Source organism: Pristis pectinata, chromosome 16 (genome assembly GCF_009764475.1).
Source record: "Pristis pectinata isolate sPriPec2 chromosome 16, sPriPec2.1.pri, whole genome shotgun sequence".
In the NCBI taxonomy this organism is placed as follows: Eukaryota; Metazoa; Chordata; class Chondrichthyes; order Rhinopristiformes; family Pristidae; genus Pristis; species Pristis pectinata.
Genome location: NC_067420.1, coordinates 39,416,177 through 39,486,160, shown reverse-complemented (window position 1 = coordinate 39,486,160; position 69,984 = coordinate 39,416,177). Strand labels below are relative to the sequence as shown.

Here is a 69,984-nt window from a genome sequence, read left to right as displayed (position 1 = left end):
AGATAAAACCGTACCCTGTCCAGAAAAGAGCCACTCACACCATGTCCCACATCCCTCTTTTACCCTGACCTATGAACGTCATTGATTTCCCATTCCTCCAGCACTTCGATCAAAAATACTCTTCTCCTCCATGATCTCACATCGGTCTAAGGTCACCAGCAAAAAAAATCAAAGTCAACATTGGAAATATACTTAATCTAGAACACTGCTCATGGCTGCAAACTGGAATCTCCTGTCTACAAAACTAATTCAATAATAACTTGCAAGAAGGAAATTGGATAAATATTTGAAAAGGAAAGATTTGTTTAAGATTTTTTCCCCAGGGTCGATATGTCTAATACTAGAGGGCATGCTTTTAAGGTGAGAGGGGGAAAGTTCAAAAGAGATGTGCAGGGGCAAGTTTTTACACAGAGAGTGGTGAGCAGACATGGTAGTGTAGCGGTTAGTGTAACGCTATTACAGCGGCAGGGACTCAGGTTCAATTCCTTCCGCTGTCTGTGAGGAGTTTGTACATTCTCCCCGTGTCTGCATGAGCTTCCTCCGGGTGCTCTGGTTTCCTCCCACATTCCAAAGACGTACGGGTTAGGAAGTTGTGGGCATGCTATGTTGGCGCCGGAAGCGCGGCAACACTTGCGGGCTGCCCCCAGAACACTCTACGCAAATGATGCATTTCACTGTGTGTCTCGATGTACATGTGACTAATAAAGATGTCTTACGTTCTGCCAGGGGTGGTGGTGGAGGCAAATAAGATGGTGGTGGGGCGTTTAAAAGGCTCTTAGATAGGCACATGGATGGGCAGAGAATGGAGGGATCTGGACTATGTGCAGGCAGAAGGGACTAGTGTAATTAGGCATCATTACCTTAATTAGCTCAGCACGACATTGTAGGCCGAAGAGCCTGTTCTATCTATGTTCTATAGTGTGGATGGTCATACGGAAAACCAGGGAGTCTAAAACTAGAGGGCATAGGTTTAAGGTGAGAGGGGAAAGATTTAAAGGGGACCTGAAGGGCAAGTTTTTCCACACAGATGATGGTGGGTATATGGAACAAGCTGCCAGAAGAGGTGGTAGAGGCGGGTACAATTACAATCTTTAAAAGACATTTGGACAGGTACATGGATAGGAAAGGTTTTGAAGGATATGGGCCAAACGCAGGCAAATGGGACTAGCTCAGGAAAGCACCTTGGTCAGCATGGAAGAGTTGGGCCAAAGGGCCTGTTTTCTGTGCTGTATGACTCTATGACCCCCAGGACCCTCACCATCTGGGACACACCCTCTCCTCGTTACTACCATCGGGGAGGAGGTACAGGAGCCTGAAGACCCACACTCAACGATTGAAAAACAGCTTCTTCCCCTCCATAATCAGATTTCTGAACGATTCACAAACACTACCTCATCGTTCCTTTTTGTTTTGCACTATTTATTTATTTTGTAATTTATAGTAATTTTATGCCTTTGCACTGTACTGCTGCCACAAATCTCACGTCATCTAAATTAGTGGCAATAAATCTGATCTTGATTCTAAGGTCAGTTAGAATCAGTGGATCAAAGGGCCTGTTTTGGTGCTGCATGATTCTGCGGTAAGTTTGACAGTTTTAGGATGAACAGGAGGCTTTCCATCCTTCCCTCCCTCCACCATCACCACCTCCAGCCTTCAACCTCCACTTGACTGCACCTGGGACATTTTCCAATGGCTGCCTAGTAGTCACTTTGTTCCCTGACTAATCCATCTGCTTTTGACGTGCCCTTGTTCCCCCCACTCAAACCCCCTCCTGCACCAATTGCGCTAAAATTGAGCCCCTTGAATCTGCCATCCCGTGTCTGTCGCTGGATAACCAACCTCATTAGCTACTGTTGCTACGGTAGTACAAATTATTATTCATTCGTGTCATTGCCTCTGAAACCTTCTCTTGGAAACGTTCCAAGGTCAATGTCAACTCAGTGAACCCTTCGTATTACTACACTTAGCAAATAAATGATTGGCAAAGTTTCTGCGGAAGCCTTTCAAATGTGCTTGCTTTAGATTCTCTTGGAGGTGGAGCTATCCAAAGTGGGTGCTCCTTGGATACACATTCAACATTCACTGAAGCCTTTCTTCAAATTTCTTTCTCTTTTATGGATATATTTCTAAATACCATTGGTCTAGTTCTTTGGCTGAAGTAATGGTATCCTCACAAGGACAGAAGTCGGCCACTCTGTCTGTTCTGGAATTCAATCAGATCATGGTTGATTTACCTTCTGTTAGGTATGTCACTGATAGGTCTGTGGTTCCACCACCAAGTGGGCAGGAGTCATGTTGACAGAATGGGAAGGGACAGTGGCTTTCAGAGCCAAACCCAAATACCCCCTGGTTATATAGCAGAGGTTACTGCAGAGGGATTAACAGCAGGAAGTGCACCCGATAGCTTCTCATTGTATTGAAGAGGGGAGATAGACTTATAGAGAGATACAGCACAGAAACAGGCCCTGTGCTTCATTGAGTATTTATCAACCATCAACCACAGATTTATACTAAATGCTACATTAACCCCATTTTACTAGAATCATCAAAGATCCCCCACCATCCGGGCAGGCACGGTAGTGTAGCAGTTAACGTAACGCTATTACAGCACCAGCGACCTGGGTTCAATCCTGGCCGCTGTCTGTAAGGAGTTTGTACGTTCTCCCCGTGTCTGTGTGGGTTTCCTCCGGGTGCTCCGGTTTCCTCCCACATTCCAAAGACGTACGGGTTAGGAAGTTGTGGGCGTGCTATGTTGGCGCTGGAAGCTTGGCCACATTTGCGGGCTGCCCCCAGAACGCTCTATACAAAAGATGCATTTCACTGTGTGTTTCGATGTACATGAGTCTAATAAAGATATCTCATCTCATACACAAGTACATGTATGCACTTATGCCATCCTCTTGGAGCTACCATCGGTCAGGAGGTACAGAAGCCTGAAGTCCCACACCACCAGGTTCAACAGCTACTTCCCTTCAACCATTCAGTTCTTGAACCAACAGTCACAACACTAACCACTACAGTTCAGTAACACTACGACCACTTTGATCACTTTGCTCTAAAATGGACTTTTATTGTTCTAAAATTGTTTCTTGTAAAAATTGTGTATAATTTATGTTTAATTTATGTTTTTCTTGTGAATGCTGCTTATCTGATGCTATGTGCCAGTGATGCTGCTCCAAGTAGGTTTTTCATTGCCCCTGTGCATACATGTACTTGTGTATAAGATAACATATCTTTATTAGTCACACATACATCGAAACACATAGTAAAATACATCTTTTGCGTAGTGTTCTGGGGGCAGCCCACAAGTGTCACCACTCTTCCGACGCCAACATAACATTGGTATTGGAATTCGTTTATTATTGTCACTTGTACCGAGGTACAGTGAAAAACTTGTCTTGCATACCGATCGTACAGGTCAACTCATTACACAGTGCAGTTACATTGAGTTAGTACAGAGTGCATTGATGTAGTACATGTAGAAACAATAACAGTACAGAGTAAAGTGCCCCCATGCCCACAATTTCCTAATCCATATGTCTTTGGAATGTGGGAGGAAACCGGAGCACCCAGAGGAAACCCATGGAGACACGGGGAGAACATACAAACTCCTTACAGACAGTGGCCGGAATTGAACCCAGGTTGCTGACGCTGTAAAGTGCTATGCTAACCGCTACACTATATGTGACGATAAACCCAATTTTTGTCTTTCATCTCTTGCTCGACTGACGCTGCAGAGAAAGCAGGCGCCTTAAGGCAACTTGTGCCTGAAGGTGCCAGCTTGAATTTCATAATTGGCAGGATTTCCACCAGAAACAGGCACCAACACATTAAAGCCTGCCTGATATCCAGTCTCTAGGCATGTATCCTTACTTACAGCCTAGAACTAAGATCTAACTAGAACCTAACATGAGTAACTTCCAAAGTTTCCAAAACTAGGAATAAATCCAAAATATTTACAAACAAACGCAAGGCAGTAAGTGGAGTGGTTAATCCTGCACAACACCCTGAGAGAGGTGCAAATGTAGAATTTGCTCCCATCGGGAATGGTTGAGCTGGAGATAATTTTAATGGAAGTTAGCTGAACACAGGGATCTTACACTGATGGGCTTAGACCTAAAGGATGGAAGGAAGCTCATGGCATTGACCCATTGGACCAGATAACCATTTCCTACGCTATAGGGACTATGCAATTCTATGAACAGTTATATGCCGTAGGAAGCTACATTGAGAATGTGTCAGAGTAGGTTTCCCTGGAACCAAACATCCCAGTGTTCCTGTTTCCACGTACCTGCCAATCTTTTTTTTCCAATGTTTTCCTAACTTTTAATTTAACATTCAATTCTGTACTTTTTTTAAAATATTGCAATTTTATGCAAGTAAAAAGTTGCTTTAACAAGTGTGCTTATGAAGTGTCAGACCTGATACTGCAATGTGCCTTCAATTTATTAGGGAGCAATGCAGCCATGTAAAACCCTGATCCATTAATTCTACTGCAGAGGTTTTAATTGCAAGTTATACCCTCCAGCACCAGCCACGTAACCTTCAGCTCCCAAGGACCTCTGTCCCCAGACCGCTCTCTATTTCTTTCTTCCTTCGAGATGCTCCTTAAAACTTACTTCTCTCCTGTCCTAAAATCTCCTGATGTGTCTTGGTTTCAAATTCTGTTTGGGAACATTTTACTACCTTAAATTTACTACATACGTGCAAGATTTTGTTTTGTACTACTGAAAGGTTTTGACACACGTTACAAGTTCTAACAGCTCGAGTGTTTGAAGAAGGTCAAACCGAGCGAAGTTCAACATTATCTCTCTCCGCCCATGGTTATAAACCAATATAAACCAGTTCTCTGAACAATAGCCACAAACAGGGAGCCCATACACACTAAGGTGCTCAGATTTCCCCTGTAGACAAGATGAGAGTTTCCTACCTGCTGAGAGAAATAGGCAATCAAGTTCCTGCTACTGTAGTTCAGAGTGCACCGCGATAAGTCTCTCAGCTGTTTCCGCTCCAGCTCTCATGGGCATGTCTCTAAACCACAGCCCCGACCACTGCCTTGTCCAATAACACTACACCCCACCACCACGTTGTACTTTGGTCTTCTTCCAGTAGTCATTCCCAATCTGATAAGAATAAGGTGTGTTTTATGAGCTGAGACCCAAGACATCGAGATGCCTTTATCTTCATCTCCCATTTGCACACACTAAAAACCAAACTATTTTATTTAAAATAATTGTGAATTAACTGCTTGTTCGTACAGCAAAAACAGCTTAAGATTCAACACACAACCCGTCTACAATGCAGTTCCAGAATTCATAGTTCAAGCACAGACTTCTGTTTTAAGAAATTGGAATTCGATTAACCATTTGAATTAGACACTTTAAGTAACACAGAAGATTTAGGATTTACTGGTTAACACATTTAAATTATCAAAGAATTGAGATTCAGTAACTTCTAAGTGAACATTGGCAGTATTCAGTAGACTTTTATGGTTGATCAGCATCTCCCTCTACTGCTCAAAGAGAGGATGTGCAATGAATTTGGGCAGGAGAGAAACACATTAAAGAATAAAATGCTGATAATTCCACAAATTTAGGATGCGCTGGGACTGGCAGATTTTGTGGACTGTTGGATGTTATTTCTATTAATACCTCAACACTATGTTAATTCACTTTTTTAAAGATGTTCCGCAGTATGATAATAAATTTTCCAATGAACTAATTAAGTTGCAAGGGAGTACTGGAACAGGTACCCTGTAGTGTGGATGTGGAGCACAGCAAGTATTACCTGGTGAGCTGGATACCAAATAATCGAGATCTCCGAATAGTTGGATACCAGATTGCAGGAGTTCTATTGCTGATACTGTATAATTGTACTACTTTTTCTTCGTAATTCATCCTTTTAGTCACTTGCATAACACAGGGGCTCCCTGGGTTACGAATGGCCTGACTTGCAAAAATCTAACTTTACTCAAATTCTCCCATACATTTTTAAAGCTCATAGTAATAATAACGTTTCTTGGCATTCATTAATGATTGCACACAGTATTTATTCCATTAGTTTAATTATGGATAGTGTTAGGGTGATTAGTCAATGAAAGAATTAAGGAAAGTGTATGTAGAGTGATATACCAGTACTGAAGAACGGAACCCAGGGACTCCCTGAACTCCCCTTAATCAGATCAAAACTTTGATTTCTTCAGAATGATTTCCATAATTCCCATGACCAAGGAGGAGGTCAGGATGAATCAAGTAGAGCATGGCATCAGATGCAGCGGGGTAGCAGTTCACAAGATCACAAGACAAGGGAGCAGAAGTAGGTCATTCGGCCCATCGAGTCTGCTCCAAAGAAAAGGAAAAAAGAAAAAGAAATGAGAAATTGTTGGGGGGGGGCCAAAGAAAAAAACCTACCCCCAATTTCCAGACTTATCCCCATATCCCTTGATACCCCAACTATTTAGATATCTATCTATCTCTTCCTTAAACGTCTCCAATGATCTGGCCTCAGTTATTTTGGTTGACAACAACCTTTCCCTCAAATGTCAGCAAAACAAAAGAGCTGGTCATTGACTTTAGGAAGTGGGGGCGGTGCACATGCTCCTGCCTACATCAACAGTGCTAAGGTTGAAAGGGTTGAGAGCTTCAAGTTCCTAGCCTGTCCTGGTCCAACCACATAGACACCACGACCAAGAAAGCTCACCAGTGCCTCTACTGTCTCAGGAGGCTAAAGAAATTTGACATGTCTCCATCAGCCCTCACTAATTTTTATCAATGCACCATAGAAAGCATCCTATCTGGATGGATCTCAGCTTGGGATGGCAACTGCTCACCCAGGACCACAAGAAACTGCAGAGAGTTGTGGACACCGCTCAGCACATCATGGAAACCAGCCTCCCCTCCATGGACTCAGTCTATACCTTGCTGTCTCAGTAAAAGCAGCCAGCATCATCAAAGACCGAACCCATCCTGAACATTCTCTCTTCTCCCCTCTCCCATCGGGCAGAAGATACAAAAGCCTGAAAGCACGTACCACCAGGCTCAAGGACAGCTTCTATCCTGCTGTTATAAGACCATTGAACAGTCCCCTAGTACGATAAGATGGACTCTTGACCTCACAATCTACCTCATTATGACCTTGCACCTTATTATCTAATTGCACGGCCCTTTCTCTGTAACTGTAACACTTTATTCTGCATTCTGTTATTGTTTTTACCTTGCACTTCCTCGATGCACTGTTGTAACGAATTGACTTGCATGAACAGTATGCAAGACAAGTGTACCTCAGTACATCTGACAATAATAAACCAATTTACCAATTTAAATGAAAACCGGTTGCCCTGCCAATCACTTAGAGGAACCTGCTCCCACGTGTAACGGGAATCAACCATGCCCACAATTTCCTGGCACGTGGCTGAGGTTTGTCCTGGACCCGCCTTATGTTGGAAACCAAAATCACACCTGTAACAATTTGATGAGCACAACACCCAACCTTTATGCAGGGTTTCAACCCAAAACATCGACCACAGTACAATTTGTTGCTGATGCTTAGGCAGCATGTTATTCTTTGGACACGGACTCATTGGATTACAAACTTCTTCCACACTTATCATTAAACTTTACTGAAATTTTGCTGCAAGATTGTTTACTTAAATGTGTTGTTGAGTATCAATGTCAAGGGTAGGTGCTTAGGACTTCTCTTGGAGATGGGCATAGGGTGGCACTTGTGTGGCACAAATTTTACATGCAATCCTTTCCTGTAGAGAGCATAAGAAGTTATGATGCATCTCTATAGAACTCTGGTTAGGCCGCATTTAGAGTATTGCATGCAATTCTGGTCACCTCACTATAGGAAGGATGTTGGGGCTTTAGAGCGGGTGCAAAGGAGGTTTACCAGGATGCTGCCTGGATTGGAGGGCATGTGCTATTAGGAGAGGCTGGACAAACTTGGCCTCTTTTCTCTGGAGCAGCAGAGGCTGAGGGGTGATCTTTTGGAAGTGTATAAAATTATGAGGGGCATAGATAGGGTGGAGAAGCAATATCTTTTCCCCATTATTGACTGATCCAATACCAGAGGGCATGCATTTAAGGTGAAAGGGGGTAGGTTCAGAACAGACGTGAGGGGCACGTTTTTTTACTGAGAGAGTGGTGGATGCCTGGAATACCTGATAGGGTGGTGGAGGCAAATTCATTGGGGGCTTTTAAGAGGGGCTTGGATGGGCACATGAATGAGAGGAAAATGGAGGAATATGGGCATTCTGTAGGCAGGAGGGAATAGCTATGTTGGCAAAACATTGTGGGCCGAAGGGCTTGTTCTGTGCTGTACTGTTCTATGTTCTGTCCCTTTCCCTCCACAGATACTGCCTGACCTGCTGAGTTCCTCCAGCAGTTTATCTTTTGCCCCAGATTCCAGCATCCGCAGTCTCTTGTGTCTCCCTATTACCTGAATCTTGTCTGGTTGCTGAGATTCTGTGAAGTGTTTCTTCCTCACAATTTTGTCAGTGAATTAGTCTTTCGTCATCCAGTTTGATGGTTTGACCAAGAGTGTATTGATGGGAAAATTCTGCGTTTATCAGCTTTTAGAAAAGGAAAGTGCTTTGCTCAAGAAATTACTTGTTGAAATGCAATTAGTTCCTTCATCCTGCCTCTCTTCCCTCGTGCTTTGACCAATCTTTGACCTTTGGCCTAATAAGTCCAATTATTTTGTTATCCGCTCTTGCAAATCACATTGGGTCACCTTGCTATGATAAAGGTACTATATAAATGCAAATTGCTGTTGCTATAAGTGAGTTGAGTTCCTTATACCAGATCCTGGACTGGAAGGAGCATGCAGATTGATCCATGTATAAACTCAGGTGAGGCAACAACTCCCCAAAGACTGCTGCTCAGAACTAAAGAGGAATAACATTATTGTAAGATGAAAACTTATTTTATGGCATAGTTTCGAAAAGGTGCAGGGGTGGTGCTGGATTGAGGGAAGGAGGGGAAGAATTGTTGTTCAGCCAAATTCCAAAACTTGAGAGTGGTAGTTTTAGAGCAGGAGATTCAGCAAGAAAGTTGGAGATCTTGAGTGTAGAAGGGTGGATCTTAAACTGGAACAGAGAGGATGCAATAGCCATACCTGTAGAACATGGTTGTAGGTTGAAATCAAGTAAAAGAATTCAAACATCATGAACATGTTATGGTAAGACAGTGAAAGAAAATCAAAAAAACTGTAGATGCTGAAAATCTGAAATAAAACCAGAAAATACTGGAAACACTCAGCAGGTCAGACAGCATCTGTGGAAACAGAGTTAACACTTCAGGAAATCTAGAAAATCTCAAAAAATCTAGGAAAATGTATGATCAAGAAAATTCACCCGTAAACTCATAACTGCATCTGTGCAATGTAATGTAATGGTACCTTCGTGCTAAGTTATTAGAATAGAGAGGGAGAAAGTTATTAGAATAAGTTATTAGATTAAGTTATTAGAATAGAGAGGGAGAAAGGCATTTGAGAAACTGTCTTTGTTCTGTGTGTGGTAAACTCCAAAAGAAATGAGACGTTAGCTGGTTACAGAACAAACATCGATAAATACATGCAACAGTCGAAGTACTCAAAAAAAAAACATTTGGTACAATATTAAACCCCATAATGTATTGTGCCTAGCAGCCATTCTCTGGTTAACCAATGAGTTCAACAAATGAAGTAAGAGACAGTCTTGTGGTAATGTGTTAGACCAATACACAACTTGGATTAAACTTCGGGGGAAACACTGGTGAGACCACACTTGGGAGCAAACCACATTCTGGTTTTTATGTTGTTGAGACAATATTGATGCACCTGGAGATGGTATGATAAGGAGTTAAACAATGACACTAGAAATGTGATTTAAATCATGCTTTTGAAGTAAAATTTTAGCTCAGTCCTGTTGTCCAATATTATTTTGTATACGTACACTGTAAAACGTTTGATCCAACAAATGCATTATGAGAGAGGTGGAAAACAGGGTTCTGTAGCGACTCACCGTCCCGGCGAGCGAACTGGCTCGGCAGTCGGGTCGCACGGCGTCGGAGCGGCGAGGCCCAAGATGGCGGTGGGCCTTCGTCTTCCCCGAGCTACGGGGAGAACCCGCGCACGGGAAAAACTTGATAACATAGCATATACGTCATTGCCGGTTGCATTGGGCAGGAACAGTCTCCCTTAAAAGGCCTGCGCAAGGTGGGAAAATAAACCAGTTCTTGTTTGGCAATCCTTCGACTAGTGTCTTGTTTTATTTCGCGGTAGCAACTGCTACATTGGTGACCCCGACGGTCCAAACGGATTTTGGACCTGCACAATGGACAGCAACGCAGCATCCAATGCAGTGGCACTCAAGCTGCCCACCTTTTGGACGCTTCGTCCCAGCGTCTGGTTTCACCAGGCCGAAGCACAATTCCACCTTCGGCGGATCACCTCTGACTCCACAAGGTACTACCATGTGGTCAGCTCTCTGGACCAGGAGACAGCTGCCCAGGTCAGTGATTTCATCCAGTCCCCTCCGGAGGAACATAAGTACCCAGCTTTCAAAGACCTTCTGATTCGGACCTTCGGCCTCTCCCGTCGTGAGCGCGCCACCCGCCTGCTTCATCTCGATTGCCTGGGGGACAGATCCCCATCCGCGCTAATGAATGAGATGCTGGCATTGGCTGAGGGGCACAAGCCCTGCCTAATGTTCGAACAGGCCTTCCTCGAACGACTACCCGATGACATTCACCTGCTGTTGGCCGACGCTGATTTCAGCAACCCTCGTGAGGTGGCTGTCCGGGCAGACATCCTGTGGAAGGTCAAACACGAGCGCGGTTCGTCCGTCGGCCAAATCGCCAGGCCGCGAGCCCAACGCCCGCCTGAACCAGTCCCAGCAACCAGGCGACCACACCCCAGAAACACAGATGACGACACTGCCAACCAACTGTGTTTCTACTATCAAAGGTGGGGCGCGCAGGCCCGTCGATGCCGCCCACCCTGCAAGTCAGGGAAACATCAGCGCCAGCCGCCACTAACAGCTACGGCGGCTGGCCACCGACAAAGCCTCCTTTTCGTTTGGGACAAGCAGTCCGGGCGGCATTTCCTCATCGATACTGGAGCAGAGGTCAGTATTTTGCCCCCGACCGGCCGCGACACTCGTAACAGGCAACAAGGTCCGGTACTCAATGCCACAAACGGCACAACAATACGGACTTTCGGTACCAGTACACTTCAGTTACAATTTGGAGGCAGCCGTTTCACCTGGACCTTCACCCTTGCCACTGTCACCCGACCACTCCTAGGAGCCGATTTCCTTCGGGCCCACAACCTGTTAGTCGACCTGCGAGGGAAACGGCTAGTCCACTCCACAACCTTCCAGACCTACCCCCTGGGAGAAACCAGCCTACCAGCCTCGCGCTTGGACTCCATTTTCCTGTCCGGCAACGAGTTCACCAAGCTCCTAGCAGAATTCCCGTCAGTTTTGGCACCTCAGTTTATGAATTCTATGCCCAAACACGGGGTCCAACACCACATCATCACCACAGGGCCACCACTTCATGCCTGAGCTCGACGACTACCTCCAGACAAGCTCTGCCTGGCAAAGGAAGAGTTCCATCGCATGGAGGAGCTGGGGATTGTTCGCAGGTCAGACAGCCCCTGGGCCTCCCCCCTGCACATGTTCCCCAAAGCCACCGGCGGGTGGAGGCCCTGCGGCGACTACCGCAGGCTGAATGACGCCACCACCCCGGACCGCTATCCCATCCCTCACATCCAGGACTTCGCAGCGAACCTACACGGGGCCCGCATCTTTTCCAAGGTGGACCTCGTTTGGGGATACCACCAAATCCTGGGTCCATCCGGATGACGTCCCCAAAACTGCAATTATCACCCCATTCGGCCTTTTCGAATTCCTTTGAATGCCATTCGGCCTTAAGAACGCCGCGCAGACCTTCCAGCGGCTGATGGACACGGTAGGCCGAGACCTGGACTTCGTGTTCATTTACTTAGATGACATACTAATCGCCAGCCGTGACCGCCAAGAACACCTTTCCCACCTCTGCCAGCTGTAGTCCCGTCTCCGTGATTTCAGCCTCACAATCAACCCGGCCAAGTGCCAATTCGGGCTTGACTCTATCGATTTCCTCGGCCACAGAATCACCAACAATGGAGCAACACCCCTACCTGCCAAGGTGGACGCTATCCGCCATTTTGCCTGCCCCAGCACGGTCAAAGGCCTACAGGAATTCCTGGGGATGGTCAACTTTTACCATCGGTTCATCCCTGCAGCAGCCCGTATCCTGCGCCCTTTGTTCGCGCTGATGGCTGGTAAGGGCAAGGACATCGCCTGGGACGATGCCTGCTGCTGCCTTCGTTAAGGCCAAGGACGCCCTAGCAAATGCCACGATGCTTGTACACCCTGGGACAGGCGTCCCAACCGCTCTCACGGTGGATGCATCCAACACCACGGCTGGTGGGGTCCTGGAACAACTAATCGAAGGCAGTTGGCAACCCTTAGCATTTTTCAGCAGGCACCTTAGACCACCCGAGCTGAAATACAGCGCTTTTGATCGGGAACTTCTAGCGCTGTACCTGGCGGTCCGGCATTTCCGGTACTTTTTGGAAGGCAGGCCTTTCACCGCCTTCACTGACCATAAGCCTTTGTCCTTCGCCTTCTCCAAAGCCTCTGATCCCTGGTCAGCTCGTCAGCAGACATTTGTCCTATATTTCCGAATTCACAACGGATGTCCAACATGTCTCTGGGAAGGACAATGTCGTTGCTGACGCACTTTCCAGACCAACCATCCACAGTTTGTCCCTGGGTATCGACTACAAGGCCCTGGCTGCCGCACAGCAAGCCGACGACGAGCTGCCCAGCTACAAAACCACAATCTCGGGCCTGCAGCTCCAAGATTTCTTGGTTGGTCCGGGTCAGCAGACCCTCCTTTGCGACATCGCGACAGGTCAGCCCCGCCCTATAGTTCCTGCAGCCTGGCAGAAACGCGTTTTTGATTTGATACATGGGTTGGCGCACCCGTCCATCAGATCCACTGTCCGGCTGGTCGCCAGCAAGTTCATCTGGCATGGCCTGCGCAAACAGGTCAGAGAGTGGGCCAGGAATTGTCAGCACTGCCAGACATCGAAAATCCAACGACACACCAAGGTTCTGCCACAGCAATTCGAGCCTACCCGTAGAAGGTTCGACCACATCCACGTCGACCTCGTAGGCCCTCTGCCGGCTTCAAGAGGGGCTCGGTACCTCCTTACCATCGTGGACCGGTTCACGAGGTGGCCAGAGGCAACCCCTCTATCTGACATCACGACTGAATCCTGTGCCCAGGCGCTGCTCACAACTTGGATCTCACGTTTTGGTGTTCCAGCTCACATCACTTCAGACAGAGGCACACAATTTACCTCCAGTCTCTGGTCTGCATTAGCGAACATGCTGGGGACGCAGTTGCACACCACCACGGCCTACCACCCTCAATCAAACAGGTTAGTGGAATGTTTTCACCACCATCTGAAATCAGCCTTGATGGCCCACCTGAAGGGTCCTAACTGGGTTGACGAGCTGCCTTGGGTCCTGCTCAGCATACGCACTGCCCCCAAAGAAGAACCTCCCGTGCTTCGTCAGCTGAGCTTGTGTACGGGGCGCCCCTAGTTGTCCCAGGGAAGTTAATACCTGCCCTTCGAGACCAAGGGGAAACACCCCCAGCAGTCCTACAAAGACTGTGCGAAGAAGCTCGGCAACTTGGCCCCGATCCCCACCTCGTGGCATGGTCAAGCCCCATCCTGTCAGCCCAAAGAACTACAAGACTGTAAGTTTGTTTTCGTTCGCAGGGGCACAGCTCGAGCGCTGTTGCAACGACCATATGAGGGACCGTTCCAAGTCATCAGGAATAATGGATCCACCTTTATTTTGGACATTGGGGGCAGGGAACAGGTTTTCACGACGGACCACCTCAAACCAGCCCACTTAGATCTGCAACAACTGGTCGAGGTTTCAACGCTGCGACGCAGAGGCCGACCCCCTAAGCGGCGGCTGGCACAGCCCGCGGACCTTGGGGACTGTATCGCTGGTTCGGGGGGGGGGGGGGGGGGGGTTGTGTAGCGACTCACTGTCCGGGCGAGCAAACCGGCTCAGCAGTCGGGTCGCATGGCATTGGAGCGGCGAGGCCCAAGATGGCGGCGGGCCTTCATCTTCCCCGAGCGAGGGGGAGAACCCGCGCACAGGAGAGACTTGATGACGTAGCATATACGTCATTGCCGGTTGCATTGGGCGGGAACAGTCTCCCTTAAAAGGCCCGCACAAGGCAGGAAAATAAACCAGTTCTTGTTTGGCAATCCTTCGACTAGCGTCTTGTTTTATTTCGCGGTAGCAACCGCTACAGTTCTTCTAATCTTAATTAGAAATAATGGGAAAGATGACTTTATTGCCCTTCACCAAGCAATTATACAAAGGTCAGACACCCTCCAACTTCTAAGTTAAAAACTTAAATCATTGTTCTTCTACTTGACTATTCACTACACAAGAAAATTGAGGGCTCTGGGGATCTGTCAGAGAAGAAGCATTGAGATCCGGCTTAAACACCACAATCACATTAAATGGCTGGGGAAGCTTGAGGAGTCCAGTGGCCTATTCTTGCTCTTATTTCCTTGAGTTGTGTTCAGAGGGAACTGCTGCTCTGGCGGAGGTGAATGCTTCCAGATGCGGCATTAAGCTGTGTCTGTTTTCTTAAGTGTACTCAAAAGGTTCCATTGCCATAATTGAAGAGCTTATCTTTACATATCAACTGATTTTGTCAAATAGAATCTGAGTCATTTATCACTTTGCAAGACCTAACCAGAACTATCTGTGGGAAAACTCAATTGCACATTGCCCTCCCTTGCTCAATCTTTTGAAGATCCACAAAGAAATAAAATTTCATCATAACTCCCTTTACATTCAATCCTGTCCCCACCTTAGCTCATCTACTGCTCAAAGCCTCATCCAGGACTTTGTTACCTCAAGTATTGACTATCCCAGCATTCTGTTAACTAGCTTTCCATCTTCCACCGTCCATAGAGAATGGCCAAAACTCCTATCTTGGTCACCATCCTGTTCATCCATACGGTTGTGCTTGCTAACCTTCACTACATGCCAACAAAGTGATGCTTTGATTTTGAAATACTTCCCCCCGCTCCCAACAACACCCCCCCCCATTTCAAAATCCCACTAGGTACTTCACTCTCCCTTCTCAAGCCCTCCAACCCTTTTGCGATCTCAGTAGCTCTTTTATTCTGGTCTCCTGCTCTTTTCCAACTTTAATTGCAACACCATTGACAGAAGTGACTGCTGATTTACAGTGTGGCACTCTACAAGATCCCTTTATTAGTCACACGTACATCAAAACACACAGTGAAATGCATCTTTTGCGTAGAGCGTTCTGGGGGCAGCCCGCAAGTGTTGCCACGCTTCCGGCGCCAACATAGCATGCCCACAACTTCCTAACCTGTACGTCTTTGGAATGTGGGAGGAAACCAGAGCACCCGGAGGAAACCCATGCAGACACGGGGAGAACGTACAAACATAAGGATTAGCCTTTCCCCAATATAGTGTTTCTCAACCATGTTGACAAGTAGCTTGGCACCTTTAACGTTATAGGATGCCTCAAAGCAGCTTGTTAAACAAAAGTTGACACCAAATCACATAGACAAATGATCAAACTTGCGATCAAAGTAGCTTTTAAGGAGTATTTTAAGGATGTGGAAGGGAGATGAAGAGATTTAGCAAGATAATTTTGAGGGACGACCTTACAGAAGTGTTTAAAATTATGAGAGGCATAGATAAGGTGGGTGTTAAGTCTTTTCCCCAGGGTAGGGGAGTCCAAATCTAGGGGTCATAGGTTTAGGGTGAGAATGGAAAGATTTAAAAGGAGCCCGAGGGCAATTTTTTCACGCAGAGGGTGGTGAGTATATGGAACGAGCTACCAGAGGAAGTGGTTGAGGCAGGTACAATAGTATCACTTAAGAAGCACTTGGATAGGTACATAGAGGGGTGGGGCTTGGAAGGATATGGGCCGAACGCAGGAAATTGGGACTAATTGGGTGGGCACCGTGGTCTGCACGGACTGGTTGGGCCAAAGGGCCTGTATCCGTGCTGTTTCGCTCTATGACTATGAATTCCATTGGTCACCTACGAAACAGTTCTTGATGCTTTCTGGACATCTTCAAAATTTCACAGAACATGTTAAACCATATCCTTAGCAAATGGCAGTCTCTGAATAACATGCAGCCATATTGCAAATAAACATTATATATTTATGTAAATACAGTAAAACTCCAATAGTCTGCTATCTGATCATGTGGAAATCCCGGTAATTCGGCAGCTGACCCACCAGATGCTGACTCCTGGGGTCCCTCATATGCTGGGGCTCCAGTCTCTTGTTCCCTTTCACTCACCAGGACCCCGTTTCCCAAACCCCCTTGAAACTCACCCACCTCTGTTTCCCACACTCCCCTGGAAGCTTACCAGTGTCTTGTTTCCTGCACTCCCTTTAAACTTACCAGGTTCACCGGATAATCTATGATTCTACTGTGCAATGTCCAAAAAGAATGAATTAAAATTCTGCTGGGGTAATAGGAATAACATCCAACAATCTGGAAAATCTGTTAGTCTGACATGACCAGCGTCCTAAATGTGCCAGATTATTGGACTTTTGCTGCAGCAAATGGGAACTACTCTGTAAACAACCACGCATTTCAAGGCAGGAAATACTTTCAGCTGTAAGAACATCTTTATTAAACTATTGTACAAAACATCTCCCTTATTTACAACCCCACAATAGCTAACCCAGATATCTGAACAATGGCGAGAGGTTACTGAATGGGAACAGAGCAGTGTTTCCAGAACCTGTAGTATGAAGACAAAAGAGTCTGCAGATGCTGGAATCTGGAATAAGTAGAATGCTGGAAGAACCCAGCAGGTCGAGCAGCATCTGTAGAGGCAAAAGATATTAAGTTGACATTTCCGGTTGAGACCCTTTATCAACCCGCTGAGTTCTTCCAGTGTTCTTGTTTGTTCTTCCAGGTCCTGTTCTGCCAGTCAGTGAGGCATGGCTGATCTGAATCCATACTCCAAGGTAATAGAATGCAACAATGCAGGAACAGGTTGATGGAAATCCCATTCCACAACAGTACACTGCAGATTACAAACATATGAAGCAACTTATAAGAGTCCCACTAAAAATGAATCAAGACATTCTGGGTTGCCTCTACGCACCCCACTTCCTTCCCCCAAGCTACTAAGCATGAAGCAGCTCATGTTCATTTATGGTTGGGTTTTATCTGGAAGGGAACAGTCATGTTGAATGAAGACACATTTTCCAGACAACATTAGAACAACACCATACCCTGCCCTCTTACATTATATAGAATAGATTCAGGGAGCAGCATACCTTCTTGCTGCTGTGCTTTAAAGCAAGCCACCATCCCATGATAATTAAGAAGAAATCCCACCCTATTCTCTACTTCTACGTTTACCTTTAACCATCACTGGAAGATCCCAAGTCCAACATACATTACGAACTTCCAGAGGTCCACTGAGCAGCCTTCCTGTGAGTTACAGTGGACTCATAATTGGAAACCACTGGCTGAAATATTCAAAAGATTTGAAATACTCTAACATGTCAAAAAAATTACACAAGAATGTATTTGCTCATACAATTTTTAAGTTACTGAATTGCTTACCAAGAGGAACTGATAATCGCTGTGCTGACAATTGGACTGGACACCAGTTAGCACTGCCAAATCGAAATAAGTCTCCAGACCAAATACTTCCTCATATTGAGCAGAGAGCAATTGACAAATATTTACGTACACTTTGGTGTAGACCAGATCACAGATTGCTTAACTACAGGTTAAACTGACCTTGCCCCAGTATCAAAGCTACAGTTAATGAAGACAATGGTTGCATAACCACAACCCAAAATAGTCAGAAGCTTAGTTCAAACCATGGTCACAAAGTAAATTTGTAAACTGGTGAAATTATGTTTCTTCCCTCCACAAGGCATGAAAGGTTGGGGATTTTGTTTTGATGGTGGAGGGAGGATGTTGAGGAAGAAACATGCTAATAAATTGTTTGCTGTAAAACTTCCACTGAAGTTTGTTCAGACAAGAATTGGGGTGCATGCAAAATTCCAGTTACCTCATTATAAAAAGAATGGAGAGGTTGCAAAGGGATTTATGGGGATGATATCAGAACAGAGAGGTTACAATTACTAATGAAGTATAACATTCCTCTCCAACAAGCAGAAGGCTGAGCCGTGGGCTAATATAAGCTTTTAAAATGATGAAGGGCCTTAATGTGGTAGGTGAGGATATTTTGATGTGTGGGAGATGGAAACTAAAATAAGACTTGAATGTACATTCACCATTAATCCAGTTGGACATCTGAGAGGAATTTAATTAAATTGAGAATATTGGGTTTGGCACGAGAAGTGCCATTGAAATGGATATACCGTTTAAGGAAAAGCTGGTTAAGCAAGTGAGAGAATAGGAAATAGGAGGTTATGTTATGAGTGAAAGGTTTATGAGTATCAGTGGCTAGTATAGACATGCTGGGCCAAAAGGCCTGCTTCACTGCTCTAGATTCTGCATTCCAGCCTACCGAGTTGGCTACACTGAACCCACCCACTTGTCCCATGTTCCTGATGTTCCCACATACCTGATTATTCTTTTCCCGTCACCAGAACAGAACCACTGGACTGGATGGCCCGATTCTGTGCTGCAAATTCTACGCAATACAACCTCCCGCTCCCCAGCTCTTCCTCAGGAGACTGGAGACATCGACACATGAAACTTCACAGCTGGTTCATAAAAGGCACAGAGGCTTTCTAGAGGCTGGGAGTGGGAATTATCATATAAAAAGGATTGAACATAAATATATAAAGATTAGGGAGACTGGTACATATTGCAAGTTAAGAAAAATGCTGGGTGTTGTTCCTTAGAATATTTCTCCAATGTCTTTAAATCATGTCAAAAACTGCAGACCTGAAATCACAGTAACCATCTTGTTTTATTCCCCAATCCAAAATGCAAATACTTCAGCTTCCCTGATGTATACAGATTAAGTCTGAATTCTTGATATTGCTCTTCCCTGCTGCAGTGGAACGTTATCTTTTCCAGAACCATCAAAATCTATGTCTGTTATTCCAACATTAGTTTCCTTAAAGTATTCCATTTCGACCAAAAATGCTGGGTAGTAGCTGATTGTTCATAGTAGCTAAAACTACATTAACTGTGTGGTGTCCCCTCTCAGAAGAAATGTGAATGCCACTCTCAGCAAGGACAAGCAGGTTTCAGGTGATCCAGCAATAAATCCTGCATCACCACTACAGGGCAACTTGCACAAGAGCTGGTGTTGAAATCAACCGTCCTTTAGGATGTTCGTTCAAGTACCTCTGATTACCCACCTTATCCCATATCCCAAAATCAAACATTGACTAAAGTAATCTTGTAAAACTTGTCTAATTATTACCCTGTCTACACCACAGATTATATTCACCAAAAAACAACTAAAATTTGCAAAAGGTTGCTGAGATACAGTAAGTGTCACTTTTAACAGGCAATGTAACAGGTTAGCAACATTTCATTTATGGACTGCAGTGCCTCATCAATTGAGAATTATTAAATATAACCTCCAACAGGTCGATAGAACCATGTGTTTTTATTCTTCCTGGCTGGTTAAAATTCAGACAAAACATTTGCAAGGATGCTGGATCTTCCAGTATTTTGTGTGTTGCAAGGTTCAAGTTACTGTTCCCTTCACAGGCAGAAGACAGCGCACTTCCCAACCCTTGCGGGGAATGACCTGATTTGTTTTAGTAGTTGGCAGTTCTGCAGGGGAAAGCAGTAAAGCATCTACAGTTCGTACAGTGGTTTCAAGCTGGTAATATGAGAGAAAACATCCAACCCATTTAATCTGGGTTAATCAGAGCACACAGAAAATCAAACAGCCATTTGTACATTTGTTGAGATGCATCTTGCATTTTAGAATGCTCACAGGAATCAACAACATCTCCAACACAGCAGGTCCACATAATTCCTTATGACACAGAAAGGAGCCATTCACCCATCAAATCTATACTGGCTTCCATGGCAGTCCAATCGCTCTCATTTCTCACTTACTTCCCCGTAATCCAATCTCTCACACATACCGAGTAACATCCCCAAACTCTACAAGCCACCAACACCGAGGACAATCGCCCCTATGATCCTACCGACCCTCGCGTCTTTGGGAGGTGGAAGGAGACTGAAGGACCCGGAGGAGACCCACACAAAGGGAGAAAGTGCAAACTCCAGACAGACAGCACCTGAGGTCAGAATCAAACCCAAGTCACTGGAGCAGTGGGACAGCTTGTGCTACCTGAGCAGAAAGAATGGAGATTTATTCAAGACTGTTGCTAATGGTCCACCAGAAACAACAGGGCAAAAAGTTTAATTATATTTGAGAAAGATGCATCCTGAAAGGTGACAAGCACTACCACGAATGGAAGAGTGGCAAGACATGCCACAGTATAGAGACGTCTTACAAGCTGGGTTTATCTTTAATGGTATGATCACATCCTCCCATCACTGGCCCATACAAATGCCACTGAACTCCCAGAGCAATGCTCATGTACTGGGCAGCAATCAGGCAATTATAACTGCGAGACCTAATTGCAATCAGCCCCTCTCCATTAGTGCCAGCAGAACAAGATGAAGACCCATCTGATTTTCCCCAATATTTCAGTCGAGTTAAATAGAGCTCCAAGTTTGTACTGATATGTTTTAAAACCTAGCCTGAGGAGATGCAAGATAGTAAGCAACACCAAACCCATGGCACCAAGCACTCTCCCCCAACCAAGCGATAATTGGGTACATCCAACACATTTTTGCGATTAGTTCCAATCAACGTAATGACTAACACCTTGGATAACAGAATGGTGACTTTTGTTCTTTGCAATCTTCAAAAAATATCTTTCCTGCAAGCAGAAGTCAGTGGGCCACAAAACCCTTTGTAGAAGCAGTCAGCACACATTACCCCAACAGCACACTTTCGCATTCCAGTCATCATTTGGCTAGGAAGAATGAAAAGGGATTGCAATCACAATTGGACAAAAGTTTCACCTTCCAGGATGAACACAATCCACACACTTCAACACACGTATGGAAGCTACTTCAGATGCATCAGGCTCTGTGGTTTACAGTTTAAGTTTAGATGTCAACTGGAATTGGAAAACAGTCATTCAATGGGACACAAGGAAGACTGCAGATGCTGGAAATCCGGAGCAACACACAAAATGCTGGAGGAACTTAGTGGGTCAGACAGCATCTGTGCATTTAATGAGACACTTGGTTTCGTAAAACTAATTGATCCTTCTCCAATAACTGGCTTTGAAGTCTTTAGATTTGGACTTCAAATTAATTTTTACACAAAGATCGCCTTTCTCTATTCAAGTGAGAGTTGGCTGTAATTTTGAAAATACATGGGTGTAAAAATACTGTAGAGACTACATGATCACAGACGAATGAAAATATTATGACTAGAGTGATAATGGTCCCGGGATTCACAAAAAATTCCTGTCCTTCCTACTCAAAAAGCTTCGCCTTGGGTCTGTGGTTATTTGCAAGGTGATGTGATGGGAGCTCATCCCTCGAGTTGGAGTCATCGCTGTCACTGTCAGTGTTGTTCCAATCGGGCTTCAGTGGTGTCAGCTCAGGGGCAACAACATCGCCATCCTGCAGGTAGGGACAGACGTGCAACAATTAACTACTGATTTGAGGGGAAAGGCAAATCATTGTATGTTTAAACTTCACATAGTAAAACACCTTTATGCAAAGAAGCACCTCCAAGCATCTTGTCAACCACAAAATCCACACTGAATGTCAGGTTTCGATTAACACCCTCTCCGACTGTGTGTGAAAAACCCTCCCAACCTTGGCACGATTCCAAGGAAGAATATTCTTCTGGCAACATCATTAAAAAAAATCCTGGTCATAGAGTCATACAGCGCGGAAACAGGCCCTTCGGCCCAATTGGTCCATGTCAACCAAGATGCCCCATCCAAGCTAGTCCCACTTGCCAGCGTTTGGCCCATAACTTTCCAAACCTTTCCAATCCATGTACCTGTCCAAATGTCTTTTAAAAGTCGTTACTGCACAAGCCACAACCACTTCTTCTGGCAGCTCATTCCGCATACGTAACGCACTTTGAGTAAAAAAAAAGTTGCCCCTCAAGTTCCTATTAAATCTTTCCCCTCACCTTAAACTTATTTCTAGTTCTTGATTCCCTAACCTCGGGAAAAAGACTGAGTGCATTCACCCTAACTAGGCCCCTCATGATTTTATACACCTCTATAAGATCACCTCTCAGTCTCCTATGCTCCAAGGAGGATGAGAGGAGACATGATAGAGGTGTACAAAATATTAAAAGGAATAGATAGAGTGGACAGCCAGCACCTCTTTCCAGGGCACCAATGCTCAATACAAGAGGGCATGGCTTTAAAGTAATGGGTGGGAAGTTCAAGGGAGATATCAGAGGAAGGTTTTTTAACCCAGAGAGTGGTTGGAGCATGGAATGCACTGCCTAGAGCGGTGGTGGAGGCAGGTACATTGGTCAAATGCAAGAGATTACTAGATAAGCATATGGAGGAATTTAAAATAGAGGGCTATGTGGGAGGAAGGGGTTAGATTCTTAGGCGACGTTTAAGAGTTAGCACAACATTGTGGGCCGAAGGGCCTGTATTGTGCTGTACTGTTCTATATCTATCTAAAGAATAAAGTCCAAGCCTGGCCAACCTCTCCCTATAACTCAGTTCCTCAAGTCCTGGCCACATCCTTGTGAGTCATCAAGTTGCTGCTCGTGGGAGCTTGCTGCTGCAAATTAGCTCCCCTTGTTTCCTACATTGCAGCAGTGACTAAACTTCAGAGTCTATTCATGTTGTAAGGACATTATGAAGGTGCAATACAAAGCCAAGTCTGAGTTTTTAAACATTATTTTGCAAATTAGGCACCTGGAACCTGTGACCTGCTCATATCACTACAACTATCTTAAGCTGTCACTTAAAACTTTATTCAATAATAGATGGAAAAAGATAGGAAAGGTTTAGAGGGATATGGGCCAAACGCGGTCAAATGGGACTAGCTCAGGTAGGCAAATCGGTTGGTATGGACCAGTTGGGCCGAAGGGCCTGTTTCCGTGCTGTATAATTCTGAGTCCACTTTATGTAGACAGTACATTGCTAAATAATTTGCCACAATGTTTGGTAAATGTGCATTATTTCAGGTTAGCTATGATTGTAGAAAAGTCTGACTCTTAGCTGCCTTTGGACACCGCCTTACAAGCCTCCAGATTCAATGGTGATTAAGGCTCGACAATTAATGCCAACCTTGCCAACAGTGACCATGCCCTTTCAATGAATGGCAACTGTTTGCAGGAAAAGGGAGGAGCGGAAATCTTGGACCTGCAGCCTCAAGAGAAGATCCCCTCAGAACCCATAATTCATTAACTCCTGCTTAACCCAGATAAGGTCTCTTTATTAGTCACATGCACATTGAAACACACAGTGAAATGCATCTTTTGCGTAGAGTGTTCTGGGGGTAGCCCGCAAGTGTCGCCACGCTTCCGGCCCCAACGTAGCATGCCCACAGCTTCCTAACCCGTACGTCTTTGGAATGTGGGAGGAAACTGGAGCACCCGGAGGAAACCCACGCAGTCACAGGGAGAACATACAAATTCCTTACAGACAGTGGCCGAAACTGAACCCGGGTCGCTGGCGCTGTAATAGTGTTACGCTAACTGCTACACTACAGCTATGTAAAACTTTGGTTAAGCCGCACTTGGAGTATTGTGTGCAGTTCTGGTCGCCCCAATACAGGAAAGACGTGGAGGCTTTGGAAAGGGGGCAGAAGAGGATTGGCAGGATGCTGCCTGGATTAGAGAATATTAGCTACAAGGAGAGGCTGGACAAACTCGGGTTGTTTTCTCTGGAGCATCGGAGGCTGAGGGGAAACCTGAAGGAAGTTTATAAAATTATAAGAGGCATAGATATGGTAGAGTCAGAATCTTTTTCCCAGGGTAGAAATGTCAGATACTAGAACATATGCATTTAAGGTGAGGAGGGGGAGGGAAGGTTTAAATGAGGAGATGTGTGGGGTGAGTTTTCTACACAGAGGGTGGTGGGTGCCTGGAATGGGCTGCCAGGGATGGGGGTGGAGGCAGATACAACAGAGGCGTTCAAGAGGTTTTCAGATAGACACATGAATATGCAGGGGATGGAGGGATATGGATCATGTGCAGGCAGAAGGGATTTAGCTTAATTTGGCACAGACACTGTAGGCCAGAGGGCTTGATCCTGTGCTGTACTGTTCTATGTTCTAAACCGGTGACCAGAGAATCTCACACACCTCCAACAGGTGAAAGCCAACACTAATATCTCCAGAGTATAATACAGCCAAAGAAAGGATACAGAAACTATTACAGTAACACAGAGGTGTCTCCCTCTCCCTACCCTGGGCTTGGTGAAGTTCCTGTTGATGCACCACTGGACAAAGTGTTTCCGGGCAGCCTGCACACTCTTCTCATCGGTCTTCTTGCAGTACACTTGGATCAGCTGCTCTGTAAACCGCTCCGGCAGCAGCTGAGATACCTGGGTGGGCACCAGAGAGAGAAGGTCGATATCCACATCCACAAGGAGATCAGAATGAGGCTACCGGAGCAACACAGCAACACCCAGTTCCAGGTCACCCTGAGTTAAGAGCTGCATCCCAGCTCAGGCCTGGAGAGACTCCCAAAACCACAAGGGCCTCGGCAGCTGGGAAGCAAATCAAAAGCAAGGGTAGGCCCATGAAGGGTGCTTGTGACTGCTCCGTAGCAACAGAGAGTGTCAATCACATTCCCGGTGTCGGTGCGTGCACAGCTGGATGGAGGGAGAGTTACAAATTGCTTCATCAGCTGGATATGTTGCGAGCTCTGGTGTTGGAGAAGTTACCTGGTCTTTACGGATTTTGATTGTCCAGTTGGGGTTATTCTTGCAGTAGAATCGGACCTTGTTAATGGGATCTTTCTCCGCCATCCCATAGTCCATCCGAACAACCTAAGGAATATTAAGTATAGTTATTCCTTTTGGAAAACTCTGATGCAAGCTGCTCCACAAATAAAATGATTTGTATTTCTGAGGGACCTCACATACAACCCAAGGACACCTCAAAGTCACGACAACCAGTGACGTACATTTGAAGGTCATTCACTGTTGTAATGTAGGTGGCACAGCAGTTGAATTATGTGCCACAGACTAAGGAGTGGGAATGGGGTTGGAACAAAAAGTGACAGCATAGACTCAATAGGTCAAATGGACTCCTGTTTCCATGATTCCAGCTCCCTTCAACAAAGTCTGTTTTTCTATGTATTGATCCTAAATCTCACCAACAACAACGTTGGCAGCCAGGCTAATTCTCCCCCTGGGCCAATGCCCAACCTACAGATCAAACCTGCAGAGATAAACGAGGCGGGAGGAGAGAAGAGTCACGGTGGTGAACTGAGTCAATGCAAAGATCATTAGACAGACCTTCCTCAGACAACAGACCTTTGGGATGCAGTAGCTGTGCAATGTCAGACACAACCCATGGCAAGTTTATTCTGCTTGGGTTGGGGAAATAATCCATGACATCTGTGCAACTCTTCCCACCCTCTGCTCTATTGAAGTTCCTCACACTCCACTTCAGGTGCCTGGGCTAATATCACCAGATTCAATGAAGTGCAGGAATTACAGAACCTCCAGGCTATGTACCCCGTGGAAGCAGTGTCCTCACAATCTGCCAATTGTAGGGAGAACTCTCCTGCACATCACTAACCAGCCATTACTCACATTTACAATGAAGTCTTCTGCATGGAGTTGAACCTCCACAGGCGTTGATGGAACAGCTGCGACCACTTGATCAGCCAGCTCGTCAAACTCTTCCTGAGGGAGAGAGCACATTGCAGTTGGGCTGGACTCAGATTAGTTTATGTGCAAAAAGAATATCCAATGTATACCCACTGTAGTGTGTGACAGTAAAGCCCCTATAGTGATGTTACCAAAGTCCATCTACAGCTTTCCTAACAGCTCCACAATTTTATCCACAGGATCCCCATCCTTATAACAACGTGCGATTTATATTTTCAAAGTCAAAGTCAAGTTTATTGTCATATGCACAAGTGCATGTGTGCACAGGTGCAAAGAAAAACTTACTTGCAGCAGCATCACAGGCACAGAGCATCAGATAAGCAGCATTCACAAGAAAAACATAAATTATGCATATTACACAAGATAGAACACAATTAGGACAAAAAAAGTCCATTGTAGTGATACTGAGGTAGTGATTAGGGTTGTGCGGCTTGGTTCAAGAACTGAGTGATTGAAGTAGATGACTAAACATTGGCGAACTGAAGCTCAAGAATCACTCCTCCGGGTGAAGGAAGCTGACACATCCCTTTAAAATGGAGAAGAGTATCAATGGAGTAGATATGGAGAAGTCATTTCCAATTGTGGATCAGTATAAACACCCAAAAGCAACTAGCAAATTAAAGAATTTAGGGAGACGTCATTCTTAGAATTGAGTTATTTGGAATTAGAAAGCAAGGAAAATTTACAACAATAAAGGAGGCCATTCAGCCCATTTTATCCATGCTGGTCAAGAAAGAACAGTCTAATCCCACCTACCAGCATTAAATCCACAGGCCAGCAGACAAAAGCTTATCAAGTGCACATTTTTAGATGTGATAAAGATTTGTTTCCACCCGTTCACATCGTGAGTTGCAGATTCCTACCACCCTCTGTGTGGAAAAAAATCTCATCTCCTCGCTAAGCCTCCTGCCAACCCCCTTAAAATCGCAGTTCACTGGATTTTGAACCTGCTGCTAAGGAAATAAATCCCTCTGAAATACTGTCTAGGCCCCTCTTAATTTTATACACCTCAACAAAATCTCCCTTCAGCCTCTTCTGTTCCAAACAACCCCAGCCTATCCAAATTTCTTTGATAACTTAATCTTTCCAGTCCTGGCAACATCCTCGTCCATCTCCTCTGCACCCTCCCCAGTGCAACTGCATCTTTCAGGAGTGAGATAGATTGGCTGGTTGAGTGGTGTCACAACAACAACCTTGCACTCAATGTCAGCAAGACCAAGGAACTGATTGTGGACTTCAAGTCGGGAGAACACACACCAGTCTTGAGGGGTCAGCGGTGGAAAGGGTGAGAAGCTTCAAGTTCCTGAGTGTCAACATTTCAGAGGATCTATCCTGGGCCCAACACACCGATGCAATCACAAAGAAGGCACACCAGTGACTCTACTTCATTAGGAGTTTGAGGAGATTTTGTATATCACCAAAGGCTCTTACAAATTTCTATAGATGTACGGTGCATCACAGCCTGGTATGGAGGCTCCAATGCACAGGATCACAAGAGACTGCAGAGGGTTGTAGACTCAGCTAGCTCCATCATGGGCACAACCCTCCTCACCTTCGAGGTCATCTTCAAGAGGCAATGCCTCAAGAAAGCAGCATCTATCATTAAGGACCCTCACTATCCAGGCCATGCCCTCTTCTCATTACCACCATCGGGGAGGAGGTACAGGAGCCTGAAGACCGACACTCAATGATTCAGGAACAGCTCCTTCCCCACCATCAGATACCTGAACGGTCCATGAACCCATGAACACTACCTCGTTATTCCTTTTTTTTGCACTTTTTTTTTGTAATTTATAGATTTTGTCTTTGAACTGTACTGCAGCTGCAGGACAACAGATTTCACATCTTACATCAGTGATAATAAATCTGATTCTGATGCTGTAATGGGTGACCAGAACTGTATATAGTATTCAAGCAGTACATAGTATTGTACATAGTTCCAGCATAACCTCCCTGCTCTTATAGTCTGCACCTTCACCAACAAAGGAAAACATCACATGTGCTCTTTATAATCACCTCATACTCCTGTGCTATTAATTTCAGGATCTGCTGACACACACTCCAAGTTACTCCACATCCCTCAGTATCCTGTGTATCACTGTTCTATTGCACTGCTCCCATTGCATTACTTCACTTCTGCAGACCAAAGTCCACCTCTCACTTTCTTTGCTCAACTAACAAGTTCATCAATACCTCCCTGCAATCTAAAGCTTTGCTCCTCATCATTAACATGCCCAGTTTTTTTTTAAATATGTAATTCATCTGCAAACTTCTTCATTCTGCCTGTGCAATTAAGTCTCGGTCATTAATCTAAGTTATAAAAAGCAAGAGACCAAGTGCTGAGCCAGTGGAAACTCATTGGAAATAGCCTCAGAGTCTCCAAAACATCTATCTACCACTAGCCTTTGCCACTGAGACAATTTTGGATCTAATTTGATTTGGATCTGACAGACTTTTACTTTTTTGACCAGCCTGCCACGACTCAAAGCTTTTGCTAAAATCCATGTAGACTACTACCCTCATCGTTACTCCTTGTTATCTCTTCAAGAAAATCTAATGAAGTTGGCTGGCTGTTAACCTCCCCTTAACAAATCAACACTGACTATCATTGATTAATCTGGGTCTTTCTAAATGAAGGTTTATTAACACGTCTCTGAATTGAAGGAGATACCACAGTGGCGTTTAGGAGACTGTTAAATGGACACATGAATATGCAGGGGATGGAGATATATGGTTCATCACAGGCAAGAGAGATTTAATTTAAATTTGGCATCGTGTTCAGCACAGACATCGTGGGCCGAAGGGCCTGTTCCTGTGCTGCACTGTTCTGCAATTCCAATAAATTGTTGTCCAGTTTCCTTCCTTATTCATCAATGAGGAACAGACGTCCAATCCCAATGGACAGCACAGTGGCACAGCTGGTGGAGCTGCTGCCTCACTGCTCCATCAACCTGGGTTCGATCCTGTCCTCAGGTGCTGTCCGTGTGGAGTTTGCACGTTCTCCCTATGACCGCATGGGTTTCCCACTTCCTCCCACATTCCAAAGACATTTTAGGAGAGACTGGTTGGTGATTTAAGTGGCTACCGTCACTTATCTCTGGTGCAGATGGGCAGTAGGAGAATCGGGATGCGAGAGAATGGGGGTGGCGGAATCTCACTGAAACCCACCGGATACCGAAAGAGCTGGATAGAGTCATTGTGGAGAGGATGTTTCCATTCGTAGAAGAGGCTAGGATCGGAGGACACAGCCTCAGAATGAAGAGGTGTCCCTTTAAAATGGAGATGAGGAGGAATTTCTTCAGCCAGAGGGTGGGGAATCTGTGGATTTTGTTGCCATGGAGGGTGTGGAGGCCAAGTCACTGGGTGTATTTAAGGCAGAGATCAATAGGTTCTTGATTGGTAAGGGGGTTAAGGGTTACAGGGAGAAGGTGGGACAATGGGGTTGAAAAAAAAATCAGCCATGATCGAATGGTGGAGGAGTCGATGGGCCGAATGGCCTCATTCTGTTCTACATCTTATGGCCTTAATAGATTGCAGGGAAATTACTGGAGGAAAAGGACTAATGGGATTGCTTTGAGAGCTGGCAATAGATTCAATGGGCCAAACCACTTTCTACTATGTCATACAGAAAAAAAATGAGAAAATTCTCTGGCACCCACCCAGGAGTCAGTGAGGGGTGAAAAATAGCAATCAAGGCTTCTTCAATTTCCTCCCTTGGGGCTTTAGACAATCCGGCAATTATTTCATCCGGGTCTAGCAAGTTATCCACATTCAAAGATGCCAAACCCTTTAATATTTCATCCCCCACTACATTTACCCCATTTAATATTCATCATATTTCCTCCTTTAATACAACATCAGCTTCATCCCTTCTCTTTTGTGACAGCTGCTGCGAAGTATTCATTAGGAATGTTACATTATTCACGTTACTGTTGTATAGATCATTGGTTAGGCCGCACTTGGAGTACCTCCTTCAGGAAGGGGAAGGACAAAAATGCTCCAGTCTACATTGTGGATCAGCGGTGGGGGGAGAGTCAGCAGCTTTAAATTCCTGGGCATTAACCTATCGGATGACCTGTCCTGGGCCCAGCACATAGATGCAATCACCAGGAGAGCGTGCCAGTGTCTTGACTTCCTGAGGAGGTTAAGGAGGTTTGGCTTGTCACCAAACACTCTTACAAACTTCTCCAGATGTACCGTTGAGAGTATCCTGACTGATTGCATCACGGTCTGGTACGGCAATTTGAATGCACAGGAACGTGAGAAGCTGCAGGGAGTAGTGGACTCTGCCCAATACATCACGGGCACATCCTTCCCCACCATCGGGAGTATCTACAGGGGCCGCTGCCTCAAGAAGGCAACATCCATCATCAAAGATCCCCACCATCCAGGCCGTGCCATCTTCTCGCAGCTCCCATCGGGCAGGAGGTACAGAAGCCTGAAGTCCCCACACCACCAGGTTCAAGAACAGCTACTTCCCTTCAACCATTCAGTTCTTGAACCAACCATCACAACCCTAATCACCACTACAGTTTAGCAACACTGTGACCGCTTTGCACTAAAATGGGCCTTATTTTTTTTTGTTCTACTTGTGTTCTTGTAAAAATTGTGTATAATTTATGTTTAAGTTATGTCTTTCTTGTGAATGCTCCTTAGATACTGCTGTGTGCCTGTGAGGATGCTGCTGCAAGCAAGTTTTTCATTGCACCTGTGCACACATGCACTTGTGCAGGTGACAATAAACTCGACTTTGACTTTGTTTGCAGTTCTGGTTGCCACACTATCAGAAAGTTATGATTAAGTTAGAGAGGATGCAGAAAAGATTCACAGCAATGTTGCGTGCACTGGAGGGCTTGAGTTAGGACAGGCTGGGAATGTTTTCCCTGCAGCGAAGGAAGCTGAGGGGTGACTTTATGGAGGTTTGTAAAATTATGAGTATAAGATAAGGTAGATAGTTACTGTCTTTTTCCCAGCATTGTGGAGTCTAAAACTAGAGGGGATGGGTTTAAGGTAATAGTGGAAAGATTTAAAGGGGACCTGAGGGGCAAGTTTTTCCACAGAGGGTGGTGGGTATATGGAAAAGCTGCCAGTGGAGATGTAGAAGCAGGTACAATTGCAACATTTAAAAGATATTTGGACAGGTACATGGATAAGAAAGGCTTAGAGGGATATGGGCCAAATGCAGGAAAATGGGATGAGTATCTGTGCTGTACAACTCTGTAAACCTATAAGAATCTCAGCGCCATCCTTTGCCTCCCCACACAGAACAGGTGGCAATGAGCTTGACTCCTTGATCCAGCTGAAGGATTCGCGAGACGTTTCCAAGTGACAAGCGGGCGCTAATGGGATGGGAACCTGCAGGTGGTTGATGCTCCCCCACAGCTGCCGCCCTTGACCTTGGTGGCAGGGGTTATGATCTGGGAGGGGCTGTAGGAGGAGGCTTGGTAGGTCGCTGTCATTAATCTTGAGAACAGGGTGCGCTGCAGTCACCGAGTGTGGGAGGTGCAAGGAGTGAATGTTCAGGATGAAGGATTCGATCTCACTTAGCACCGACTCCTTTAAAGGGAAGGTCTGATGCTTTCCGTATGGCGTAATGAGAGTACACAAAAACCTGCCCCTCATTTCCCCTTTAAATCTTTTCCCTCACCTTAAATCCATGTCCTCTAGTTGTAGGGTCCCCTACCCTGGGATAAAGGGTAGGGGACCCTACAACTATCTATGCCTTTCATAATTTGTGCGGGGTATAAAACAGTGCACAGACGCTGGGTAAATGACCCACATGTCCGCAGTTGCACTACCAACCTGTGTAATACTTACCTGCTGAATGATTGTCTCTGCCGCAGGCTGCGTCTGCCCAATCCATTTGTACAGCCTGCGGCAAATGATGTTGTTCAGAATGTCCCGTGCCTCCCTCAGCTCAGGCTCAGAGGAATGCAGGATCTGTTCAAAGATACTGTCTGGAAAAACAAAGTCCAAGTTCAACGAGAAAAAAAGACAGTAGACGTGTACATCTACACAAAAAACACACCAATCTTCCTCGTAATGCAACTCAATACAAGAGGGCATGGCTTTAAAGTAATGGGTGGGAAGTTCAAGGGAGATATCAGAGGGAGGTTTTTACCCAGAGGGTGGTTGGGGCGTCAAAGGCACTGCCTGGGGGGGTGGTGGAGGCAGGTACATTGGTCAGATTCAAGAGGTTACTATATAAGCATATGGAGGAATTTAAAATAGAGGGATATGTTGGAGGAAGGGGTTAAATAGTCTTAGGCGAGGTTTGAAGGTCGGCACAACATTGTGGAACAAAGGGCCTGTATTGTGCTGTACTATTCTATGATTCTATGATTCAACCGTTGGCAGGCAACAACAAAACACTACGCTTTCTGCCTCCCTCCAAAGTTTTGGGATGTCACTCCGATTTGCCATAACCAACTTTCCCTGAAGGATCGCTTGCCCCAGAAATCAATGCAGCAGAAAGAATAGCAAAGGAATTGTTCTTAGACTTGATGAATCATGGATCAGTCTTCAGCTGGCAAATTCTACACTTCACTCATTAGGAGTGCACTTATTGTCTACCTGCACTTCACTTTCACGGTAACTAACCCTATCTTCTGCATCCTTTTATTGCCTTTCTCTTGGTCCTACCTCAAGGTACTTATGTTTTGGAATGATCTGCAAGGGTGGCATGCAAAACAGTTTTTCACTGCATCTCGGTACATGTGACAATCATAAAGCAATTACCGACTGGCAACAATCCTCGAAGAGTTATATTATTAGAATATTTCCAGGGATGACACTGAAAGAGCTGCAATTTTTCTCCTTGCAACAGTTGCTCAGGGGAACTTTAATGTAATGTTCAAGATTATTTTAATATAATTACTTGGGGAGAAATGGCTCCCATTGGCAGAAGTGTCAGTAAGCACAGATTGAAGATAGTTATAACCTTCAAACATTATAGCAGTGTTGATATGCAACTCGATGCCAGTTAGGGTGATGGAAAGAGCCAATCAGGATTTTCAAAAGGGAATTGGATTGGCAATTGAGGGAAAGCAATTTGTGGGGCGCCGGGGTAAGGGACTGATTGGACGGTTCCACAGAGAGTCACCTCAGACTCGATGGGTCAAGAAGCCCCCATCTCTGCAGTAATGACTCCACTTGCAGAAGCACTCAGACAATGATGAAAGGAATTTCTTTTCACAAAGCGCAGTGGGCTGTAGTGGTGAGTGGCTGGAAAGGATGGGGGAAGCAGATTCAATAAAAACTTCTAAAAGGCACTTGGATCTATAAATGAAATGAGATCTCTTTATTCGTCACATGTACATCGAAACACACAGTGAAATGCATCTTTTGCGTAGAGTGTTCTGGGGGGCAGCCCGCAAGTGTCGCCACACTTCTGGTGCCAACATAGCACGCCCACAGCTTCCTAACCCATACGTCTTTGGAACGTGGGAGGAAACCGGAGTACCCGGAGGAAACCCACGCAGTCACGGGGAGAACGTACAAACTCCTTACAGACAGCAGCTGGAATTGAACCTGGGCTGCTGGTGCTGTAATAGTGTTACGCTAAATGCTACACAAACAAACAAAGTTGAAAGGCAACAAGAAAAGACCAGGGCAGTGGGATTGATGGGTGTGCCCTTACAGACAAGTAGCACGGTTACACTGGTCTGAGTGGCCTCCTCCTGTGCAGTGTTTCTCCAGGGTTTGAAGAGTAAATTTAACTCAAACATGGGGTGCTCACCTGTGAGCTTGGTGTAAGCCTCCATGTCATCGATGGCCGTTGACATGGTATACAGCTTCCCACCCGCACCGCTGATCCGGATGTGCGGATCTGCCAGCACCATCGCCTCTGTGATCCTGATGGATTAAACAGAATCATAGATGGATTCATAAAGGTTTACAACACAGAAACAGGCCCTTCAGAATCAGAATCATGTTTATTATGTCATGAAATGTGTTGTTTTGTGGCAGCAGTACGGTGCAAGACAAAGATATAAAAATGACTATGAGTTACAAAAATAAATTAATAGTGCAAAAGAGGAATAACGACCACGTCAACCACCAAGTACCCGTATGTACAAATCCGACTTATAGCATTTGGTCCACAGCCTTCTATACCGCGGCGATTTAAGTATTTGTCCTGATATTTCTTAAGTGTGACAGCACAAACCTCCGTGTGTTCCAGACTCCAACCACCCTCTGGGTGAAAAAAATTTCCTCCTCAGATTCCATCTAAATCTCTCCCCACTGTCCCTGAACTGTGCCCTCTGGTTTTCAGACACTTCTGTTATAGCGGAAATTTTATGCCCCTCATAATTTTGTATGGCTCTGAAAGGTCCCCCCTCAGCTTCATCCACTCCAAGAAAAGCAAATCCAGGCTTATCCAGTTTCTCCTCATAACTGGAATGCTCCATCCTAGACAACGTCCTGGTGAATCTCCTCCACACCCTCTCCAAAGCAGTCATGTCCTCCCAATGGTGTGTTGTCCAGAACCTCACAACTGAAACCCTCCTGTGTTCTTGTCAGGGCTGTGACAACAGAAGGGAAAGACTGAATTACCTGTCCAAGAGCCAATCGCCAATTCGTTGCCAAAGGCTGATCCATCGGTTCATGGCACCTTAGGACATAGTTCAGACAAGCCAATGTGTTCAGGAAACAACAACCTTTGAGGCTTGGGGTGGGGGCTTGGTGGGCAGTGAGGTGCCCACCTCAACAGAGGTGCAGCCACACTACAAGAATACTCACATACAGCCAACGATGTTGCCCACTCTGTGTTGATAGGCCCTGCGATGCAAGGTGTTGCGTGTGTGGAACATGTTGTACAGGTCACCAACCTCCTGTAGGGGAAGATGGAAAACAAAAGGTCACTTCTCCTGCATCACACTGTGTGCGTCAGGAACAGATCCCAGCAGCGAGTGATTCTGTCAGTCTAACACTGCGGGCAATTAAGAATAACAACATGCGAGTTACTTGCTGATCACAAGACAATGACTTAGTGGATGCCAGTTCGTTCATCAGACTGACGCCAGTATCTCTGCCCATCACATCAACTTATTCATGCCAGGATTTTCACCTCCAAAGAGGAATCCCTGTGTACTGACCAACATCCAGTCTTAAACAACCCCTTCACCTCTTTCAATTTGTGGCCCCCTCTCACAATTCAATTCCATTTTCCTAGTTCAACTTTTCTATCCCTTTTTTATAATTGCATAATTTCTAGGAGATCAGCAAGTTCTGACAGAGTTTCCCCCAGTCCCTTCCCAATCCGTGAACCTCTGAATTTGTCGTTAGGCCCTCCTGTTGAGTTACAAATGCGGCCAATCTTCCACTGGTGGATCGGAACCTAGACCATGGGAATTCTTTAAGTTCGTTGGTCGGCATGGACTCGTTGGGCCGAAGGGCCTGTAACCGTATTGTGTTGCTCTATGACTTCTCTGGAATCAGATGATCATTCTGATGCCCAACACTAACTCATTCCTGTTAACTGAAGCTAGACATGTGGCAAGGGCAATGTGTTAAGGTGAGTCATTATATACATGAAAACATCCCAGTGCTCTTCACAGTAAAACACACTATCAACCATGCACAATAAGGCGCAGGTACAACAGTCCTGGAAGACTGGAATTTCCAGTCAGGATAATACATTCACAGAAGCAAGTTAATTCAGCTAATAGTTTGGAGTTATAAAACTTGGTCAATACCCGCAGCCAAACAGCACAAGGTTCACTGGGATGTGCAGCCAATTCACTTAGCTTGGACACTGTGATGTTAGCTTATCAACAGCTTCACAAAACAAGCTTTCGCTGACAAGTGACTAGACCCAAGAAATGAAAATCCAAAAACTGCAGACACTGGAAATCTGAAATAAAAACAGGAAGTGCTGGAAACACTCAGCAGGTCAGGCAGCACCTGTGGAGTGAGAAACAGAGTTAATGCTTGAGATCGAAAACTCTTCATTAAAGATTTTAAAGATATCTTTATTAGTCATGTGTGACTAACAAGTGAAATGCATCTTTTGCGTAGTGTTCTGGGGGGGCAGCCCGCAAGTGTTGCCACGCTTCTGGCGCCAACGTAGCATGCCCACAACTTCCCAACCCGTACGTCTTTGGAATGTGGGAGGAAACCGGAGCACCCGGAGGAAACCCACGCAGACACAGGGAGAACGTACAAACTCCTTGTAGGCAGCAGCCGGAATTGGACCCCGGTCGCTGACGCAGTAATAGCGTTGAGCTAACCAGAACTGGGAAAGGTGGAAAACAAATTACTTTTAAGTTGTGATGAAAGGTCTTCAATCGGAAACGTTAACCCTGTTTCTCTTTCCTCAGATGTTGCTCGACCTGCTTATGTTTCCGACATTTTCTGTTATTAGGTATGACCGGATATAGGACACTGGTTGCATCCTCTAATGCAAGAGACAGCAATGAGTCAAGAAGCAAGCTCACCATTACTCTCCCAGGTTAGCCTTACCACCAATGCATGGACTCCACATAATTAAAATAAATGCAACATCAACAACTTCACTTCAACATAATAAAAGAATTCAAGGTGTTTTAAAGAAGTCTTACTAAAGTCACAAATGGATTAAGTGAAGTGTGGCAGAAGAGAGAGAGTCAGAGACGGAATTCCAGAGCTTAGGGCCTGGTCACCAATGTTGGAGCCTATAAAATTTACTTATTACAGCACAGGAGGCCATTCAGCCCTTAGGCCCATGCTGGCTCCCAGAACAATCCTGTCAGTCCCATTTCTCTTCCCTTTCCTCCTGTACCACTGCAATTTACCTTCTTTCACACACCTACTAACACCCCTTTTTGTTCTCTTCTCACCCGTACAGCAAGGACAATTTACAGTAACCAATTAACCTACCAGCACACCTTTGGGATGTGGGACAGAACCCGTCAGAAATCCACGTGATCACAGGGAGAGTGCAAACTCCACACAGACAGTAGCAGAGGATCGAACCCAGGTCACTGGAGCTGTGAGGCAGCGACACTAACTGCTGCACCGCCCACTGGGAAATTAGGAACGCTCATCTGGTCAGAATTATGGGGTGCGGAAGGAGATTACGGATATGGGGAGAGGAAAGGCTGTGGAGGAAACTGTAGAAGAGGATGTGAATTTTATAAAGTGAAGCATTTCTTAACCTGGAGCCAGTGTAGGTTGGTGAGCATAGGGGAGGTGGTGAATGGAACCTGGTGTGTTTAGGGATACCGGCATCAGTGCAGATTGATGACATCTTTCCCATGGCTGTACAGATCTTCATACAGTAAGGTATCAAGTACCTTTTCTGAGCCACAATTGCTTCTACTGCTTGTGTTCATTATGGTCTTCACCTACAAAGTGTTTTGCAAGAGCAGATACAGGGGGAGAGAAGAAGCTGATAGCTGCTGTGCTAAGTTCCCTGATTTCACCAGAATGCTGTGTTATAAGCCCTTCAGCCCAAATGGTCCATGCTGACCAAGGTGTCTCCCTGAGCTAGTCCCACTTGCCTGCATTTGGTCCATATCCCTTGAACATTTCTTATCCATGAACCTGTCCAAATATCTTTTAAACTGTTCCAATAGGCTTCGGGCTTCCTGAGCCAAGGCTTTCAACTCAAATAACAAAGAGTCGCAGTTCAGGAAGGAGATAGAGAGCTTAGTGACATGGTGTCATGACAACAACCTTTCCCTCAGCGACAGCAGAACAGAAGAGCTGGTCACTGACTTCTGGAAGGGGGGCGGAATACATGCACCTCTCTACATCAATGGTGCTGAGGTCAAGAGGGTTGAGAGCTTCAAGTTCCTAGGAGTGAACATCACCAAAAACCTGTCCTGGTCCAATCACATTGACACCACAGCCAAGAAAGCTCACCAGCACCTCTACTTCTTCAGGAGGCTAACGAAATTTGGCATGGCCCCTTTAACACTCACCGATTTTTATCAATGCACGATAGAAAGCATCCTATCTGGATGCATCATGGCTTGGTATGGCAACTGATCTGCCTGTGACTTCAAGAAACTGCAGAGAGTTGTGGACACAGCTCAGCAGATCACAGAAACCAGCCTCCCCTCCATGGACTCTGCCTATACTTCTTGCCGCCTCGGGAAAGCAGCCAACATAATCAAAGACCCCACCCACCCCGGACATTCTCTCTTCTCCCCCCTCCCATTGGGCAGAAGACACAAAAGCCTGAAAGCACGTACCACCAGGCTCAAGTACAGTTTCTATCCCGCTGTTATAAGACTACTGAACAGTTTCCTAGTACGATAAGGTCGACTCTTGACCTCGCAATCTACCTCGTTATAGCCTTGCGCCTTATTGTCTGCCTGCACTGCACTTTCTCTGTAACTGTAACACTTTATTCCGTGTTCTGTTATTATTTTCCCTTGTACTACCTCAATGCACTGCCGTAATGAAACGATTTGTATGAATGGCATGTAAAACAAGGCTTTTCACTGTACCTCAGTACATGTGACAATAATAAACCAATTTATCAATTTTCAAAACAAACTCAAGAGACTCCTCTGCATCTCACAGAGTTCATCACCTTATCCCGAGTGCATATGACCTTCATTTTGCCAACTTCACAGACTCGAGCAAACTTGAGGAAGCGTTCAAAGTCGAAGTTGTTCCGGATTCCCAAGTGGTGACAGTCCCTTCAGAGGCAAGACAAGACGCATCAATGGCAGCATCCACTACATCAGGGTTCAAGCAGCCACATGTTCTGATGAATATTCACACGAACAGTGACCCACTGTTCAGATCAGTCAATGCACTCACATCTCAATGTTTTAAAGTCCCCAGTGAGGAAAAAAGCTACTTCTTAATTTCACTTCCAAACAGCGGAAGGTTAATTTCATTACAGCCTCCTGTTCTGGATAAATTAATTCAGGAGTTCTCACTTTAGATTGGAAAAACTGTCAAAGTAGTGCCATTGTTCAGGAAAAGTCAAGAGCGAGAGAGAGGAGTGGGTGCATGATGTGAGAGCAGGCTCGAGGGGATGGGGGGTGGGTAGTGTGTGAGTGAGAGGGGAGGGGTAACAGACACATGTACAGGGAGCCCACACAAGGTACTTGAGAGAGCACAAGTGCAGGTAGTCACTACAGCAGAGGAGCAATTGAAATGTTCTTCTGATGTTTGATCCTGAAATGTGAACTAACAAGGCACCAATGCAGATTTGTAATCAAAGATCACCTCTAAAGCAACCTAGATGAAGTTTATTGAGGAAATCACCACAGCGGTAATCCGGGAATGTTCATGGATGTTGTTCATGGCAAATTCTGGACGCATTTGATACATTTTCATTTAAAAGGTTAAAGTTCTTGGAATTGACAGCAAATTACTAACCTGATTATGAGATTACATCCTGACGATATAACACAGAGAGTGGGGTTAATGGATGTGTCCCCGAAATGGAATGAAGTTTACAGTGGAGGGTTCCTTCATGGGACATTAACCTTCATTGATAATTCACATAAGGCAAGAGAGCCACTCTGCTTTGTTTAGCTCAGAAAAAAATAGGTGGTAAATTAATTAGCATAGATGGTAGCATAAAATAAAACTGCTGGATTGAGTGGGCAAAACCATGGCATTGAGTAGAAGGTCACCAATTTAATCAAAAAGGATAAATCCGAGTAATTTTTTTAATATAGGAACAGTTACCTCCAGAAAAAAATAAAATTCATGCACATAGATCCTAAACAATAGAATCAATAAAGCTAAATAAACATTGGATTTCTAAATGGGGGGGTGTGGGGTGGTGGGAAGGGATAGGGTATAAAGGACAGGACAGGCACTTTTGCTTTAACAACACAAACCCTGGTTAGGCTACACATGGAGGACCACGTAAACATCAAAGCATAAGGGAGCTCTGTGAAGATTAACAGAGGACATCTGGACTCCATGAATAGAAAGATGAATTATACAGGTTGGGACTTCATCCCCCGCAATACCCAAGACTGAAGGGGTGATCTGATCGGGATGCCTGGACTTTAAGGGGAAGCAATAAGGAAAAGCTTCCTCTAGTGGGAATCTCCTGAGCCAGGGAAGATACAAGCTTCAATCCAGAGGCATTCAAGACAGAAGCTGGGAAATGACTCTTCACCCTGGGAGTGCAACTCTCTCCATAGAGGTAAACACGTCAGATTAAATCATCACTTTAAATTCAACAAATATTTTCCTAAACCAAGATATAAAAAAAGTCTTGGAAACACAGCAGGCAGATGGAGTTAAGACAGGAGATCCTAGTGAATATTGAGGCAGGCTTGAGGGTCTGTGCGGTGATCTCACATGTATAGTTTTCTGAAAGACCGGAAGGAATAGTGTTTCTGCATCAACTCTCCTTATCAACCTGAGCACCTTCAGCTGATCACCCCTTGACCTTTTAAACATTAGGGGATACAAACCAAGTTTTTGCAACTTGTATTCATAACTCTCATAAACCCCTAACAGTCTGTATTCATAATTCTCAAACTCAGAACTCATAAACTCCTAACACTCTGGTATTATTATCAAAACTGCCTTGTGTAAAGACCGGAAGGTTAAAGTTATAGAACTGGGTCACTAGTTCTAATCAAGGCAAGTATGTCCCTTTCTGACCCTCGGGAATGTTTATAAACACACAGCCAATGAGTTCAACATCAAGCTGAGCTCGAATAACCTGCCAATATTCACACGTAGGACCATGCTAATGAGGGACACTGGAGTCCACTCAGTTTCAACAGAGCCACACCCCAACAAGCATTGGTACCTTCAGGAGCAGAAGGGAGCAAATGAGATCACAAGGTTCTGGGTTTGGTGTTCAAACATAAAGCACGCCCAGCACAGTCAAGTTTGATTTCAATTAACTTTCCCCATGTCCCAGATGAGCTCCCACTGAGAGAAGTCATAGATGATGGAACACTCATCACCAGTTGATCAAGACCACGGAGGCTTACCTGGCTAAGTAATCCCACTTATCGACATCGATCCCAGTTCGCTTGTTGGCAACGATTTCATACAGAAAGCCTTTCTTCTGAGGACGGCCTTTGTACGGCCACTGGAGAGACAAGATAGCAGAGTTAGTGATAAAAGCAGCACACAGGAGAGTGAAGACGGATCCACCTCTCAGGCTCTCCCTCATCGCCTCCACGTGACACAGACAGAGTGCGACATCAGTGGGCTAACCATACCGTGCCGGGCCGGGCCAGGATGAGATGCAGCACCCAGCCCAACAGATCCCAACTCCTCTCCATCTCCCAACACCAGTAGGGCAGCTAGCAAGGAACTTTTCCCCATGGCGAATGTGTATAAGACCAGACTAGGTTTTAGGTGAGGAGTAAAAGGTTTGGGTGGGATCTGAGGAAGAATTTCTTCACCCAGAGTGGTTGCAATCTGGAGCACACTGCCTGAGGTAGAGGCAGGTACTCTCGCTACATTTAAGAAGCATCTGAATTGATAAGACCTAGAAGGCTATAGATCTTCAGCTAACAGGGATTAACGTAGATGGTTACATGATGGTCAGTATGGACACAACAGGCCGAAGAGCCTGTTTCTATGTGACAGGATGACACTATGGCATCACCAACCTGCTGCCACTCTGGCTGTACTGCCCCATTTGGTCACCTGACGCGTCTGACCGCTTGGTGAACCACCTTCCCAAGCCAATCAGAAAGTCAATGTAATTACCTGATTGTACAGCCAGTCCCTCTCTCCCTGTTCCTTGGTTCAACGGTGTCACTTACCACCGAGGCCTTAGGAGGGTCACCCTCTCCATGACTCCATGTTGCTGGACCTCGGATCTGCTCCTTTATAAACTCCAAGTCTTCTGGCAACACCAGGCCATAGCTCTGCAGCACCCTTTCCAACGTATTGGAGGAGATCAAGTGCTCGAACATGGTTAATGAAGCATCCTCGTGCTGCACCAATAACAAATCAGAGAAGGGAGTGAGTCATCATTCTATGCCAATAAATAGCTAATAAAATTAACAGCTTAAAATAAACAAAGGTTTATTTTACACCCTATCCCCAATTTCAGATGAAAAGGACTGTAGATTCTCAGCTAACTAGGCTTATCTGAAGCCCTTGGATAACGTTCAAATATTGGCTTTCCTTTGCTTGGTTCAACCTATTCGAAGGAGTAGCATGCTGATGAAGGGAGACATTGTGGAACACCTTCCACGTTTCTCATCTGCACCCTGTGAAAGTCAACTTCAGCAATACCATTTACAGGGACTATGAGAAGAGATTGACAAAGGTCAGTACCTGGTACTGGAAGTATCTGTAAGATCAAGAGAGCTGCTCAGTAGAATGTAAGCAGTGCATTTGTACCAAACCTGCAAGAGATTTTCCTGCTTCCAACCTGTGAGTTTGTGTCCGAGATGGATGTACATTTGGCTTCATTTTCTCATAGATGGGAGTACCACCTGCCTTTATTATCCATTTCTTACTGCCCTGGGGAGGTGACAGTGAGCCACTACCAACAACCACTGCTCTCCATCTAGCAAAGACCAGCTTTGAGGACTGGCACATGCAAGGCTAACCCTTCCAGAGGGCAGGTGACAGAGAACCACATCACTGCAGCTCCAGAGACATTAATGGGCCAGATGTTGGTCACCATGACTAACACTGGCTTTTTATTCCATATTTACTTATCCAATCCCTTTAAAATTCTCCCACTATTGTAGTGGGATTCGACCTGAGGTTTACTTGCCCTGTTACCCAGCCTTCGTGCTACCATTCTGAACCCCACTGAAAGGCCTGGATAGAGTGGACGTGGAGAGGATATTTCCACTAGTAGCAGAGTCTAGGATCTGAGGGCACTTTTAATCTAAAAGGATGTCCCTTTAGAACTGAGGTGAGGAGGAATTTCTTCCGCCAGAGGTTGATGAACCTGTGGAATTCATTGCCACGGAGGGCTGGGGAGGCCAAGTCACTGGGTGTATTTAAGGCAGGGATTGGCAGGTTCTTGATTGGCAAGGGGGTTAAGGGTTACGGGGAGAAGACGGGAGAATGGGGTTGAGAAAACAGAGCAGTGCATGTTCAGCAGTGCAAGGGAATGTCAGTCCAGATTGTCGTCTCAAGAAACGGGACCTGGACTTGTAACATTCTGACTCAATGGCGGAGCAGACTTAATGGGCTGAATGGCCTAATTCTGCTCCTATATCTCATGGTCTTAGTCTCTTCTACATGGCACAAGTTCAATGGTACTGACCCATGCTTACTGGAAACTGGGTTGAGACTACTTACTCAGAATGCTTGCAAGAAGCACATGGGACACTTTGATATATCAATGGCGAAAGGAAATGAAACAGATACCAAACCCAGAAGTGGCAGAAACGTCATTGTGACATGTTTTCTGGAAATCTTCAGTCTCACACTGACTGAACTTCCTCAAAGACACCGCCCCTGTTAATGGGACCCTGACACCCAGCCCACTGCCTCACCTCTTGTAACACACCCCTTTACTCAGAGACTACGGAGAGCATTACCTTCCATTTCAATCCTTTCCGCGTCAAAGGGATAAATTTTCCATCAAACATGTGCGAAAATGGCCCGTGACCTGGGAAACAAAACATCAGCATTAAGGTGGGAAGGCACTCTAGTGAGCAGAAGGGCTCCAGCTTAAAATCTCATCAACAAGACATCACCTCCAAGGGCACAGTGCACCCTCAGCAGTGCCCAGGAATGCCAGTCCAGATCATTGTCTCAAGAAACAGGATTTGGACCTGTAACATTCTGCCTCAAGGCGAGATTAGAACCAACTGAGCCAAAACTGGCACCAGTGAGCCCACCAAAGATTATTGATTCTGACTTTAGAAGTATTGTGAAGTTATCAACTTGACCAACAGTGATAAATACTAAGCAACTGAGAGCAAATGATCCAAGTTTGTATCTTGCTGTTCTACCAAAACTTGTCCAACGACAAAAATTTCACATATTGCTTTAAAGTTCTCATCTCAGGTTCTAAAACAATCCCATTTCCTGCTCTTGGTTTTTCCCAGTCTCAGAACACACTGGTTTTAAATTTCCCATCACAGAAACACAAATTGGAGAGTGATTCACATCAACACGTCAGTAGCACCTATAATTAGCAGTTTCTCCACATGCCTGTCCCTGAATGTACACTCCCATCAACCCATGACACATCTCCATTACACACTTATTGCATCCTAATTGCCAGCCACCTGTCCCAAAGGAGTCCAGATGAAGGGTCCCAACCCACAAGATAAGGGAGCATAAGTAGGCCATTCGGCCCATCGAGTCTGCTCCAAAGAAAAAGGGAAAAGGAAATGAGAAATTTGGGGGGGGGGGGGGGGGGGGGAATGTCTGCTCGATGAGGGAAAAAAGTCTATTCTATTCCAATTTCCAACCTTATCCCCATATCCCTTGATACCTTGACTAATTAGATATCTATCTATCCCATCCTTAAACGCCTCCAATGATCTGGCCTCCACTGCTGTACGTGGCAAGGAATCCCATAAATTTACTACCCTCTGGCTAAAGAAATTTCTCCTCATCTCAGTCACCCAAAACGTTGACTGTCCATTTCTCTCCGTAGATGCTGCCTGACCTGCTGAGTTCCTCCAGCATTTGGTGTGTTGCCCGAGGAGTCTAATGGCATCAGAATTCCATTAAGCCTATTGCAGCTCTGCTGACTCTGAAAGAGCTCTCCAATATTGACCCAAACACTAGCTGCTTCCCCCAACAAGCCTACAAATCTGTGTCCTTTGTTTACAAGGCCAACTACCTTTTGGTATTTTCTATAGAACCCCAAAAACCACCTCATTAAATAAAGCTTCTTGGATCCTGCCAACCTGCGTTCTTCCAATTCTGGCCTCTTTTCTGACCTTGATTTTTGATGCTTCATCCATAGCATCTGTACCTTCAGCTATCTAGGGCATTGGCTCTGCAACCACCTCCCCAAAGCTTTCCACCTCTCCCTCTCCTCCCTTAAGATTTGCTTAAAAATCTACCCCTTCAAATCAAGCTTTTGGGTTTTGGCCACAGTATTCTCTCACGTAAGCCAGTCACACATCTTGTTTGAGAACACTCGTGAGAAATTCCTTGTGACACTTTATTAAAAGTGATATATAAATGCAAGTTGTTCGAATTACATATGGCAATGTTACCAAAAAAAATTACAATTAAATTTGGTAAATTGGTTTATTATTGTCATATGTGCCGAGATACCATGAAAAACTTTGTTTTGCATGCCATCCATACAGATCATTTCATCACATCAGTACACTGAGGTAGTACAAGGGAAGACAATAACAGAGTGCAGAATAAAATGTTAGTTACAGAAAAACTGTAGTGCAGGCAGACAATAAGGTGCAAGGCCATGACGAGGTAGACTGTGAGGTCAAGAGTTCATCTTATCGTACTAGGGGACCTATAATAGTTTTATAACATGGGATAGAAGCTGTCCTTGAGCCTGGTGGTACGTGCTTTCAGGCTTTTGTATCTTCTGCCTGATGGGAGAAGAGAGAATGTCCGGGGTGGGTGGGGTCTTTGATTATGTTGGCTGCTTTACCGAGGCAGCGAGAAGTGTAGACAAAGTCCATGAAGGGGAGGCTGGTTTCCCTGATGCTCACAACTCTCTGCAGTTTTTTGCGGTCCAGGCAGAGCAGTTGCCATACCAAGCCGTGATGCATCTTGATTGGATGCTTTCTATAGTGCATCGATAAAAATTGGTGAGGGTCAAAGGGAACATGCCGAATTTCTTTAGTCTCCTGAGGAAGTAGAGGTGCTGGTGAGCTTTCTTGGCCATGGTGTATATGTGGTTGGACCAGGACAGGCTATTGGTGACGTTCAAGGAGTCACGTACCCTGCCTGTGGATTTCATGAAGACACTATTGGTGGTCTCTCCCCAATGCTCTGACATGTTTGCTGTGTGTAATCCATGCCTCTCAACTGTACAGGCTGCAGGGATCACTGCTGACCATGAACTCTGCACCTTGTCTTGAGTCTTGATCTCCTAACACTCTTTTCTTCAGACAGCCAAGGACTGTTCTGGTGCACTGAAGACAGTGATGCCTCTGCACCATCCCCATAACAAGGTAAACACTTTCCCCTTTCAATATTCATCCAACGTTCCTCTGAAAACCCCAATGAATCCACTTAACTGTGTTCAGGCAGCTCATTCCAGAACGCAACAACTCGTTAGCTGTTTTGGGATCCCAGAATCGTAGAAATGTATGGCAAAGCTAGACAGCACTGATAGGAATGTGAAAGGTGCACTGTTCTCAGTGAAGCTAAATGGGCGGCACGGTAGCATAGCGGTTAGCGCGACGCTATTACAGCGCCAGCGATTGGGGTTCGATTCCCGTCGCTGTCTGTAAGGAGTTTGTACATTCTCCCGTGTCTGAGTGGGTTTCCTCCGGGTGCTCCGGTTTCCTCCCACATTCCAAAGACATACGGGTAGGTTAATTTGGGTTTAAAATGGGCGGCACGGACTTGTTGGGCCGGAAGGGCCTGTTACCACGCTGTAAATAAAATTTTTTTTAAAAATTTAAAATTTAACATTCCCTCTTATTTTGGTGCATTCCAATTCACAGGGAATACATACCGGCAAGGAATGCATAAATTCAATGTGTAATAGCAAGGACTCAACTGAATGAATTCTTGTTGGATGCTGTTTTGAGATACATAGGACAGACTTGTACACAATTTATTAGAAGGGGATTCTGACAGTGTTGGTGGGGTGGGGGGGGGGGGGTGGTTTTAAATGCTAATGGTTAACCATTTGTTATATTTTGACAACCTTGGAATGTGTACCAGTACACAACCAGTTACTGTCTCATGACTAGCCAGGGCTATCCTACGAGTCAGTGTTTCCCAATTCTCCACAAAGCCAAAGAAATGTGGAAAATTAAACTACTTTGAAGGTTATAACCACATTCTCACACTTAAAAGGAACAAATAGCAGTCTGAATCAACTGCCCTGCTCCCAAAGGCACTAATTCCTCCACTTCTCTGTGGGTACTGCCATATCTACAACACTTCACCCAAGTGCATCATCTTCAAGTGCGAGTCCTTCCAGCCAGTGTCATCAGGATATTTGACAATGAACAGTGTCATGCCTTTGTCCAATCCTACCTCACTTGACATGTTTTCTTTCCTGAATCAGACACTGTAATCAGGAACCTGGATGGATTTTGCCCAGGAACTCTGAAGCCTCCAATCACCATCCTTCTTTACTTAATTACCTTTGCTTGAATATCTCAGAATCTACAGGTGAGCTGGCAAGGTAAGAATAGGCTGAACATTTCTTCATTGGCTTGCCTTAACACAATAGGCCAAATGACCTCTTCCTGTGCCATGACTGGGACTGGGCAATAAACCTAGAACTCCCCACAATGTAAAACCTACCATTCCGTGGGTGATGCCATCAAACACCAACCCCTGTGGGTAGAAAACTTACATTCCTGCTTGCTTCGAGCCCAAGCTCCAAAGTCAATGAATAACTCACACTTTATAAAAATATAACAGGGAGGATGCTGCCACACCAACCCCTACATTGCCCGTGTGGTGCCTTCACCCATGAAGCAGTTCAGCCCCTACAGAGCTGCTCCCTCACCTAGATCGTGGCAGAGTCCGGCGATCTGAACACACAGGATGTCCCGATGGTTAATCCGAAGTTCTGGTTGCCGGCTGGACAGAGCTTTCACCAGTTGTCCTGCCAGATGTGCCACACTGCAGGGCAAAGAGACAACAACTGAATTAAGTAACACAAACCCTTATTCATCAACTGCCTTCAAGCACTGATTACCCTAAATACCCACATTTGATCCAAGTGAACATTGTTGCTCAGTCATAGACGGTGAAAGTTTATCGACACCAAATTCTTCACATGCAAAGCAATGACGCTATCTTAAATACCAGCACTTTTGAGATCCACCAGCTACAGTCCACTTGTCCAGGTTACTCTGACAGAAACTCCCTAACCCATCACCTCTACCATGGAGGAGGACAAGGGCCGCAGGAAGCTGGAAACAGTAGCACCTGCAGCTCCCCCTCACACACCTTGCCAACTGGGAAACATGTCATTGCTCCTTCATCATCACTGGGTTCGAATCCCGGAACTCCCTTCTTAGTAGCATTGTGTAATGGAAGAAATGCACCAACTCAAGAAGAGGGTCACCACTACCTACCCGAGGGCAAATTTGGGATAAACCATAAATGCTGGCCTTGCCAATGGGGCTGAGAACACAACAAAAGAAGTGTCTGCCCAACTCAGTCTCAAAATTCATGGCATCAGCTTCCGCCAGCTTTATGGAGAGCATTCCAGTGTGCCAGTCACTAGTGGGAACTGAACCCTCAACCTTCACCACCAGAACAAGTTGACACCACAGGGTTCCATCCATCTAGAAACGAACCTGTGATTGCAACCTCCATGAGCCATTAACTGAACTTGTGCAACCCAACCACGTAACAAGAAATATCCCCACAGACAAATATATGGCTTAGCAATGCATTATGTCTAAACAAATCCATTATGCTGGATGCCCAAGACACTGGAAATGACTTGCAGAATCAAATACATATGTCTCACCAAAAGAGTGCAACGACTGTAAATTCTGCCTTTTATGTGGTGAGATGATCAGACAAAATTTGGTACACAGTGGGTAGTTTTTTTTTACAGAGTGGCTTTAGACTGAAGAAAGGGAACCTGCGAGGTTTAGGGAGGAAATTCCTCGACTTGGTGTCTCAGCAACTGAAGGAAAGTCTTTTATTTTGAAGCTGATGAAAACTCAACGATCCTGGAATCTAGAATTGGAGGAATAAAAACAGGTTCTTGGAGAGCCAAAGGCTCAGTGAGGTTTCAGAATAGGGAGGCGGAGGCTGTGGAGAGATTAGCAAAGGAAGATGAGAATTTTATATTAAGACAAGGCTATGCCAGGTCACAGGGTGATGTGATACTGGAAATAGTTGAGCCTAGGTCAGGGTTTGAGCACCAAAGGGAACACTCAGTCACTGCAATTTCAAGCAGCCAGTTGTAACAAAGAGCCATCACACATCAACTCAGTAGAGAGGATGTGACTAGTTAATTGGTCTGATGTGAATGCAAATTTAACCCAATGATTAATACAATCAAAGGACAAAAGGGAAAATTGTGCTACAACTCAGACCGCAAGGGCCTTCCCCGTGTCTGCGTGGGTTTCCTCCGGGTGCTCCGGTTTCCTCCCACATTCCAAAGACGTACAGGTTAGGAAGTTGTGGGCACGCTATGTTGGCGCCAGGAGTGTGGTGACAGTTGCGGGCTGCCCCCAGAACACTCTATGCAAAAGATACATTTCACTGTGTGTTTCGATGTACATGTGACTAATAAAGATATCTTATCTTATCCAACTCTCTCCGGGATAGAGGTCCATTGAAAAGGGGAACTTCATAAACACTTGTGTCGACATAGAGCTGGGTTCAGAGCCTAGCCTCCTCCGTTCTGATCTCAGCTCTGCACTTTGTCCACTCACCGGTCTGCTCCACACTGCCCTGTGGGTCTCTGTCCCACTCCAGTCAGACCGGGTCACAGACTGGCACTCAGACAATGCACTTTCACACACAGTCAACATCAGGCTCTTTACAAATTAGAACAAACACAGGGCTGATAACACCAAGGAACAGAGGAGGGGCTCATGCTGCATTTGCTCAGAGTTCTGTTAGACTATTTCACAGAAACTAGAGTGTTTAGCGAGGGGTAGTGGGAGGTGGGAGCAGTGAACTTGCCCTCGGTGTACCCTAGCCCTCAGCAACAACAAGACACTGAGCTGTGACTTGGTTGCAAAGCTCCCACAGCCCAGAAGACCCATTGTATTCCTAACAAGTATAGGGGCTGGAGTCACCCCCCTCAACTGTGGGGAGATGGGCTTCACCTTGGAGGAAGACTCACATGGTGGATTCTGATCAACTGTCACGAACCAGCAACAAAAGAAACACACTGAGCATGATTTACTGTTAAAAACTATTTTATTAATCACTACTTATGCTAATACGTAAAATAAAAGTAAAAATGTTAGTATGTTAGAATTCAAAAATGTTAAACCTCGAACGTTAACCCCAAAACTAAACTCTTCGTGTGTGTGTGTGACAAAGTCCAAAACTCCCAGTTCCGGAATGGTTCTTGAAGTTCAGTTCCGCAAGCCATAAGGTGAAACATGAGCAAGGGCTTCTTCAACAACCACCGTTGTCTGAAGATAAGATGTAGAAAAACATAGAGAGAGTACATACGAAATCCAAATGTTCCACGATGGACCCCAAACGACACTCCAGTGTTTACTCGGTAGTGACTTCCTCACCCCGAAAAGCATCCGAACCGTGGTCGTCCACACACAAATACCTGTTCCTTCTACAGGTCAGCAACAAAGTGAACTCCACCGGATTACTTCCAACTTCCATACATGGATTTCAGTGGCAAACACAGTTATTGTTTCTCATCCATCGATAGAGAAAACAAGCAGGCTGGTGTCTCTCTCCCTTCTCTCTCTCTCTCTCCTTCTTCTTCTTCTTCAACAACGTCATTACGTCCTTTATCTTCTATTGACGTAAGCACGCCCCACACACACATACACACACACTCTCTATCTTAAAGGGACTTTCACTGAGTCCGTAACACCTCCCACCTAAAAAAAAATTTTTCCCAAGAAAAATTTAACCGCGCATACAGTTAGTAATGTGAATGATTATCATGCTACACAACTACAGACTATCAGATTAGTATAGATACAAGTTTCCCATTTAACATCGGGAAAGACAATCAGCAATCACATTATCTTTGCCTTTAATGTGAGTTATCATGAGATCAAACTCTTGCAAAATTAAACTCCAGTTTAACAGCCTTCTGTTCTTGTTTTTGACTTGGCTCAGAAACGCCAATGGGTTATGATCTGTATATACAGTCAATGGTTTCTGAGCGGTGCAAACATATACACTGAAATGTTGCAAGGCTAAAACAAGCGACAGTAATTCTTTCTCTATGGTGGAATAATTCTTTTGATGCTCATTAAATTTCTTTGAAAAGTAAGCTACAGGATGGTCAATATCATCAAGGTCACCCTTCTGCAACAACACAGCCCCTGCAGCTTCATCACTGGCATCTACTGCTAATGAAAATGGCTTTTCAAAGTCAGGTGTTCTGAGCACAGGATGGTAGCATAAATGGCTTTCAGCTTCTCAAATGCTTCTTGACAAGAATCTGTCCAAACAAACTTTACTCCCTTCTTCAGAAGATTAGTTAGGGGAAGAGCAATATCAGCAAAACTTTTTACAAAATTTTCGGTAATATCCAACCATTCCCAAAAATCTTCTAACAGTCCTCGTACCTGTGGGAATAGGGAACTCAGATATTGCTTGAACTTTTGCCCTGAACAGGAGCTTTGCTTGCCTTGACCTACAACATAACCAAGATACGTCACAGTGGCATGGCCAAATTCACTTTTAGCCAAGTTAACTGTAAGGTTAGCCTTGGAAAGTCTTTCAAACAACCTTTCTAACACAGAGATGTGATCTTCCCAAGTATCATTCCCAGTCACTAAGTCGTCAATGTAGGCATCTGTATGTTTTAACCCATGAATCACTGAATTAATCATTCTTTGAAATGTTTGCCGGAGCATTTTTCATTCCAAATGGCAAAACATTGTATTCATACAATCCAGAAGGGGTTACAAAGGCTGAAATATCCCTTCCTCTATCTGTTAATGGAACACACAGTACCCTTTTAATAGGTCAATCTTTGTAAGAAATTTTGCCTTTCCCACTCTGTCTATGCAATCATCCACCCTAGGAATAGGGTAAGCATTCTGACTTTGTTACAGCATTCACTTTCCTGTAATCTGTGCAAAATCTAACAGTTCCATCAGGTTTAGGCACAATAACACAGGGCGAACTCCAATTTGAAGTAGAATGTCTAATAATATCACTTTTCCAACATGTATTTTATTTCCTGATCAACAAGTTTACTTTTTTCCACATTCATTCGATATGGGTGTTGTTTGATTGGTTTTGCATCCCCAACATCAACATCATGGGTAATTATCGATGTTCTGTTTGGAACATCTGGAAACAGATTTTTAAATTTTAAAATTAATTCTCTCATTTGATGTTTTTGTGAAACTTGTAAATGGTCCAACTTCGTTTCAAGGTTCTCCAGGATATTTTGGGTTTTTTAGTTTCGATGGAACAATATTTGGTCTAAATTGGCCTTCCTCAACATCAACATCAGGCATTCTAGAAACAACCTTTACACCATCCACCAAGGCCACAACTGAATCCCTCTCATAATAAGGTTTTAGCATGTTTACATGACAGAGTTGTGTTTTCTTGTGTCTATCTGGTGTTTTGATTATATATGTTAGATCAGTCACTCGAGATTCAATAACATAGGGTCCAGAAAACGAGATTGCAAGGGATTATTTTGGCTAGGGAAAAATACCAACACCTTTTGCCCCACTGCGAATGTCCTAGGCCGAGCACGTCTATCAAAATATGTCTTCATTCTTATCTGGCTTGTTTTCAGATTCTCTCTCGCTAGCTGGCAGACTCTCTCCAAACCGAGTTTTAAATTTTTGGACATAGTCCAACAGACTCAAGTGCACTTCCTCATTAACCCATTGCTCTCTCAACAACTCCAAAGGTCCTCTCACCCGATGTCCAAATACAAGCTCAAACGGACTAAATCCTATTGACTCCTGGATCGATTCTCTAACGGCAAACAAAAGTAAATGGATACCTTCGGTATCCAATAAGTCAAGAAAGCAATAAGTCTTCAGCATATTTTTGAGAGTAGAATGAAATCTCTCCAGAGCTCCTTGAGATTCTGGGTGATATGCAGATGATACAATCTGCTTTGCTCCCAGCTCATAGACTATTTGTTGAAAAATTTTTGACATAAAATTACTACCTTGATCAGATTGGATTTCTTTTGGCAAACCAAACAAGGTAAAAAATTTTACAAGAGCCTTTGACACCGTCTTGGCCTTAATATTTCTAAGGGGTATTGCCTCTGGAAATCTAGAAGTGGCACACATGATGGTTAACAAATACTGATTTCCAGTCTTATACTTTGGTAAGGGGCCAACACAGTCCACAATCACCTTCGAAAAGGGTTCACCAAAAGCAGGAATTGTTTCAAAGGAGCCACAGGGGGTTTTTGATTTGGTTTACCTACCATCTGACATGTGTGGCAGGTTCGACAAAACATCACCACATCTTTTCTCAAACCAGGCCAATAGAATTGTTTCAAGATCTTCCCGAACAGTTTTATTCACACCAAAATGACCACCCAAAGGCATACTGTGGGCCAGGTTTAAAATCTCATCCCTATAAACTTTTGGAACAACAACCTGATGAATAACTTCCCATTCCTCAGTAACAGAAACATGAGGAGGTCTCCATTTCCTCATTAACACTCCATTTTTGACATAGTATCCAATTGGCACTTTTTCCAATCTCCTCACATGAGAGTGCTTTTTCTTTCAATTCTGTCAACTTCAGGGTCCTTTGTCTGTTCCACCATAAAATCCTTCCTCGACAAAGACAAATCTTTAAATTCAGGCTCACTATAAGGATGTTGATCCTCCAGTGAAGACAGAAAAGTCTCAGATAAGGCATCATAATTTTCTTCCTGTTTAGGACTGTCACAAGGAACCACATCAGACTGCACCAGGACTGTCTGTCTTGGCTAATTCTCTTAGCTCTAGCTCGAGTCACCGCACATGATGGGTAAACATCTAGATCATCCTCAGACTCATCAATCCTTGGTTTGGTCGTTAACCGTACCACAGGAACAATTTCTCCATCTGCAAGGTCATTTCCCAATAACAAAGAAACTCCTTTCACTGGCAAACTAGGTCTTATCCCTATCTCGACTGGTCCTTCTACGAACTTTGACTTTAAAATCACCCTGTGAAAAGGGACAGACATGGTCTCACCTGTAACGCCTCGTACTAGATTTACTTCACCAGTGTCACTTTCTTCACCAAAATTTAAAACACTGTCCAGCAAGAGAGATTGACTAGCCCCAGTATCTCTAAGAATTTTCACTGGCACCTGGGGTGACTCATCATTCAGTGAAACAAAACCCTCTGATACATACGAACGGAATTCTTTTCTCACCTCCTCCAACTTTTCCGCTTTTCCCTCTTGCAAGGACTGGTCTTTAACAGCATCTCCTAAACCTTTTTGATTTTTAATTGCCTGAAAGCAAGCATTGGGCCCAGCTTCCTTCTTTTTCTTCAAAAGGGCACAATTAGATATCACGTGGCCAGGTTTCCTACAGTAATAACAAGTACGCTCAACAGGTTTCTCCAGCCCTGGCTTCTTTTCATCCTTTCCTTTTTGATTACCTCCCAATTTAATCTCCGGTTTACCTGGATTGTCTTTGTAACTCTTTTGAAAGGTTTTAGGTTGTCCCCATTTGGATTTATGGGTTAAAGCATAATCATCTGCCAACCTAGCAGTTTCTTGTAAAGTTTCCACTGCCTTTTCATTTAAATATATTGTTAATTCAGCTGGAACACATCTTTTAAAGTCTTCCACCAGTATCAATTCTTTCAATTTATCAAAATCCCCATCTACATTTTTAGCCAGGCACCATCGTTCAAAACATATTCTCTTTCCATTGGCAAATTCCATATAAGTCTGATCTGCAGATTTCCTCAAGTCTCTGAATTTTTGTCTATAAGCCTCAGGGACCAATTCATAGGCCTTCAAAATAGCTTGTTTTACCTGGTATAATCAGCTGCATCCTCAACAGACAAAGCAGAATAAGCTTTTTGAGCTTTACCTTTAATCACACTCTGTACCATAAGAGCCCATCCTTTCCTTGGCAAGTTTGAACTCACAGCAACCTTTTCAAAATGTTGGAAATACTGATCAACCTGATCTTCTTCAAAAGGAGGGACTAATCGAACCTCCCTGCTGGCTGAAAAACCATCATCAGAATCAGATTCCGAACTCCTACGCTTCATTTGTAACTCATGCTGCCTCTGTTTTTTCCTTCTCCTCTGCCTCAAACTTTAACCGAATTAGTTCCCGTTCCCGTTCAGCCTCTAACTTCGTCCGAGTTATCTCTTGTTCAGTCTCTAATTTCTTTTGTTCGGCCTCTAATCTCTTTTCCTCTTGTTCGGCCTCTAATCTCTTTTGTTCTCGTTCAGCCTCTATCTTTGCCAGCTGCACCTGTGCCTCAGAAATTGCTATTTCACTGCCAGGAAACTGTTTTAACACTTCCTTCTCAAACACCTTCTTTTCCACATAATGGCCAGCTATCAGTCTCTGAATATCTGCCTTTCTCATAGACTGCTTTACTTCTGTAAGGTTTAACCTTGTAGCAATCTTTATCAAATCATCCTTTTTCGCCACCTCCAATCCCTTTTGGGTTGGTGACTCCAAAAGTGCCTTAATATCCATTGCTGCTGGTTTCTACACACACAAGCCAATTAAAAAGAACTTATCAGACCTCCCTCAAAAATCTTTGGATTGGATCCCGGACGAATCTCGTTAACCTTGGGAACTATCCCGGACGAGCCCCCAATTTTGTCACAAACCAGCAACAAAAGAAACACACTGAGCATGATTTACTGTTAAAAACTATTTTATTAATCACTACTTATGATAATACGTAAAATAAAAGTAAAATGTTAGTATGTTAGAATTCAAAAATGTTAAACCTTGAACGTTAACCCCAAAACTAAACTCTTCGTGTGTGTGTGTGACAAAGTCCCAAACTCCAAGTCAGGAATTGTTCTTAAAGTTCAGTTCCACAAGCCATAAGGTGAAACATGAGCAAGGGCTTCTTCAACAACCACCGTTGTCTGAGATAAGACGTAGATGTAGAGAAACATAGAGAGAGTACATACGAAATCCAAATGTTCCACGATGGAACCCAAACGACACTTCAGTGTTTACTCGGTAGTGACTTCCTCACCCCGAAAAGCATCCGAACCGTGGTCGTCCACACACAAATACCTGGTTCCTTCTACAGGTCAGCAACAAAGTGAACTCCACCGGATTACTTCCAAACTTCCATACATGGATTTCAGTGGCAAACACAGTTATGTTTCTCATCCATCGATAGAGAAACAAGCAGGCTGGTGTCTCTCTCCATCTCCTCTCTCTCTCCTTCTTCTTCTTCTTCAACAACGTCATTACGTCCTTTATCTTCTATTGACGTAAGCACGCCCCACACACACATACACACACACTCTCTATCTTAAAGGGACTTTCACTGAGTCCGTAACATCAACTCACCACAGTCTGCTTCTAAACTTTACTTCCAGAACTCCTCCCCAAGTCCTTACCCGATGGAGTGCTCAAATCTGTTGTGGGAAGCCCCAGGATACACAAAGTACGTCCCACCGAGCTGCTTAATGAAGCGGAGACGCTGGAACTGCGGGGTGTCTATGATGCGGACAAGCAGCGGGTGCATCTCGATGTGGCCGTGGATCGGGTCGTTGAACACCTGCAAGGAATTGAAAGGTCTCTGCTCACATCACAAGGCACCACTGCAAGAATGGTCACGGACAGAACCTGCCCCCAACAAACTGTGCCAATGAAATATGGCAGAGGCTGCAAGCCTGCAAGCCTGCAATGGAACAGGGAATGCTGGAAACTCCGAGCAGTCCAGGCAACATCCACAGAGATGAGCATCCAGTTTCCATGAGGTAACGTTAACCCTCTCCCTTTCCAAGACGCACCCTGACCTGCTGAGTACTTCCAGTCTTTGCTGTTTTCTTCCATTTTTATTGTAAAATTATTGGGGCTCACATTTCCTCAAGAGAACCTGACAGATTAGAGTCTACAGAGACACAAGAGACTTCAGATTTTGGAATATGGTGCATAAAACAAATAGCTGGATGAAATCAGCAGGTCAGGCAGCATCTGTGGGGGGAAAGGGGAAGTGGGATAGAAGCCATCCTTAAGCCTGGTGGTGTGTGCCCTCAGACTCCTGTATATTCTGCCTGATGGGAGAGGGGAGAAGAGAGAATGACCCTGGTGGCCGTGGACTCAGATCCACCTACCTGCTTTTTCCTCATAACCCTTAATTTCCCTACTACGCAAAAATCTATCTGTGTCTTAGATATATTTAATGAAGTAGCCTCTACTGCTTCCCTGGGCAGAGAATTCCACAGATTCACTACTCTCTAGGAAAAGCAGTTCCTCCTCATCTCCGTCCTAAATCTATTCCCCGAATCTGGAGGCTATGTCCCTAGTTCTTGTCTCACCTACCAGTGGAAACAATCTTCCTGCCTCTATCTTATCCTTTTAATAATTTTGTAGGATCCCCTCTCATTCTTCTGAATTCCAGTGAGTACAAGTCACAGGCAACTCAATCTCTCCTCATAGACCAACCCCCCCCCCCCCATCTCCAGAATCAACTTGGTGAACCTCCTCTGCACCGCCTCCAAAGCCAGTATATCTTTCCTCAAGTAAGGAGACAAGAACTGCACGCAGTAGCTGCAGCCTCACCAGTACCTGCAGAGTTGCAGCCTGACCTCCCTGCTCTTAAGTTCTATCCTCTGGCAATGAAGGCCAACATTCCATTTGCCTCTCTGATAACCTGTTGCGCCTGCAAACCAACCTTTTGCGATTCATGCGCAAGCACTCCTGAGTCCCTCTGCACAACAGCATGCTGCAATCTTTCACCATTTAAGTAATAATCTGATCTTCTATTTTTCCTTCCAAAGTGGATGACCTCGCATTTACCAACATTGTGCTCCATCTGCCAAACCCTTGCCCACTCACTTAACCTATGTATATCTCTCTGTAGACTCTCTACATCCTCTGCTATATCTATTTCTTGGTTTATTACCTGTGCCACTGTAATGTTATTATTTGATGGGCTATAGACAACTTCCACCAGTTATTTTTTCCCTTTACTATTCCTAAGGGCAGGCACGGTAGTGTAGCGGTTAGGGTAACGCTATTACAGCGCCAGAGACTCGGGTTCAATTCCCGCCGCTGTCTGTAAGGGGTTTGTACGTTCTCCCCGTGTCTGCGTGGGTTTCCTCCTGGTGCTCCGGTTTCCTCCCACATTCCAAAGACGTACAGATTTGGAAGTTGTGGGCATGCTGTGTTGGTGCCGGAAGTGTGGCGACACTTGCGGGCTTCCCCCAGAACACTCTACGCAAAAGATGCATTTCACTGTGTGTTTCGATGTACATGTGACTAATAAAGATATCTTGTCTTGTCTTGTCAACGTTTCAGGTCAAGACCCTGTTTCAGGACTAACAGTAAACAAGTGCAGGACCTAGTCAACTACTTGCATATTTTTTTCTACATTTTTCCTCCCACTTGTGTTTAGGGACTTCCCATTGAATAAAACCACATGATTCATCTCACAGCTTCCAGGGGCTTGGGGAGAGAATGTCCCACATTCTAATCACTGCGTTTCTCATTAGTGACTACCTTCTATCTATGCTTCTGAATCTTCCACAAGGAAGTATCTTCTCCAGCAAATCACTTCATTTACAAAGGCTTCCACTAGGTCACCTGCCCAAGTCCAAATCAAGTTTATTGTCATGTGCACACGTACGGTGAGGTACAGGTACAATGAAAAACTTGCTTGTGCAGTAGCATCCCCTCTCTGGAGTCCAGCCTTTGCTGAGAGTTCTAACCTCACTGGATAATGCAGCTTACTGGCCCCTCATTCACCCCCAGACCCCCATCAACTTCAACCAACTTCCAACCCACTTCAAACCTGCAACACTCCTGTGACTGAGCCTGAGTGATAGTCAATGGAAGCCCAGTGATATTTCAGTTCCCCTGCCAGAGGTATTGTCTTACCTTTGCATCGATAGGGCTCTGCCAGAGGGCATCAATACAGTTGATCAGTTTTAATCGATCTCCCAGTGTGCTAAACGGAAAATAAAACAGCAACTGTAACAGTCATCTCCCTGGTAATGAGGGAACTCTGAAACACAGCTAAATATGTCCACACAGTGTCCAATACACCATTAACTCCCACCTATTTATGTACTGCTCTAGCAACTAACAGAGGTCAGGGAATCAAAACACATTGAATGCATTAAACCAACAACATTACAGCTGGAGTATGTGTACAGTTCTGGTCACCACACAGAGTCAACTTCGGCCAACTTGTCCATACTGACTGTGTTGCCCAGCGAGCTAATCGCACCTGCCCGCGTTTGGCCCACAGCCCTCTAAACCTCTCCTTATCCACGCACTTATCGAGATGGCTTTTAAATGTTGCTAATGTGTCCACCTCAACCACTATTTCTAGCAGCTCGTTCCAAATACACACCACTCTTTGCGTGAAGAAGCTGCCCCTGATGTCCCTTTTAAATCTCTCGCCTCTGATCTTAAACCTGTGCCCTCTTGTTTTTAGCACCCCCTCCCTGGGAAAAAAGACTTTGTGCTTTCACCCTGTCTATGCCCCTCATGATCTTATACACCTCTATCAGGTCACCCCTCAATCTCCTACGTTCTGGGAGATAAAGTCCTAGTTTACACAACCTCTCCTTTTAACTCAGGCCCCCAAATCCAGGCGACATCCTGGTAAATCTTTTCTGCACTCTTTCCAGTTTAACATCTTTCCTATAACAGGGTGAGCAAAACTGTACACGGTACTCCAAGTGCGGCCTCACCAACATCTTATATAACTGCAACGTAACTTCCCAGCTCCTGTACTCAATGTGCTGACTGAGCACACAGCTTGAGTATTATGTACTGTTCTTGTTGCCACATGACAGAAAGGAAGTAATTGCACTGGAGACGTTGCAGAGAAGGTTCACCAGGATGTTGCCTGGGATGGGAGCATTCCGGTTATGAGGAGAGATGGGGTGGGCTGGGTTTATTTTCTTTGGAGTGGAGGAGGCTGAGGGGGAACCTAATAGGGTATGCAAAACTAATGAGGTAGAGAAATAGTGAAGATAATAGGAGGCATACCAGGCATAACAAAAGCTTGAGGGCACACATGAAGGGCAAGGGATAAGAGATTTAGAAGGGATTTGAGGAACTTTTTTTTTTAAAACACCCAGGTGATCAGAATCTCATGAGGTAGTGGAGGAAAGAACTCTCAGAAGATTTAAAAAGTATCTGGATGAACATTTGAATCACCAAGGACCAAATACTGGTAAAAGGGATTAGTAATAGACAGGTACTTGATGGCTAGCATGAACATGGTAGGCCAAAGGGCCTGTTTCAGGGCTTCATTCCTTCAAAGCCCCTTGAGCATCTTGCATTGTGTGTTATGATGCACCTCACACCCCTCAGATGGAAGTTGGGAATGGGTTCTTGGAGGGTCTTACCATTCCCAAAGTCAAAAGTCGAGTTTATTGTCATATGCACAAGTACATGTGCAATGAAAAGCTTACTTGCAGCAGCATCACAGGCACATTGTGTCAAAGACACAACATTCACAAGAAAAACATAAACTAAACAAAGGTTTAAGGTGAGAGAGGAAAGATTTATGAGGAACTGGAGGGCAACTTTTTTGTTTACACAGAGGGTGGTATCTATGTGGAATCAGCTGCCAGAGGAAGTGGTTGAGGAAGATGCAATAACAAGTTTTAACACACACTTGGACAGGTACATGGATTGGAAAGGTTTAGGTTATGGGTCAAACGCTGGCAAACGGGACTAGCTTGGATGGGGCATCTTGGTCGGCTTGGACCAGTTGGGCCGAATAGCCTGTTTCCATGCTGTACGACTCTATAAATTATGCATTATATTTACAAGAAAGAACCCAGTTTCTTTTTAAAAAGTGACACTTTGAGGATAAAAATCCTTTCACAGGCAGTTTCTGATCATTTAAGTTTTAGGTAAACACTAATAACAAACAGGTCAAAGCACATAATGAGTTCAATTAATCAGCCAATGCAGCAAATACTACAAATTACCCTGATGAATTCCAAATGAGAAGAAATATTTGTAAAATACAGGCAGTGCTTCCAGATGAAACACATGCAGGAATGGAACAGAGCAGAAAGACAGGACGATGATCTCTGTGACTGCAGAACAGACAGAAAATTAACAGTCCGAGAGCAGAAACATTTCTTCGTCATGCAGTGATCTACGACAGTGAGTGTCAACGTTTTGGTGAATGAAACAGAAAGAGACACAAGGGGGTGGGCATGGGGCAGTTGTGGGGATCACTGCTGATGCAGGCAGTGGTCAGACACAGACTGTGTCAATGTTCTCACGTGTGAAACCTACATCACCAGGCACATTAGCAGAACTGGGAGGATCAAAGAATCACGGAGGAATACAGAACGGGAGCAGGCCCTTCGGCCCAACTCATCTGTGCTGACCAAGGTGCCCATCTAATCCAGTCCCATTCCCCTGCGTTTCGTCCGTAATCCCTCTAAATCTTTCCTACCAGGCCCTCTTCTCGTTACTACCATCAGGGAGGAGGTACAGGAGCCTGAAGACCCACACTCAATGATTCAGAAACAGCTTCTTCCCCTCCACCATCAGATTTCTGAATGAACACTACCACATTATTCCTTTTTTTTGCACTTTTTATTTATTTTTGTAATTTATACTAATTTTATATCTTTGTACTGTACTGCTGCCACAAAGCAACAAAGTTCACATCATTTAAGTCAGTGATAATAAATGTGATTCTGATTCTAGCCATATACCATATCAGCTCAAGAGTTTTGTATTGAGTATAAACATTGGCAACAGAATTATTTCTTCTTTTGACATGATGCCACAGGAATTTAAACATCCACTGCAATCAGTAGAACAAGGAAGGGAGTAGTCTAACAAAGCACTTGTTACTATGGGTAATGTAGTCAAGTGTGAACCTGAATCCTTTTGTCCTAGAGATAAAGGTGTAAGCAACTGAACCATAGAACATAGAACACTACAGCACAGCACAGGCCCTTCGGCCCACAATGTTGTGCCAACATTTTATCCTGCTCTAAGATCTACCTAACCCTTCCCACCCATGTAGCCCCCTATTTTTCTATCATTCATGTGTCTATCTAAGAGTCTCTTAAATGTCCCTTAATGTATCTGCCCTCAACCTCTGCCGGCAGTGCGTTCCACGCACCCACCACTCTCTGTGTAAAAAAAACTTACCTCTGACATCCCCCTTACACCTTCCTCCAATCACCTTAAAATTATGTCCCCTCGTGTTAGCCATTGTCGCCCTGTGAAAAAGTCTCTGACTGTCCACTCGATCTATGCCTCTCATCATCTTGTAAACCTCTATCAAGTCACCTCTCATCCTCCTTCTCTCCTAAGAGAAAAGCCCTAGCTCGCTCAACCTATCCTCATAAGACATGCTCTCCAATCCAGGCAACATCCTGGTAAATCTCCTCTGCACCCTCTCTAAAGCTTCCACATCCTTCCTATAATGAGGCGACCAGAACTGAACACAGTACTCCAAATGTGGTCTAACCACAGTTCTATAGAGCTGCAACATCACCTCGTGGCTCTTGAACTCAATACCCCGACTAATGAAGGCCAGCGCACCAGACGCCTTCTTAACAACCCTATCAACCTGTGCGGCAACCTTGAGGGATCTATGGACCCGGACCCCAAGATCCCTCTGTTCCTCCACATGGTGACACACAGCTTTTTACCCAGCAGTGGCAGGGGAACAAGAGTAAGAAGATAAATGTCTGGATCAATAAACATATACATACATATTGCATATGGTTTAGGAGGCCATTCAGCCCATCTAGTTTCTGCTGGTTCTCAGAGCATTCCTATCCGTCCCATTCCCCTGATAATCCCCCTAGAACCTATTCTCTATCACATTAACTCCCCAGCCACCTAACCAAACAGTAATTTACAGCAGCCACTTAACCTACCAACCAGCAGGTCTTTGGGACGTGGGAGGAAACTGGGGTGCACGGGTGAAACAGGGAGAACTCACAAACTCCAAGCAGACAGCACCGCGAGGTCAGAATCAAACCTGGGTCACTGGAGCCCCGAGACAGCTGCACTACCTGGAGCACCTGTGCCACCCAGCCAACTGCACCCAGTGCAGACGAGCAGAGGGATGAGGATTCTGGCCTTCTTCCCATTGCCCCACCCTTTAGGGAAAGATCCGTTGCTGCCTCTGCTCTGAAACGTTCCTCTCGTCACTTCACTTCCCCGGGACTCAAACTCGGGTCCGCAAAGTACACGGCGCAAGTGTTGTCCTTACCTCACACCCAGCTGTTCCAAGTCAAGCTCCGTCAGATAGGGCAGGGCAGCACCAGATAACTTTTCACCTAGGGAGGGGGAGACAGGGAAACAAAATTGAAAGTAGTATTCAATAAGAAACCTCACAGAACTCTCATCCTTTTACAGACCGTTCAAGTCTCTTCCCGGCCTTCTCTTCTCCAAATAAAACAACCCCAGCTTCTCTAATCGATCCTTGTGACTATAATCCCCACTTCCATTCTTATAGATCTTTTCTGGACCCTTTCTAATGCCTCCATTTTCTCCACATCATCTGGTGGCCAGAAATGAGCACAATTCTCCAGCTGAGCTTGGATCAGTGTTTTATAAAGTTTCAGCATGACTTCCCTACTTTTATACTCTTTAGACCTATTGTTTAACCATGGAATTGTGTATAACTTATTCACCATGTTCTCAACCTGCCCTGTCACTTTCAATTTTTCAATTCAAAGACTCTTGCAAATTTCTATGGATGTACGGTGGAGAGCATTCTGACTGGTTGCATCACAGCCTGGTATGGAGGATCGTAAGAGGCTGCAGAGGGTTGTAGACTCAGCCAGCTCCATCACGGGCACAACCCTCCCCGCCATTGAGGATATCTTCAACAGGCGGTGCCTCAAGATGAGGGCATCCATCACTAAGGACCCTCACCATCCGGGACATGCCCTCTTCTCGCTACTACCATCAGGGAGGAGGTACAGGAGCCTGAAGACCCACACTCAACAATTTAGGAACAGCTTGTTCCCCTCTGCCAACAGATTTCTGAAGTCCATGAATCCATGAACACTATTTTGTTATTCCTTGTATGTAATTTTATTTCTTTGCACTACACTGCTGCCACAAAACAACAAATTTCACAACTAATAAGTCAGTGATAATAAACCTGATTCTGATTCAGTGATTTGTGCACCCATATCCCCATGTCCCTTGGCTCCCATACCAATTATCATATATTGATTCTTACCATAACGCATCACCTCACATTCTTCTGCATTAGACTTCATCTGCCTTTTCTATCAGCCTGCTTAGAAGTTGCTCAATTTGTCACTACCCTGTTCACGGTTCACAAAACTTGCCAAGCTTTGCATCAGCCACAACTTCAGAATTTGTGGCTTGTGTCTCCAAGTCTAGAACATTAATATAGATCCAAATTACAGGGTCTCTAACACCGATCCCTGGGGAACACAACTATTCACTTTCTCCCAGTCCAAAAAACAACCACTCATCACTATCCCTCTGTTGCCTGTTAGATAATCAACTTCCTATCCATGCTATCATTAACATAGAACAGCACAGAACAGGCCCTTTGGCCCACAATGTTGTGCCGACATTTTATCCTGCTCTAAGATCGATCTAACCCTTCCCTCCCACATCGCCCCCCCCCCCCCATTTCTCTATCATTCATATATCTAAGAGACTCTTAAATGTCCCTAATGTATCTGCCCTCACAACCTCTGCAGGCAGCGCATTCCACGCACCCACCACTCTCTGTGTAAAAAAACGTACCCCTGACATCCCCCTTATACCTTCCTCCAATCACCTTAAAATTACGTCCCCTCGTGTTAGCCATTGTCGCCCTGGGAAAAAGTCTCCGACTGTCCACTCAATCTATGCCTCTTATCATCTTGTACACCTCTATCAAGTCTCCTCTCATCCTCCTTCTCTCCAAAGAGAAAATTGTTCCTTTGCTGCTTGCTTCAACTTTGCTGATTACCCTCATCAAAAGCTTTCTCAAAGTCCTCGTACACTACACTGATTGTATTACCCTCAGCAACTCTGTTGCATCTTCAAAAGAATCCTATCAAATTGGTTAAACACGACTTGCCCTTAACGAATCCACACTTTCCTCCAGGTGTGAGGTGTGTGTGAGGTGTTGCATTTTGGAAGGACAAGTGTGAGGTGTTGCATGTTGCATTTTGGAAGGACAAATCAAGGGAGGACATACACAGTAAATGGTAGGGCACTGAGGAGTGCGGAGGAACAAAGGGATCTGGGAATTCAGATACATAATTCCCTGAAAGTAGAGTCACAGGTAGACAGGGCTGTAAAAAAGGCTTTTGGCATCCTGGCATTTATAAGTCAAAGTATTGAGTATAGGAGTTGGAATGTTTTGGTGAGGTTGTATAAGTCATTGGTGAGACCGAATTTAGAATATTGTGTGCAGTTCTGGTCGCCGAACTACAAGAAGGATGTCAGTAAGGTTGAAAGAGTGCAGAGGAGACTTACTAGAATGTTGCTGGGTCTTCAGGAGTTGAGTTACAGGGAAAGATTGAGCATGTTAGGACTTTATTCCTTGGAGTGGAGAAGAATGAGGGGAGATATGATAGAGGTTTACAAAATGATAAGGGGCACAGACAGAGTTAATGCAAGTAGGCTCTTTCCACCTAGATTAGGAGAGGTAAGTACGAGAGGACATGGCTTTAGGGTGAAAGGGGAAAGGTTTAGGGGGAACATTAGAGGGAACTTCTTCGCTCAAAGAGTGGTGGGAGTGTGGAATGGGCTGCCATCTGATGTGGTAAATGCGGGCTCGCTCTTAATTTTTAAGAGTAAATTGGATAGATACATGGACGAGAGAGGTCTGGAGGGGTATGGGCTGGGGGCAGGTAAATGGGACTAGCAGAATAATGTTTCGGCACAGACTAGAAGGGCCAAATGGCCTGCTTTCTGTGCTGTAGTTTTCTATGGTTCTAGGTGACTAATAATCCTGTCCCCAATCAATGTTTTTAAAAGCTTTCCCAACACCAGGGTTAAACTGACCAGCCTGAATTTGCTGGGCTTGTCCTCGCTGCCTTTATTGAAAAGGGAGTAACATTTGTTGCTCTCCAGTGTTCTGGCACCAGCCACATATCCACAGAGCACTGAAAGTTCATGAGACTTCCTCGCATACTTCCCTCAAAATCCTGGGAGTTCTCCCACCTTAGAGTAGTGGATGAAGCATCAATCGAGGGGGCTGCTTTGTCCTGCATGGTTTTGAACTTCTTGACAGCAGCTGGAGATGCACTCAACCAGGTAATCCTGACTTGTGCCTTGTATGGAGTTTGAGGTATCAGGAAGTCACGGAGTCGCAGAGAGATACAGCTGGGAAACAGGGTCTTTGGCCCATTGAGTCCACACCAACCATTAACCACCCGTTACACTAATCCTTCATTAATCCCTTGTCCTTACTCTCATCACACTGCCATCAACTGCCCCAGATTTTACCACTCACCTACACACTAAGGGCAATTTACAGATGCCAATTAACCTACCAGCCAGCGCGTCTGTGGAGTGTGGGAGGGAACCAGAGCACCCTGAGGAAGCTGACGCAGTCCCAGGCAGAACGTGCAGGTCACTCACCACAGGATACCCTCTGACAGCCACAGGTAGGGTAATGTTAAGGATGGGTGGTAAGGGGCTCTCTTGGGTTCAACCACTGCCTGGCACTTCTGTGGCACAAATGTTACTTACCAAATCTCAGCCAATGTCTGAATATTGTCTAAATCTGCTATTTTTGTTCAGAAGTTGAACATTGTGTTATATCAGCAACCACTCGCAGCTGTGACCTTTTAATGGAAGGAAGGTCATTAATGCATTACTATTTGCACCACGGGCTGGGACGGGAATTCAAATGCACAGGAATGCAAGAAGCTGCAGAGAGTAGTGGACTCTGCCCAATCCATCACAAGCACATCCCTCCCCACCACCAGTAGTATCTACAGGAGATGCTGCCTCAAGGCGGCAACATCCATCATCAAAGATCCCCACCACCTGGGCTATGCCATCTTTTCTCAGCTACCATCGGACAGGAGGTACAGAAGCCTGAAGTCCCACACCAGCAGGTAGGACCACTTGGCTCCACAATGGACTTTTTTCCTGTTTTAATTGTTCTTTCTTGTATAATATCTGCTTAATTTAGGTTTTTCTTGTGAATGCTGCTTATATGATGCTGTGTGCCTATGATGCTGCTGCAAGCAAGTTTTCCATTGCACCCGTGCATACATGTACTACTGCATATGACAATAAACTTGACTTTGACTAATGAAGCAGCTGAAAATGGCTGGGCCTAGGACACAGGTGTGAGCACCAGCTTTAGTGATGTCCTGGTGCTGGGGCGATTGACCAACAACTACCGTTATCTTCCTTTGAACAAGCTATAACTCAATCATTGGAGTGTTTTGCACTTGATGCGCATTCGACTTCAGTTTAACCAGGGCTCCTTAACATCACATTCAGTCAAATATTGCCTTAATGTCAAGTGTGGTCACTCTCCTCTCACCCATGGAATTCAGCTGATTAACTTGTATTAATCATCCTTTGGTAATTTAGGTGCTTGGGAAACTTGCAGTACAGTTCTTCAATCTGGATTGATCTAGAAAGTAATGTCGAGCGCATCACTAGTTTGTCAACCATCTGTTTTAATATTTTAAAGTGAAGTGCATTGCACCCTGTGGTTATTTTGCAGTCTATTTTTAAAAATATATACAAGAATTTGTACCTTAACTTATTTTTAGGTTTTATTTTTAGCTCTGCTCTTTTATTCCCCCACTCGTCCCTCCTCCAGTGAAAACAGATACTAGATGCCCCAGAGCAGCTCATCGAGGCTGCCTGACAGCACTGTAGAACCCCTTAATCTCTGCCAGCTAAATAGAAAAGAGCAACAGGATGACGAACAAGTTTCCATCTAAATCAAAAATTGGTCTGAAATGGAAATATACATCTGCTCCTTCGTTATCACACTCAAAAATCTGACCGCAAGGACGGCAGATGTTCAAAGAAACAGCTCACCATCCTCTTGGGGGTTTTAAGGGAAGGGCATTAAAGAAATCAGCAATGCATGCATCCTGTCTCTGAGTAAAATAGCCTGATCTTTAATGAGCCCACGTTTTCTTTCTCTTCAGCTGTTGGTAAAGTTTTTTGCCCTTAAGTTTCTTTAAAAAGACCATTATTTTCCCATGCTTTTGTTGCAGTTTAATTGCTCTCCCATTTCAAAGGATAGCCACTTGTTCTTGCATTTCCTATTAACTCGGGACTTACCTCTTACTTCCTTCATTGACCGTGTTTGCTCAACGATACAATTGCAACCTTTACCTTTCAAAGGTTTTGCACATCAATCTTGGTAAGTTTCCTATTACTTATATATTAACAAATTTTGTGCAAGTTTTGTTTTACTTTATTTCTATTTTTTCTTGACTAATATTCAATGGCATAGAATACATTTGTTTTCACATCATACCCAATATTCCTTTGAATACTTTACATTGCTAGTCTGCACATTTAGTTATGATAGTGCAGCCCTACGTACAAATGTCAATTATTTTCTCATACTCGCATTATAAAACCAAAAACTGTCCCCCTCCCTGCTCCCACTGAAACCCAGTCAAAACATAGTCAACGTTCAGAAAAGCACAGCTCGAACTTAGGCAGTGAATTTCCTGCCATTATAGCACAGAAATGAGGTTCAATCGGGTCAAATCGAGTTTACTAACACGCGCACAAGTACAGTCAGGTACAAATGCAATGAAAAACTTGTTTGCAGCACTACAGGCACATAGGTTCAGTCAACACACAAAACATAAATTATACACAAATTCTACAAGTGAAAAAAAACTGTGCAAAACAAGACGTTAGTGAAAAAAAAAGACAAGTCCACGGCAGTGCAAGAGGTGATCCGTAGTGTTCCGTTGCTGAGGAAGGGTTAGGGTTGTGCGGGTCAGTTCAAGTACCTGATGTTTGTAGGGAAGTAGCTGTTCCTGAACCTGGTGGTGTGCGATTTCAGGTTTCTGTACCTCCTGCCCGACGGCAGCAGCGGTGGTTTCTCCCCTACCACTATCAGAATTACACAACTCAATGCAACTAAGAAAGACGCATTTATGTAAGCGTTCCTACAATCTCAGGACATCCCAAAGCATTCACAGCCAATGAAATAAAGCGCAGGGAATCCATTAGCTAATGCAATAAAGTTCCCATAAGCTGCATTACCATAATGACAAGAATATGCTTTGGTCAACAATTAAAGCACAGTGTGCATGCATTCAATATGTTACTGATATTACATCTAATAGTAATGTCGAAGCGGACCACATGAGGAAACGACAATTACCATGAACTGATCCATGCGGTATAGGGGGGAAAGGTTTCTGCACGCTTTGCAAATGCCTACTTTGGGTGCATTTGCTGGACTAAGAACAGGAAAAGGATGAAGTATTCGAAGGAAGTGCCGCCCTCTACGTGCCTTTGGCATGTGGCTGAACTGTTCTGAGGAGTAACATTTGTGGGGAAAGATTGGGGTGAACTGTAGAGCTTTTTCCAAAGACCCAGCAGGGGGAGGGTTTGCACGCTTCTGATCCCATACTTGCCTCTGAACAACTGCTCGAACTTTTCCAAGCCTTGCATCCGCAGGAAGCTGCAGACATCCTCCACGTCCCATTCCAGGTAATTCGATTTTTTAAACAACAAATTCCCCCTCTCGGGGCTCCTACTGTCGGCGCCCTCTGTATCAGGGGACGAGGACCTCAGCCTCTTGCGGCTCTCGCCCCGGTTCATTTTGCTCCTCTAAGCCTCCACTGTACTGACTGCACAGACTAACTGCGCCTGCGCACTGCCCGTGATTGACAGGTTTGGCGAGTCCCGGGAGTTGGCGCCCTCCTCCTCATCACTTCTTCCCCTATCACAGTGCAAAGCGCTCCACCGAATTGAATGCTCATTATAATCCTGCTGCTTCTTAAAATTCACCCACCTCCTGCTTTTTCTCCACAACCCTACAGATCCTTGCAATTCGAGTATTTGTACGATTCCCTTTTGAAAATCGTCGGTGAATCGGTTTCTACCACGTATCCTAGGTTACAACTTGCTGCATAGAAAACCATTATCAAATGACCCTCCGGTTCTTTCGTGCGCCCTCTGGTCACCGACCGTCTCATCAGTGTGAACGGTTTCTCTTTATTTCCTCCTAAATTACACCCTAAAAATT

The 69,984-nt window shown here is 44.9% G+C and overlaps 1 protein-coding gene across 1 annotated transcript; it reads right to left on the bottom strand.

Moving 5' to 3' along the window:
- Positions 1 to 16,583: 16,583 nt before the first annotated feature.
- LOC127579069 (deoxynucleoside triphosphate triphosphohydrolase SAMHD1-like) lies at positions 16,584 to 69,611 on the bottom strand. The gene is made up of 16 exons (XM_052031705.1): positions 69,371 to 69,611; positions 63,019 to 63,085; positions 58,680 to 58,749; positions 56,195 to 56,355; positions 47,482 to 47,597; positions 43,391 to 43,461; positions 41,645 to 41,818; positions 40,859 to 40,959; positions 38,470 to 38,578; positions 34,689 to 34,780; positions 33,685 to 33,800; positions 31,764 to 31,903; positions 25,869 to 25,961; positions 24,993 to 25,097; positions 24,513 to 24,650; positions 16,584 to 21,741 (listed from the first exon to the last, which is right to left on the bottom strand). The coding sequence occupies exons 1-16, from the start codon at positions 69,555 to 69,557 to the stop codon at positions 21,592 to 21,594; spliced, it is 1,890 nt and encodes a 629-aa protein (XP_051887665.1). The 5' UTR covers positions 69,558 to 69,611; the 3' UTR covers positions 16,584 to 21,591.
- Positions 69,612 to 69,984: the final 373 nt, after the last annotated feature.

What these genes read in the sequence shown, in the direction of transcription:
- LOC127579069 (XM_052031705.1), bottom strand. Translation starts at nt 69,557, where the DNA reads ATGAACCGGGGCGAGAGCCGCAAGAGGCTGAGGTCCTCGTCCCCTGAT. An exon ending in TTGGAACAGCTGGGTGTGAG is followed by an intron (nt 58,750 to 63,018) that starts GTAAGGACAACA and finishes TTTTCCGTTTAG; the next exon opens with CACACTGGGAGATCGATTAA. An exon ending in AGATTTGAGCACTCCATCGG is followed by an intron (nt 47,598 to 56,194) that starts GTAAGGACTTGG and finishes TTTGCCCTGCAG; the next exon opens with TGTGGCACATCTGGCAGGAC.